This window comes from Gadus chalcogrammus, chromosome 11 (genome assembly GCF_026213295.1).
Source record: "Gadus chalcogrammus isolate NIFS_2021 chromosome 11, NIFS_Gcha_1.0, whole genome shotgun sequence".
Lineage (NCBI taxonomy): Eukaryota > Metazoa > Chordata > Actinopteri > Gadiformes > Gadidae > Gadus > Gadus chalcogrammus.
The window spans coordinates 7,291,907-7,363,704 of NC_079422.1; the positions used below are offsets into that span (position 1 = coordinate 7,291,907).

General features: G+C 43.0%; 5 protein-coding genes across 7 annotated transcripts in view; 2 read left to right on the plus strand and 3 right to left on the minus strand.

Annotated features, from left to right (window-relative positions):
* Positions 1-7,798, plus strand: part of grik5 (glutamate receptor, ionotropic, kainate 5) — a 38,935-nt gene extending 31,137 nt beyond the window's left edge. Inside the window, exons 16-20 of one of the 3 annotated variants that reach the window (XM_056601643.1) lie at positions 1,544-1,769; positions 3,324-3,452; positions 4,567-4,688; positions 5,431-5,467; positions 6,168-6,220. In XM_056601643.1, the coding sequence (XP_056457618.1) occupies positions 1,544-1,769; positions 3,324-3,452; positions 4,567-4,688; positions 5,431-5,467; positions 6,168-6,220 (567 nt within the window). Of the gene's footprint in view, positions 1-1,543; positions 1,770-3,323; positions 3,453-4,566; positions 4,734-5,430; positions 5,468-6,114 lie in introns of all 3 variants that reach the window. The other 2 variants (XM_056601642.1, XM_056601641.1) reach the window with 2 other exon arrangements.
* Positions 7,799-26,412: 18,614 nt separating this feature from the next.
* On the minus strand, positions 26,413-32,005 carry LOC130391484 (nectin-3-like protein). The gene is made up of 7 exons (XM_056601648.1): positions 31,953-32,005; positions 31,530-31,669; positions 30,434-30,787; positions 29,072-29,177; positions 28,677-28,714; positions 28,554-28,603; positions 26,413-27,092 (listed from the first exon to the last, which is right to left on the minus strand). Exons 2-7 carry the CDS (start codon positions 31,579-31,581, stop codon positions 26,934-26,936), a joined length of 759 nt encoding a protein of 252 aa, XP_056457623.1. The 5' UTR covers positions 31,582-31,669; positions 31,953-32,005; the 3' UTR covers positions 26,413-26,933.
* A 900-nt stretch (positions 32,006-32,905) lies between these two features.
* On the minus strand, positions 32,906-37,835 carry LOC130391669 (HEPACAM family member 2-like). Its single transcript, XM_056601897.1, has 6 exons — positions 37,745-37,835; positions 35,774-36,100; positions 34,757-35,044; positions 33,873-34,121; positions 33,179-33,269; positions 32,906-33,053 (listed from the first exon to the last, which is right to left on the minus strand). The coding sequence occupies exons 1-5, from the start codon at positions 37,833-37,835 to the stop codon at positions 33,187-33,189; spliced, it is 1,038 nt and encodes a 345-aa protein (XP_056457872.1). The 3' UTR covers positions 32,906-33,053; positions 33,179-33,186.
* Positions 37,836-40,873: 3,038 nt separating this feature from the next.
* LOC130391670 (carcinoembryonic antigen-related cell adhesion molecule 8-like) lies at positions 40,874-50,764 on the minus strand. Its single transcript, XM_056601898.1, has 8 exons — positions 50,760-50,764; positions 49,950-50,017; positions 47,379-47,696; positions 45,981-46,250; positions 45,689-45,826; positions 42,206-42,370; positions 41,646-41,930; positions 40,874-41,145 (listed from the first exon to the last, which is right to left on the minus strand). The coding sequence occupies exons 1-8, from the start codon at positions 50,762-50,764 to the stop codon at positions 40,874-40,876; spliced, it is 1,521 nt and encodes a 506-aa protein (XP_056457873.1).
* A 653-nt stretch (positions 50,765-51,417) lies between these two features.
* On the plus strand, positions 51,418-53,318 carry LOC130391671 (carcinoembryonic antigen-related cell adhesion molecule 2-like). The gene is made up of 4 exons (XM_056601899.1): positions 51,418-51,652; positions 51,896-52,180; positions 52,707-52,941; positions 53,297-53,318. The coding sequence occupies exons 1-4, from the start codon at positions 51,418-51,420 to the stop codon at positions 53,316-53,318; spliced, it is 777 nt and encodes a 258-aa protein (XP_056457874.1).
* Positions 53,319-71,798: the final 18,480 nt, after the last annotated feature.

A 71,798-nucleotide genomic window follows, 5' to 3' on the forward strand; every position in this document is an offset into this window, starting at 1 on the left:
CGAGGACCGGTCTCTCCGTACAGGAGACACACGGCTGGGAGAGCCCCGAATGAGTGGAGAAGTAGGCTATTTAAGACCTGCTTCTCTACCTGTTCCTCAGGTGCTCTGCATCTCCTTAATTGGCCCGGGCCGGGTTGCCACTGTGTGTGTGTGTGTGTGTGTGTGTGTGTGTGTGTGTGTGTGTGTGTGTGTGTGTGTGTGTGTGTGTGTGTGTGTGTGCCTGCCTGCCTGCCTGCCTGCCTGCCTGCCTGCCTGCCTGCCTGCCTGCCTGCCTGCCTGCCTGTTTATTTCTTAAACAGATTGCAGATTGCACCACGAGAAGGATACAAGAGGATACGACAACATCTGAGCTCATTGTTGTGGCTCATAAAAACAAACATCTGATTTCACACTTTATTACATTTCACCATATCTATTACACACACACACACACACACACACACACACACACACACACACACACACACACACACACACACACACACACACACACACACACACACACACACACACACACACACGCACACAGAACCACACACAGAAACACACGCACACACACACTCACACGGTCACACAGTCACACACACACACACACACACACACACACAAACACAAACCCACACGTATGCGCACACAAAGATCACCACACCTAGTGATTTCATCACAGAGAACAGCCGGTATCCGCCCCACTTACCCTCCCTCAAGCCCCACTCTTTTATTCTGATTTTCTCTTCGGACAGAATTGTAGACGACACAAAATGTAATCGTACGTTTATTCCCCTCATGCGTTTTCGGAGCGCGTCCAATCTCTCACCGCACACTGGACCACCTGCCGTGTTCCGATTGGTTTGGATTTGCTTGCCGGTCTTTGTAAACCGAGGCGTAACGGTTACATTATGAGGAGGTCATTTCCTTCGTCTGCCTTCTTTGTCCTCCTCTTACCTCACATTCTTTTTTTTTTACCTGTGTGTGCTTTTGATCCAATATCTTTCTCTATATTCCTCTGTATTCTGTTCTCCGCTGCCACATGCTATCAGTGCACTTATCTCAGGCTGGGCTTTCTCTCCCGGCTTTGTGACTCCTAATCTCTCATTGTTGACCCGCGGTTCATCCTTCATCCAAGTCAATACTTGCATTTAACATGCTTGCTTGCACCCACCAACGCACACACACACACACACACGCACACACACACACACACACACACACACACACACACACACACACACACACACACACACACACACACACACACACACACACACACACACACACAAAACAAGCGCATACACAAAAACAAGCGCACACACACGGACACCCACTTTTTGTGTTTGACTGCTGCTGCCTGCCTTTGTCAGGGCCCAAATTTTCAATCCCAATATTTTTTTCCCTGGATGAATATAGGTTGAATAATAAAAACACACATATGCAAGTGCACCTCTCCCCCCCCCCCACACACACACACACAGACACACCCACAGGATAGGCTACAGTTGATGTGTTTGCACAAGGGAGAACCTGACTGATATCTTTCCCTTCCCAGAATTCCCGGTACCAGACGTACCAGCGGATGTGGAACTACATGCACTCCAAGCAGCCCAGCGTGTTCGTGAAGAGCACGGAGGAGGGCATCGCCCGCGTGGTCAACTCCAAGTACGCCTTCCTGATGGAGAGCACCATGAACGAGTACCAGCGCGGACGCAACTGCAACCTCACCCAGATAGGAGGCCTGCTGGACACCAAGGGCTACGGCATCGGCATGCCGCTCGGTGAGGCTGCCGGGCAGAGGGGGCACGCAGGGGGTGGGGGGGTCGGGGTGGCGGTGTGGGTGGGGGGAGAGTTATGAGAGTTGGGTGGAAGCTGGTAACAAGATGGGATTATACTAGTGCTGTCAGTTAAACGCGTTATTAACGGCGTTAACGCAAACCAATTTTAACGGCGATAATCTTTTTCTTTTTTTTTTTGGCTCAAAACAAAGAAGCAGTAGCCTGACTGCTATGTTCAAGGCAGTATGTTTGTATGTTCATCGTTAAATTGCATTATAGGCTTTTTTTTTGTATCATCCTGTTTTGATCAGTATATGCCAATGTTGTTCATCAATAAAAAAACATTTGCACAAGGCAAGCCGATGCACTTCTCCATGTTGATAAGAGCATTAAAATGAGAAAAAATAATGGGACAAAGAAATCAAGGGATATTTAGCATAGACAATTTTTTAGTCGTGAGTTAACAATGACATTTAATGCGTTTAATCGCGATTAAATATTTAAATCGCTTGACAGCACTAGATTATACCCTAAGAAGAGGGTAACAAGGTGGGGATGGATTCAACTATTTGCCTACTAGTTTTAGTAAGAGTGGTCATAGTAATAGTAGTAGTGGCGGTGGTGGCGGTGTTGCTGGGGGTGGTGGTCGTGGTAGTAGTAGTAGTAGTAGTGGTGGTGGTGGTAGTAGTAGCAGTAGTATGTTGCTCATTTAGAATAGCCAGGCTGAAGTTTATTTTAAGTTGTCAGTTTAGCTAGGTAAGGATAGTTATGTTACTGAGCAAGAAAGATAAGGTGAATGGACAGATAAGGGCAGAGGTAGAACGACGCTATGACACCAGCAGCTAACTCTCTTTATAACGGTGGTCGGTTGTTTTGTTAAAGCCTTGTTTTTCAACTGTTTTCTGTCTTCTTAGCCTATGTTCTGTGCTTAACAATCGCTGGCCAGCGGCTTGGTATTGAGCGGCCTCGGCTTGTAATCTCACACTTTATCTTCCCCCATAATCCTCTCTGCTCATCCTCACCCTGTGAGGATGAGCCTCCTCATACAATCCTTTATTCTGCCAGAGCTCTTGGCTGCACTCCTCATTTCTCATCTTGTCTCAAATACCTCCTTTGACCTCAACACCTCCCATCTTCTCTCTGCCCCTCACTCCTTTTTTTCCTCTGTTCGTTCCTTTGCTTCTTCCTTTCTTCTTTCCCTCTTTCATTCCTTTCATCCGTTCTGTCTTCCCTGTTTGATGTTCTTCTCTTGTTGCTCATGTGTTCCTCTTTTTGTGTCCCTGTGCGGGTGTGCGCGTTTTTGTGGGTGTGTCTGTCTATGCGTGTGCGCGTGCGTGCGTGTTTGTGTCCGCGCGTGCATTTGTACTTTGTGTGTGTGTGTGTGTGTGTGTGTGTGTGTGTGTGTGTGTGTGTGTGTGTGTGTGTGCGTGTGTGCGTGTGTGTGTGTGTGTGTGTGTGTGTGTGTGTGTGTATGTGTGTGTGTGTGTGTGTGTGTGCGTGCGTGTGCGTGTGTGTGTGTGTGTGTGTGTGCGCGTGTGTGCGTCACGCGCGAGGCAGGCTCTCCGTTCAGAGAGGAGATCACGATGGGCATCCTGCAGATGCAGGAGAACAACCGCCTGGAGATCCTGAAGAGGAGGTGGTGGGAGGGCGGCCAATGTCCCAGGGAGGAGGACCACCGCGCAAAAGGTCAGTCCCTCCTCTCCCCCGTCCCCCTCTCCCACCCCTCTCTAATTCCTCCTCTCCCTGCGGGCAGCTCCCTCTCCCCTAACAGTCTGGCTAATGGCTAATGCCTAACCTAATGTCCTTGTGAAGAGTGCTTAGCTCACTCTACTGTTCTGAATGTCTGCTGTTTGTCCCAGGTGGCCCTTGATGGGGAATTTATTGGACAGCAAGGGTGCATGGGAACACACTCGTGCACTCTCTCGTGAATGCGCGCGTGTGTGTGCGTGGGTGCTCACGTGTGCGTGTGTGTGTGTACATTTGTTTGTGTGTGTGTGTACCCGCGTTTGTTTGTGCTTGCTGGTGCAGTCGTGTATGAATAAATGGCAATAGCCGTATCTATGTCCCCGTGAGCCAGCTTATGTATGTAAGGGTTCAGATAAAATGGGCTAATCTTAATTGAAGTGAAATAAGAACCTTTAGCTATTTTGATAATTAAGTTTTTAGCTATTTCAAACCAATGTGATTGCAAGAGGAGCAGCGAAATTAGGACTACATTATAAAATGCCCAAACATTATTTATTCCAAACCGCTCTTCCGTTCCACACTATTCCCGCTGAAACTAATTCACGCAGTCAAGTCAAGGTTGAGTTTTTGGCAACTAGTACATTTTATTCTCCAAAATGTATGAGAAAACTTTTCATATATTCAGCAGACTGTGTGTGTGTGTATGTGTGGGTTTGTGTGTGTTGGTTTGAATGCAATGCAATGCGATATAAATGCGTATAACTTAATTTAGTTTTAGTATTTTAGTACTTTCATAGTACTTCACTAATACTATTGAGTCATTTAGCAGACGCAGTTATGCCAAACAGTGAACTAAGATACTTCGTTAGAAGTAAGAGTACACTCTGCTCTCTCCCCCTCACTCCCCCTCTTCCCCCCTCTCTCCCACTCTCTCTCCCCTCACTCCTTCTCTCTCTACCCTCTCTCTCCCTCCCTCCACCACTCTCCCCCTCTATCTCCTCCCTCCCCCTCTCTCTCCCCTTTCTTCCCCTGTCTCCCCTCTCTCCCCCTATCTCCCCCTCTCTCCCCTCTCCCTCCTCCCTCCCCCTCTCTCTCCCCTCTCCCCCTCCCCCAGGCCTGGGCATGGAGAACATTGGCGGTATCTTTGTGGTTCTCATCTGCGGGCTGATCATCGCCGTGTTCGTGGCCATCATGGAGTTCGTGTGGTCCACGCGGCGGTCGGCCGAGACCGACGAGGTACGCCCCCACACCTGCCCTCGCCGAACCCCCAGACACACCCCAGTAGGTCACCATGGCAACCCGCCAACCCTTCCGCTTGTTTAATGGTGCGCTTGCGTATCTTCCGTTGGGTGTGTAATATATCTGTGTGTGTGTGTGATTTTGAGAGAATTCAATTTACGAACATTAACCATCTGTGTGTTTTTCGTTATCCTGTGTGTTTGTGTGCGTTGTTGTTTTGTGTATGTGTGCGGGTGCGGGCTATGCTATTGGGGGTTCCATGTGCAATGTTATGTGCACGTGCCGTGAAAACATTATGTTTCTGCAAAGTTGTGCTGTTATACGGTTAGTGGCCAGTACGAGCCTCTCTGTAAATAATGAACACATAATAAAGTGACATTGCAGGACATGCCGTGCCTGAACACGGGACACTTTTGCGCCGTTAGTGTCGTTCGCTTGACAGAATGGCAATAGGTGTGGTCATGAGATAAACTTGTTACATGGAGAAGCAATATTGAGACTTTGGCAATATTTGCTGACAATAAAAGGCATATAGCGTGACTTGTTTTCCCCTGGCATTAAATGTCATGATGTATCTTCCTTTACATGCCTCACCTGTACGCTGGTATCCCCCGTTTCCATTCCTGGATTGTGTCTCACCCATCGTACTGTGCGTCTCCCTCTCTCTCTCTTTTTCTTCCTTTGCTTCTCTCTCTCTTTCTCTCTCAAACTCACACACCTCCTGTCATTGGGCCATCAGTGTCTGTCTTCTGATAATGAGTACTGTTTCTGTTTATGTAAGCACATTATTTTCATTTTATTTTTCATTTTGATGAAATGTGGTTTTATGTGTGTGTGTGTGTGTGTGTGTGTGTGTGTGTGTGTGTGTGTGTGTGTGTGTGTGTGTGTGTGTGTGTGTGTGTGTGTGTGTGTGTGTGTGTTGTGGATGGATTATTGCACATTTCAGTGGCCTGTTTGGGTGGTTGGAAGAAACATGCTGGATTTGTGTTTATATCTGTGTGTCTGTGTATGTGTTTTCAGGCCCGCCTCTCTGTTCATCGTGCAGTCATTATGGGCCGCCCATTTATTAAACATTTAGATGTTTTGTGTTCGGATTGTAATAACTCTCTACTCTTGGAATATCCTCTCATCTCTGCCCATCCTACCATGCTCCCCCATTACCTTGTGGTTTCTCCCTTCCTCTGTTCCCCTCCTCCTACCACTCCCACATTCTTGTAACATCTTTGCCCCATGTGTCTGTGAGTGACTTTTTTGTCTTTACCTCCACCTACCTCGTGGTTTTTTCTTGCTTTTCTCCATCCCCATCTTCCTGCTCTTACCTCTTCCTTTCTGCCCCCCTCATTTTACTTTCATCCTGCCATCTGCCGACTTTGCGTCCTCGGCCCCTCCCCCCTTTCCTACCCTCGTCTCCTCCCTCTCTTCTCCTCTCTCCCCCTCCTTCCTTCCTCTTTTCCGTCGCTCCTCCCCCTCTCCCAGGTGTCTGTCTGTCAGGAGATGCTCACCGAGTTTCGAAACGCCGTCTCCTGTAAGAAGAGTTCCCGCTCCCGCCGCCGCCGGCCCGCCTCCAGCTCCTCCGCCCTGCGCCACCCCGGCCGCGTCACCCTGGGGGCCCCCCGGCCCCTGCGCCTTGTCCGCGAGATGCGCCTCAGCAACGGCAAGCTGTACAGCGGCGCCGGGACCCTGACGGGCGGAGCCGGGCCCTTGGTTGGCGGAGCCGGGGAAGGCGGAGGCGGAGCAGCGGAAGGGTCCGCGGCCGCAGACCTGGGCCCGGGGCCCCAGCGCATCCTGGAGTTCCCTCTGGGGGCCAGCACCACCCCGCCTCCCCCGGCCCCCGCCGGCGTGACGGCGCTGGCCCCGCGCGGCTGCAGCCACGTGCGGATCTGCCAGGAGTGCCGCCGGATCCAGAACCTCCGCGGCGACACCGGCCTGGGGCCGTCCGCCTCCACGCGCATCCCGCCCTCCTCGGCGCCCCTCCCCCGGCTACCGCCGCCCCCGCCCCCGTCCTCCTCCAACACAGACAGCGAGGGCGGGGGAGGGCCCAGCCCGAGGCGGCCGCAGACCCCCGGGCCCCTCCCACCTCCGCCGAGCAGCAAGGCCGCAGACTTCTTGGCCGAGCAGGACTGAGCCCGGGGATGATGGAGGTCACAGAGCAGCGCTGGGGGGTCAAAAGGAAAAGGGCTCTCTCGGAAGACATGGCTCTCCCTCTCCACCCGCCAGCAACGTCAGGTCACAGAGAAGGTGGAGAGAAGGGGCCATGAAGACTCAGAAACTAAGGGGAACCTGAAGGAGGTCAGCCCATGGAAAGTGAGGGGAGCATCAGATGGAGTAAGAGACCTGTAGACTCCCAGGCGTACACCAAACAGTATGGCCATGAACGGCCAGCGCTTTCCTGCCTGGCGGTCGAGTTGTGCTCTTGAAGATGGCTCCCTCTTCACCTGCCTGCTGTCTACACACACAAACACAAACGATATCCAAACAGGGACAGCAGTGTGATGGATCAGCGAGCGGCAGCACATCATCATCACTGTGTCCGAGCTACTGTTCACTCTTGGCTCTCCTTTCCCTCCGTCTCGGTGTACTTCTCAGAGGTCAGGAGCTTGGTTTGGATCCACAAAAAAAGACCTTTGTTTGCCTCTACACTGGCTGGAGAGGAGTCGGCCTTAGAGGACAGACTTTATCCGTATGTGATCTTATCAGAGCGTGACTTTCAGACAGACAATATTTCCTGTTGTTTTTCCTTTCTTTCTTGGATGTCTTTCTTTGTTTGTTACCATTATTCCAAGTGGAAATTAGAGAAAAAAAAAATACAATAAAATACTATTTGTGACACATTTGTGGTGGATTAGAACATAATGTGACCATACCATGCCTACCCTAAACGTTTTGTGTTCCTCCCCCTGCGTCCCACCCGGACGCCTCTCAAGTTGCTTAGAGAGTGTGGTTGATGAAATAATTTCTCGTCCGGTCTGCATTTGTAGTGAGTGAATGGGACGCGTTCATGTTGAACTGTGTATGTTCATTCTAAGTCGGTCAGTAATTAACCAAAGGGAGGGCAGCTGTGTATCCCAGGATCGCATCGTTTTATCAATGTGTGATAATCCAACAGTGACAGACAACAAAAGGGTACGAGAGGCTCTGAAATGTACAATTTGTGTTTCTAATGAAATGGCGCAACTCTTGCTGTGGTTCCTTTTCTTTTCTTAATATTTGTACCCCTGATTTCACAGAATGAAAGGAGACAGGGTATTGGAATCAGAGAATATAGAGAGAGAGAGAGAGAGAGAGAGAGAGAGAGAGAGAGAGAGAGAGAGAGAGAGAGAGAGAGAGAGAGAGAGAGAGAGAGACGGGGAAAGAGAGAGAGAGAGAGAGAGAGAGAGAGAGAGAGAGAGAGAGAGAGAGAGAGAGAGAGAGACGGGGAGAGAGAGACGGGGAGAGAGAGAGAGAGAGAGAGACAGGGAGAGACGGGGAGAGAGAGACGGGGAGAGAGAGACGGGGAGAGAGGATAGAGGAACAAATCTTCTGGCGGATGTAACGGGATGCCACGGTAACTGAATTATAAATCCCTCATTGAACTACTTCCATTACCAGATCTATCCTGATCTGGTGGTTCTGGGCATCTTCTAGAGATGTTTCCACTTCCAGTGGGGAATTTCTGCAGCTTTCTGCTGCTCTGTTTTTTCAAAGCGACAGAGTTGGCGGAGCGTGCCAGAGGCTCTGCTGCCAGAGTCACAGCCCCGACAACACAGCCCCGTCAATAGTGTGCCATAGATCCGCGGCGCCCAGTGACCCCCTTCAGCGACAGCAACACACTCATTCAGGATTGAGCTGGAACTTATAGGCAAACACAATAAACACAATTGGCAGAAGGAATCGATTGTCAGGTGTTTTTTTTTTTGCGCTCCTGCTTTTTCCCCTCTGTTCAGAAATGGAACCCAGCCTGCTTTGTTTTTGTTTTGCTCATGTGTTTGAGACCGTTTGACGCATGAAGTGCCGGTCTGGGTTGCTAGCGTAATACCTTTTGGGGATGGTGGTTGTCGTGAATCAAATCATCCGAGTGGGTGATCGTCCGCTTTCTACATCGAAAACTATAGAGGGCACATGCAGGGCCTAGAACGCTATGTGATACCGTAATTGTTTTGTGGTGTCGATGCTGTTGTCCACCGGGGAACACTATTACAAATCACTACGATTACAATGGCAAATAAGGCCCGGCAAAGAATAATGTTTTTTCCTTGTTAACCATGACACTGTCGAGTCAGTCGGTCGTAACGTTGGCGGACAAACAGTAAATATTCACGGGTTAGCCTATTATACTTGCAGGGAAGGTATGGTGGGGAGTGTATTGCAATTTAAATGTGTGTGATCGCCTTGTAAACAAGGCACAACACTAGAGGGTTGTACACGACACCAGCCCTTTTACTGATCGCTCAATGCTGAACCATTCTAGGTTCATCCCCCTCCTCTCCGTCGTCTGATGTTTAATTGTTTTGTTTTGTAAAAAATGACTGCAAACTCATGGACATTAGCCATCCAACATGCACATGACAGAAGTGAATGTGAACACACACACACACACACCTCAACAAACTATGAGACAAACTGTCTCTCACACACACACACACACACACCACAACACACACACACACACACACACACACACACACACACACACACACACACACACACACACACACACACACACAGTTTATGATACATGTTTCTCACACACACTCAAGTCACACATCCCATCAGACACAAACACACACCCACGCACACAACACTGTCTTTAGTATAGCGTTATTTCCTCTTCTTCAACGATGAAGTCAGGTGAACATACCTGATGAGCTGAATTGTGTAGCTGCTCAAAATGATTTTACCATCGAACAAATAGTTTGTGTTAACTGCAGTCAACAAGCTACTGGGGACCATGTTAGAATATGAATGGATGTCAGGCTGTAGGGATATGAGGACGGGGGGGGGGGGGGGGGGTCACTAAACTCACTGAAGAGGGGTCGATGCGAGGGGTCTTTCGATACAAAAAAAAAGATTTTTGTTTACTTTTTTTTCCCAATTCATATTTCTATACTAGTGATACATGGATAATTGAAACAATGATGAATATTATTATGATTAAATCGTTATTATTCCTATTGAACTGAAAGTGGTGTCTCCCGGTGCATTTTGTTTGTGCTGAAGTGGCCTGCAGGCAGGAGTTAGTGTAAAGGTTTGCTAAAGCTCTTCAGAGAGCCACACATTATTGCTGAAACCTTAGCAGATTCTCTTCAGTCAAATAACAAGCACTTCCACATTCTACAGTGTCTTATCTGTGCTGTGCAAACAGACGGCTGTGAGAGTCTACATTCTGGTATGTTCTGATAACAAAGCCTATATTTTGAAGTTGGAATATTTTATTAAGCATAATAATAGAGAATACATTTTTATTTATTTAATAACAGCTAAACAGTTAAAGACAGACCACAGGCCCTAAAATTTTTTAGAAAAGTGTAGACTGCCCACACTTTTCTTTTGCATAAATAGCTTCAAGCTTAAACATTCGATTTGCATTTGCTCATCATGTTCCACATCAAAATATGGAAACATGAAAAAAATGTATGAGAAGCAAATGGATTTGACTACCTACATTTATATCATTGCTTTTATATATCATATCATATGCATAATAACGTATAAAATGCTATCAACATAATTATTATATGTCATTAGCATAAAATCTAAATAAATCTGTGAAATTTTAAAAATCCACTTGTCATCCCAGATAGTCTTGAGAAACACAGAATAACACAAAGCAGTATTTCAAGACATTAAATATAACTCCAAAGTGTATTTGTGGTGCAACAAGCTAAGAGGAAGTACAATTTTAACCATTGATTCTTCATCTTACCATATTACACAAATCAGATTTAATCAAATACTTCCAATAGCGCTTGTACATCACAATGCATCATGGGATTTTTGGTTAGCGACACTCTGAAAATCCCTAGGTTAAATATATACATGATTGTACCTGTAGCTGTTATATATATATAATTATTATTTTTATTATATATTGTATATATTTGTTATTGCAGTGAAAGAGTGGTATCTCAATCTTATTTCTTCTTTGGATGTGCCACTGCAACCTGGGAATACGTGATGTCATCCTCCTCAGCATATTTCTCATTGGATAATAATAGGCTGAGAGAGAGAGAGAGAGAAAGAGAGAGAGAGAGAGAGAGAGAGAGAGAGAGAGGGAGAGAGAGAGAGAGAGAGAGAGAGAGAGAGAGAGAGAGAGAGAGAGAGAGAGAGAGAGAGAGAGAGAGAGAGAGAGAGAGAGAAAGAGAGAGAGAGAGAGAGAGAGAGAGAGAGAGAGAGAGAGAGAGAGAGAGAGAGAGAGAGAGAGAGAGAGAGAGAGAGAGAGAGAGAGACACATGCTTTCTATATTTCCACCAGCATATTGCTATATTTCTGTGTGCGTGGTCTAATAACAACCTTGATATTAATGGGCTATTATCAACTTCACGTTGGTTCCCTCATCATGAGATTTCAAATCATTATTCTTTGGACTAATTACTTCCGACCATTCTGTCGGATATCACGGTTAGTTTTTTGCGGTTATCTGCTTGTAAAAATAATAATTTCAGCACATACAACAAAAGCATATCACTGAAGAAATGTCAGCATAGAAAAAAACATGTGTCAGTGTTTCTTACCTTCTCTCATTTAGCTCCAGATGCCCCGGTTATTTCTGCATCGGCTCCGCTTGTATCTGGGCACAAGATGTTTAAGTAAGGCAAGCATTTAAGATAAGGACAAAGGAGAAAAGAAACAGCTGTACTCACCACTGGGGACTATGTGGTTGAGAGTTGTTTCCCTAGAAGCACAGCAATGAACAAAGCTGTGGTAAATCATTCATCATTCATCAGCGCCAAAAGGCTACTTCCATTTTCAACAAATTAACTCTATAATCGATTAATTATCTATTCATTTTATAAACACAAATTAAATTTGATATGGCTTTGCACTTTTGATAAAGTACAGTTTATCGTATTATTTTGAAACGGGCTTAGAGTACATATGGTACATATATGATTAAAATAACCCATATTTTTTTTCCAATTCAAACTTCTAAACCCCAAAAAGCAGCAATTAGATGGATTTTAACTGTATTAACTCATGGTACAATTCAAGCCATCCACGTTGAAACAATTCCAAAATATTGGGCCGAGTTGTTTGCGAAAATATGAGTCTCCTCCAACATGTTGATGGATCTCTTCATTTAGTGTTGTTCATAAATATATTATCTACAATAATTCTTATTACGGTATTGCTATGTGCCATGCTAAGCCAATTTAATTGAGGGAGGGATAATAACAATACTACAATAGGCCTTTTGATTGACGATTGGTACTGCTTTACCTTGAACTACAAGAGTAGTTCAAGGTAAAGCATAATACCATAGGGGAAGACGGTGAGGCTGCAGGTGTACTGGCCCCCGTCAGCCATCACTACCTCTCGGATGACCGCCGAAAAATCTTTTGCGGAAGAGTTTTTTTAAAGAGAATCTGCCCTTCAGAGGACTGTCGAGATTAGATACAGATATTGATAGATAACTTAGAATTGGTTTCGTTGTGTTTTTGACCACATAACTCCACTGCATCTGTTTCACTTTGTTTTTCTCCTGGGTTTGGGAGTTCGCAGGGAAGGATGACGTCAGAGCCAGTGTATCCCAGCAACGTAGGAGGTATGGCGATCTCAACATGAACAAACAACACCAATAATACAATCAAGTAGTTAGAAAGAGTTAAGGAAACCATCATAAATAGTGGCCGAATAATGTCCATGGCCAATGATGTCAGTAAAATAAATGAAAATGACAGCTTATGTAGCCTTTAGAAGACACGGACACCAGATGAAGACTCAGAGAGGGAGAGAACCTGCAAGCAGAACCTTCAGTCAGCAGGTGAGTCATAGTTCCTGTTTTAACAATCAATCATACAAAAATAAATATAATTTGCGTGTCATAAACCAAAGGCTTGTTAAGCCCTTTGAGACTATATATATATATATATATATATATATATATATATATATATATATATATATGTATTTTAATCCAAATAAAGATTACAGATATATAAAATATCGTACAACTAGATGTACCATATCTTAGTACGCTAATAAACAAGCGGATAGAATAAAGAAGTTCACGTCTTGAACATACTCAAATCACATCAACGTAATTTTAAAACATTTTTCACATACAATGTGACTTACCTTGAACTACAAGTAGAGTGTTTCCTCTAATATTATGACTGGGGAAGACGGTGAGGCTGCAGGTGTACTGCCCCCGTCAGCCATCACTACCTTTCAGATGACCGCTGAAATATCATGATCTGAAGAGTTTCTACATGTGACAAGAGAATCTGCCCTTCAGAGGGCTTTCGGGAATAAATACATCCGATGTTGGTCGATAAATTAATTGGATTTGAAATGTTTATGACAACAGAATCCCAATGCATCTAGGTGACTTTGTTTATTTCTGGGTTTCAGAGTTTGCAGGGAAGGATAACATCACAGCCAGTGTATCCCACCACCGTAGGATGAATGACGATCTCTTGCGCGAACTGGAGGGCTAAACAACATGAACAAACAACACCAATAATGAATACATTCAAATAGAAGTACAAATATAATACATATGAAGCAGGCTAAAGGCCTAGATACAAGTACGCAATAAATACAATAGATACAATTATGTAATAAATATAATAAAATATAACTGCAAGCGAGGATTAACCGTGTCAGAGCAAAATGAAAAGTCAAAAACATACTAATGGAAGATATATTAATATGACAAATTCATGACGGAAATGAATACATACAAGAGGAATATGTGTTAGTTAAAAAACGGTTCATTTCAGAGTAAAGCACCATCATCAAAAGTCCAATATGTAAAATGACTACATTTGTGACACCATTGATTATGAAGTGAAAAGTATGAGTTAGTTTGGAGCTAGTCTACTCTCCTGTGGGTAGAATTAAGAAAACCAAGACAAAAAGTCGCCAGCAACTCTCCATGGCCAATAACGTTGTAAAATAATTTGTAGAATGAATGATAATGCAATAACACTAATTAGTTTTGGTCAATTTATGACAGCTTATAGCCTAGAGAGGAAGAAGACACAGACACATGTAGAATGTGTCTAAAGTCAGTCGGTGAGTTCCTATTTAACAATCAGTCACCGCAAACAGCCTACACAAAAGTAACCAAAAGCTTAGACAGCCATAATCATCAATCACGATCATGTAATTTATTACAAATAAATATTTAAAATATGTAAAATAGCTTACAACTCGAGAGACCATACTCGATAGGAAAGATATCATGCACGTATGTGTTCTTGTAATAATTCATTCTAAGGAAACAGGAAGTTGAGACAGACCTCTCGCAAGGTTATGAATACACAACCAGTGGTAGTTTACAGTGGTGTATAAAGTACTCAAAAGCCATACTTAAGTAAAAGTACAGATACCTTACTGGAAAATTACTTAAGTAAAAGTAAAAGTCACCTTTTAGAATAGTACTTAAGTAAAAGTATTAAAGAATCTGATCTTTACTGTACTTAAGTATCAAAAGTACTTTTCTGATATTAAATGTACTTAAGTACTGAAAGTAAAAGTACAAGTAACTGCTGTTAATAAAAAAGCGGTGAAAGAACCTTACTAGTTTAAAATGTTGTGCTGGTGGTATTTATTTTGAGGTCGTGAAGTTTCTAATTTTTTGATTGAGACCTGTATGATTTTGCTTCGATTATTGTTGTTTCCCCTTCGTTGTTGATCTTTTTTGAAAACATCCTTCCACTGCATATTGCAGTCCATTTTGCCATTATCTGGATGCTGTCGCGGAGTTACTCCAAAAAAAAATCACTGACACTGACAGATATCTTAGCCCGACCTATTATCCCGCAAGCGCTGGTACACGTTACTTAATATTGATTTTGGTGTCATCCAGGATCGCGGATTTTCGGAAAACTTAAGTCCCTGCCCAAAAAGGGTATTTAAATTAGCTTTGTAGCAAAAATGGCACATATACAGCGTATTGAAGTGTATAAGATAGTGTTGTAATACTGCGTGTACAAACCAGCCTGATACAAATAGTAGAATTTTGATAGCCCTTGCCCTCGTCCTAGCCATGCATTTGTGTGTTGACAGTCGTAGGAGTTTTGATCGACGTAGCAACAGTAACTAAGCAAGGGGGCTTTGCGAACGTGCGCTGGGACAGCTGATTCGCCAAACAGGCTCGCAGTCTGTGTTCTACCACAGTCCCCGACGTTATTCTCATATCTCTCATGATTCATTTTTTTTTTTCTAAAGCTGAGTTGATTTTGTAACGAGTAACGAAGGTTTCAAGGGAAATGTAGCGGAGTAAAAGTATCCGTTTTCTTCGCAAAATGTAGCGAAGTAAAAGTAAAAGTACAGAGAAATATAAGTAGTAAAGTAAAGTACAAATATCCAAAAAAAATACTTAAGTACAGTAACGAAGTATTTCTACTTCGCTACTATACAACACTGGTAGTTTAGGGAGAGAACATATACAGTATATACGGCTAGAGTACAGGCGCCAAATGTTTAATTTGGGGCCTGTACCCTAGCCGTACAGAAATCATTTCACAATGCATCATGAAATGTGTATTTAGTGAAAGGAATTTCACTAAATTCATCAAAAGTCACTGGAAAGAGATAGGAATATGGCCATTAGACCTATCCAACATTGGAAACTGTGGGATCGCTCTTTGAATATTTTGAATATCTGCAAAAAGGGGGGCCACATAGCATCGTAACCCTCCCCCAACCCTAAGAGGCAGATCCCAAGCCCCCTTGGGGTCTGAGATGGCCAAGGTTCGGTGTGTGGGTCCCAGTCAGGCCCTGGAACAAGGTTGTCAAGTCTCAGGGAAGTAGGACCTTCCTATCTCCAAAACGGCTTTATACAGCACATTCTGATCAACTAGGTCTCGACTCGCAGGCCACACTTCTTGTATCTTTATGCGTGTAAAGACAGCTGGCCTTTATTCTGTTACTTCCTGTAGAGGTAGAGCCACCAAATGTATAGAGAGGAAGAAGACACAGACACATGACGAATGTGTCGGTGAGTTCCTATTTAATAAACAGTCACCGCAAACAGCCTACACAAAAGTAACCAAAAGCTTGGACAGCCATTGTCATCAATCACAATCATGTAATTTATCACCAATAAATATTACAAATATATAAAATAGCTCACCACTCGAGATGACTCTGTCGATGCATTAAGGGGCTGCATCGAGATCACTGACTGGGAAATATTTTTCCAAAGCTGTGAGGGAGACCTAAATCTGCTGACAGACTCTATCTCCTCCTATTTGTCCTTCGGTGTGGACACTGTTATTCCAACAAAGCAGGTCAAGCTGTACCCAAACAACAAGCTTTGGATTACCAAGGACCTGAAACAGTGTCTGAAAAACAAAAAAGTGGCATTCCTACAGGGAGACAAACACAGAATGAAAGAGTGTAACAGGGAATTGAGAAGGAAGACCATGCTGGCCAAACTCCACTATAAAAACAAAGTGGAGGAAAAATTCACCACTGGCAATGCAAGGGAGGCATGGCAGGGACTTAAAGGACAATTCCGAGGAAAATGGATTTGGGATATGTTTGGTATGATAACGAGTTGGATCGTTAGTTGTGGAGCACATAAACCTCATATTGACGCATTCTTCAGTTGGCTGTTTTTAGCCGATTCTATCAAAACGCTATAAACTTGGAACGATAGGGGCATGTGTAATGGTAAAAACTAAATCGCTATTTTAAACCACTTAAAAGGCTTGAAGTAGCCCGACCCCCCCTTTGGTAGTATAATAAGGGTCTTAACTAGAGCTGTCAGTTAAACGCGTTATTAACGGCGTTAACGCAAACCAATTTTAACGGCATAAAAAAAAAAAAACTGCATTTTTTTTTTTTGCAGTCGTTTAATTGCACTATAGCCTCTATTTTTGTATCGTCCTGTTTTGATCAGTATATGCCAATGTTGTTATCAATAAAAAATCATTTGCACAAGGCAAGCCGATGCACTTCACCATGTTGATAAGAGAATTAAAATGAGAAGAATTATGGGATCAAGGGATATTTAGCATAGAAAAATAATTTGCGATTAATCGCGATTAATCTTGAGTTAACTATGACATTAATGCGATTAATCACGATTCAATATTTTAATCGCTTGACAGCTCTAGTCTTAACATAACACTTACAAAGTTATCAATGCCTCGTTTTATATGTTAAGGCCCCTAAAAACAACCAACCCAGATCCAGATATCGAGCTCCCAGGTTGATAATGATATGTGTCCTTTGAGACCCCCTTTGATATAAAAGAGACCCCAGGTCTATAGCTTACTTGTTAATGTCCGCGACTCAGTCACCTATTGCAACACTTCCTTTAGGGCTTCGGCCTCCTAATTGATCATTGTAGCATATTTGATTGCCCCCTTTCATGTACATGACACCACCACCACTGGGAACTGGCAACAATTCTCCATATCCATATGGGGAGGGGGGGGGGGTGCTTGTGGACAGTAGGGGTGTACACTAGACATAGGAAGCACACTCAGGAGGAGGAATGACCTCTCACAGATATTTAATTAATTGTTTCAAATAACCCTGCCTCGTTAAATGAATGACCTTGGTGTTTTGCTTCAAGAATAGTTTATAGGCTGTGTCACTATGAAATCGGTCCATGTGCGTCTCTCAGAGTGACATAACAAGCCACCAGACAGCGATTAAAAAGTTACTTATTAATTACAAGATTAAACTGCGGACAATAGAAACATATTCCAACGTGCCTTTTGAAGGAAACCTATCTGTATATTTCCTAACTAGCGGACCCTAGTTTACGACAAAAACAACACACTTGACGGCAGCTGCTTTGCTGCCCACCTGGTTTGGAGCCATGAGGAGCAGAGGGGGCTGGCAACCAAAAAACGTAAGCATGTCACATGTTTAAAGCCGTTATTGTATTTAATTAATTAAATATTAAAATATATATTATCTATAAATATACAATTATTTAGTGATAATATTATAAGTAGACCACCTAGATGTGTGACGGATGGATGAGCAACGTTTGCTACAGTCCACAGGGTAGGCTGGTAGACTGATCTATCCAGCACACATCTAGGTGGACACGCCCACCTGTGATGTCATAAGGGGCAGATTTCCAAAACGGCTTGTACCGGCTAATCACACCACACCTGGTGGCATGCCATGGGACCTTTAAACATTAATTGTGCCACTTGATAGTCAGGAATGTAAAAACAGTGGTGTGATCTTAATATCCTGCTTTATTGATTATTCTTATGGCTCGTTTTTGAAGTGTGACTAGTGGTAGCAGTGAGATTTTGTAAGTGGTCCCCCAGACCTCCACACAGTAATTTAAATAGGGTAAGATCATTGAACAGTAGAGAATATGCAATGATCTTTGATCCAATATATGCTTTGCCTTACACAGGACTGAGATGCTTCATGACAGTTTAGATTTAACATGTTTAATGTGAGGTTTCCAGCTGAGCTTGTGGTCAATTGTAACGACCAGGAATTTATTTACATACACTTATTAACACCATCTATCTTAACATTTATGTCATTATTAGGGGTCCGAGCAGCGAAGCTGCTTGGTCCCCTATTGTTTCTGTAACGTTTTTTTTTTTCCTCAAATTCTGTAAAGGTCATACTGCAGCCTATAACGTAAGTCGAAAACCCAAATTTGTGGTACTGCACCCAAAGGTTGCGCTATTGTAAAAAATCATGAATTAGGTTTATTTCTCCTCATCAGATTGACCTGGACTCAAAATTCATGCATTTATACTTTCCCACAATTTCATATTAAAGCTAAACATCATAAAAAGTTTCACAGGCTACAAAAATAATCAAAAATTCACCAAAATCGCCACATAAAATCTTTAGACCAAGCCTCACAAAAATCATTGAACTGAGTTTGTTTTACCTAGCTCCATTTGAGAAATATTGGCCAATAAAGTTGGAGCAGTTAGCCCATTTTTCTTATAATAATAATACATTTAATTTAGAGGCGCCTTTCAAGACACCCAAGGTCACCTTACAGAGCATATAGTCATCATAAATTGTTTAAAAAACATTATGGAAAAAATAAATTAAAAAATAAATAAACATAATAAATAAAAAAATACAAAATAAAACAAAAACAAGACAAAACAAAACAAACAAACAATCAAAACAGTGATCAGTTAGACGTTGTGTGCGAGTTTGAACAGGTGAGTTTTGAGTTGTGACTTGAAGGTTGTAATGGTGTCTGACTGTTTTATGTGTGGGGGGAGGGAGTTCCAGAGCCTGGGTGCTGAACAGCTGAATGACCGGGCACCCATTGTAGTGAGTCGTGATGTGGGGATACATAGTAGTCCAGCAGAGTTTGAGCGGAGGGAGCGGGAGGAAGTGTATTCTTGGAGGAGGTCACAGAGGTAACTGGGGGCTAGGTTGTGGAGAGCTTTGTAGGTGAGGAGTAGGGTTTTGTATTGGATGCGGTAGTGTACTGGGAGCCAGTGAAGTTGGATGAGGACAGGGGTGATGTGGTCAGATGATTTGGTGCGGGTGATGATCCGGGCGGCTGAGTTCTGAATGATCTGCAGTCTGTTGATGAGTTTGGTGGGGAGTCCGGTGAGGAGGGCGTTGCAGTAGTCTATGCATGATGTGACAAATGAGTGAACTAGGATTTCAGTGCTGGATTGGGTCAGTGATGGGCGGAGTCTGGCGATGTTGCGGAGGTGGAAGAATGCAGTCCGGGTGATGTTGTGAATATGGGGTGCGAATGAGAGGGTGTTGTCCAGGATGATGCCGAGGCTCTTGACTTTGGAGGGGGAGGGTACTGGGAATCCATCGATGATTATGAGTGGAGCTGGGGTGTGTTGTGATTTAGTGAGGGTGGATTTGGATCCGATGAGCAGGGCCTCGGTCTTGTTTCCATTGAGTTTCAGGAAGTTCCTGCTCAACCAGCTCCGGATCTCTTCCAGGCACGTGATGAGGGAGGTGGGGGGGATGGCAGCGGTGGGTTTGGTGGAGATGTAGACCTGTGTGTCGTCAGCGTAGCAGTGAAAATGGACCCCATGGTGACGGAGGAGTGTGCCCAGCGGGAGGAGGTAAGTGGTGAACAGGAGTGGACCCAAGACTGACCCCTGGGGGACACCCAGTGTATATATGACCATGTATATATGACCATGCGACTATTATTATGTAGATACTAGTGTTGCTTTCGTCAACGAAAATTATGACTAAATATCGTCGTCAACGATCCTTTATCACGTGAGGAAAACGAGACGAGACACAACGTAAATGCTGGTCATGTGACAATGACTATAATTAAATACATAATGCAATATTGTTGACGAATAAAAACGAGACTAAATGTGTTTTATAAAATAATACTCTGCCAAAACTAGTCGAGAAAATTGTTTATTTTATTTATTTCTGGGGCTGTATCAGGTTACGTTACTTCCTGAATCCCCGCTCGTCACGGCACTATTTAGATTCACAAGACGCAGCTGTGGTGGTAGCGTAGATGAACATTTAAGGCCCTGTCCACACTAATCCGGGTAAATATAAAAACGTACAACTTGTAACTGAAGATACATAGTACATTTCACAGAGAAATCATCATTTCCATTTCACCTGCCATTTTAATTTTAGATGAGCGCAAGCTTGTGGCAGCATCATGGCAGTGTCGTGGCAACCACACGCCATCATATCTAAAAAGCCTCTGTCTACCCTGACCACACTACAATGTGAACCCAGCGTTTTCATATTTGTCCACCTCAGCAATCTTTTTTGAAAAGTATCGCTTTCAGTGTCGGAATTCGCCGTTCTAACGTGGACGGTTGGTTGATAAAATAAATACATTGTAAATTCGAGTGTCTTCCGTGCCTGGAATGGATGTATTCTTGAGCTTATGAGGTAACAATAATATAATAATAAGATTACCTTGTTTGAATTGTGAAATGGGTTTTGCAAAAATTAAATGTTGGTTTTGTCAATACTACTAGGTAGCCATTTATACTATATTGACTGAGTTAAATAGAATTGCATTACAAAAAAGTGACTAAAACAATTTGCTTTAACTAAAATTAGACTAAAATAAGACTAAAATGCTCAGACTTTTAGTCGACTGAAACTTGACTAGACTGAAAAGAGTATGAACGTGACTACAATTATTAAAAACTAAAATGACAGGTTGATGTAAAGACTAGACTAAAACTAAAATTAAAACAGGCTGCCAAAAACAACATTAGTAGATACCTATACCCACCACTAACCATAAACCCAAATTGTGGTACTGCAACCAAAGGTGGCGCTATAAAAAAGTATGAACTAGCCTTATTTCTCCTTGCTAGATTGTCCTGGACTCAAAATTCTTTCATCATATTAATCTCTAAAATCAGATGCGTCTTTTTCACCCCGGTCTTCTGCTCTAAAAATGTTTACTTTTCCAAAAATGTCATAGAAAAGCCATTGCCTCATTTAAGAAACACAACATTGAACAGCACCTGAAATAGTTCAGGCAATCAACATTCCGGCACATTTGTTTCCAAGAATCGGACTGCCAAGGCACAGTATGGCATTAAGGGGAACTTCTTCGTCAACCATTTGTCCTTCATAATTAACTCTGTCAATATTTATATTTCTTCTGTTAGTGTTCTTGACTACAGTGTTCTTAATTTTCCCAGTATTTCTTTATGAAGAAAGCCCTTAATTAACTTGAGAAATGTGTGCTTTGCGTTTTCTGGATGTTGTGTGCTTATCAACAGACATTTTGACCATATGAATGAGGCTGCAGTTCAGGTTTATCAGTGGAAAATCTTTCCTTAAATATGACAATTATATGTTATATTTATATATCTTCCATTTGTGTGTTCTTGACTTTTAATTTTGCTCGTACTACGTGAATCACCGTTTGCGGTTATATTTTAAATTACAATTTCCAAACAACATGATTTTTGTTTTGGTTAGATTCAATGATAATTTATTATTGTCAAACCACCTTTTTAATTTGCTCATTTCAGATGTAATTAACTCCAGAAGCTGCTGCAAGTCCTCTCCCAAACAAAATATATTTGTGTCAGCTGCAAATAACACAAATTGTAGAGAATAAAAATAATTGGCCCCAACACTGACCCCTGAGGGACACCATTTACATTTACATTTAGGGCATTTAGCAGACACTTTTATCCAAAGCGACTTACAATGAGTACATTTGTCATAAGAAGTTCAACAATATATCGCTGTCGGTACAGAAAGGATGTTCATAGAACCAAGTGCAAGTACAACAATCGCTAGGCTAACCAATTCCCCGTGTTACAGCAATGATAGCAGCTACTGCAGTTGCTGGACAGTTAAGTACTATAATACAATACAATACAATACAACACAATACAATACAGTGTACAATGGTGGCCAGAAGGGGGAGGGTGGCTATGCAGAGTCGAGGTGGACTCTAAGGTGAGTCTTGAGTCTTTTTCGGACGATAGCACCACAAGCAATGTCCAAACAAGATGACATGTATTCACCCATCTTCACAAACTGTTGCCTGTTATGTAGATAGCTCCTCCGCCAGTTTAACATAACCCCACTGATACCATACCGTTCTAATTTATTGATTAATGAGTGACACCAGCTGCATAATTCTTTTGGTCTAAGAATTTTTGAATGATTTTTTTCCACTAGCTCAATGACTGCTAATGAAGTGAATCGGTTGGGTCTGAATCTATAATGGCTGTCAGTTAGTAAATTGTGCTTATTGATGAATTTGTTTAGTCTGGCAGCAACGAGATTTTCTAAGATTTTTGAAAATTGAGGAAGCAGTGAAACAGGCCTGTAGTTTGTGAAGTGGTGTTTGTGTCCAGTTTTGTACAGTGGTATGACTTTTGCAATTTTAATTTTTCTTGGGAATTTACCAGTTTTAAATGATAAGTTACAGATGTGCGTAAGTGGTTTTGCAATTCCCAGAATGACATGTTTAACTATTCTCATGTTAATGTCATTATAGTCAGTATAAGTTTTGTTTTTACATTTATGAACAATCTCTATAATTTCACTCTCTTCCACTGCTGTTAAAAGCATTGATTTTGGATTAATGTCTATGAAATCATAATAATTGTCATCAGATCTCACAGAAACAGGGATTTTTTCAGCCAGTATTGGTCCAACATTTACAAAATAATTATTGAAGCCATTAGTGTAACTGCATCATCCATATTATCAATAGTCATATCATTTTCAATAAAGTCATTTGGATAATTAACTTGCCTGAACCATTTCCAATAACGCTAATTAATATATTCCATAGAACTTTAATATTGTTTTTATTATTATCTAATAATTTGCTGTAATATTCTTTCCTACTAATTCTCATAATATTAGTTAGCCTATTCTTATATTTCTGATTTTCATTTCTTTATGTATTCTTTATAGAGAGTATTTTTCTTTTGACAGGCATTTTGTAATCCCTTAGTTATCCATGGACTGTCTTAATATTACAATTTTATTGATTTATGTTATTGGAAAATGTTTATAATCCAACAATTTAATTACCCCTAAGAATATTTCATATGCTTTATCTTCTTCATAAAATAGTTCCCAAATTTGATTGATTATTTCCTTTTTTAAAAGCGTTCATTGACTCTTCTGTCCGTAGTCCTCTGTACTTGAATGTACTCTCCCGTTTTTTCCCTCTTGTAGTCGTTATTGTAAACAATAAACACTGGCAGATGGTCACTGATGTCCTTGATCATTAATCCACTTATTGTATTATTGTCTATAACTTTTGTAAATATGTTGTCGATCAATGTGGCACAGTGAGATGTTATCCTGCTCGGTCTGGTGATTTTTTTGGATAGAGGCTTAAACTGTACATTGTATTGATAAAGTCTTCAGTTGGTTTGTGTTTATTGGGATTAAAAGAAATCGCCACAGATAAACATGACCTTTTGCTTTGACATTGTGTAATTATTTTCCATCCATTCATTGAATATATCAATATTGGAACTCGGTGCTCTATAAATACAGCCAATAATTACGTTATTTTTTCATGCAGATTTCAACAGTTAAACATTCTAATAAATTAGAATTTATTATTTCCGATTGCAGTTGACGTTCCATCAACCACCTTGCAATTAAGGTTTTTGCCCAAATACACAGCCACACCTCCTCCAGTCTTGTTCTCTCTGTTCCTGTAGTTCAGTTCATAGCCTTCTAATTAAAAATCCACACCCTTTTCAGGGTTGATACAAGTTTCTGATATTGCAATTATGTTAAATGGTTGGGAAAATTGACGTAGATATTCCTTAATGTTGTGGAAATTTGCATACAGACTTCTACTGATGAAATGAATGATTGATAGTTTCTGATCTGCCTTATTGTTCTTATTGTACTGTTCATCTGTGTAATAGCTACAGTCGGGATTGATGTTAAAGAAGAAGTTATTTTCCGGGTCGATATTGTCTTCCATTTGGGTCATAGGTACCGGTATAATGTCTCCAGATGTTGATGAATGATTTCCTTCAGAGTGTGTCATGATTGTGTAGGTTTATTAATGACTTTGTTTGCAGTTCAGACTCATTGAAACTTGTCCCGCTCTGCAATGTCTCTGATCACCATCACTTTGGCCTCCTCCGGTGTTCCGTTCAGCTTTATGAAAATTTTGCAGTTGGTTGTCCACGTGGATTGTATTTTATTTTGTTTTTTGATGAATCGTGCTTTCCTGGTAATTTCTGCATTCCGTTTTGTCTGCATTGATGCAGACGTCTGTCCCCTTCAGCTGCCTGCCTTGTTTCAGTACTGCAATTTGTTTTTTACGGTTCACAAACCTCATTATTGCAGCCGGTTTGTCTGTGTTGTTTTTGCGGGGCAGAGGGTGACAAGCCTTGATGGTGTTACAGTCAAAGTCGATTGCCTTTGACTGTAGGAATGCTGCCACTTGTTGCTCAACAGACTCGGTATATTCACTGTGTTGCCAATTGCGGTCAGGTGTCGAGGCCTGTGCGTACGAGTGAGTGGTGACTGCCTGCATGAACGCCCAAGGTTTTATTTGGAGCCCCGTTATGATTACATCGTTCATCCTTGTGTATTGCTCCAGGTCTGACACTCTGCTTTCCAGGAACAGGATCTTCTTGTCTTTCTCTTCATTCTCCAGCCTCAGCACCTTCACCTTGGCCACCAGGTCAAGGATGGATTTCTGCTGCAGCCTGACAGAGGTAAATTCTCCGGAGAGAAAGTGAAGCGACGTCTTTATGTCGTTGACTTCCTCTGTGAACCCAGTTCACAGAGGTTGTTTTTCGGTGGCATGTTGACGGCTTGTTGCCAGCAAAGAGATGTTTATTTTCAAGTTCATCTGTTGCACAGGAAATATTGGAGGTTTGCGTTCAAGGGTGAAGCGTAGAAGTTCCAGGGTCTCCCTAGCCACTCAGACACTCAAGAAAGTGACGGACGCTGTTCTGGTGACCCTGGCATTGTCAGAGATTCGGATCTTGAACTATTCTGACAATTGGCTGGTGTGCACACCCTCAGAAGCACAGGCAACCAGAGACACTCAGATTCTGCTGAGTCACATTCTGAGTTTCAGCCTCTCCCTCAATGTGGAGAATAGCTGTCTCTGTCCCTCTCAGACAGTGACATTTATTGGGATGTCGCTGTGACCGATGCTCATGAGGCCTCAGCTCCCTCAGGTGCAGGCAGAAAATACTGTGTAACCTCAACCGCTTTCGGTTGCGCCCAGGTGTGTCAACCGATGGCGGGCCTGTTGACCACAATCTCTCACCTGGTGCCCCTGGGATTGCTTCATCTATGGCCGCGGTATTCATCCAAAGACGGGCAGGCAGTGACGCCTTCCGGTGACACCGACCTGCTCTGCACCCCTCTAAGATCGCGTTCGCTACCCTTCTTGACGGACAGGGTGGGTTTGATCAGGATCCATTACATGGAGCTGGTGTGCACCGACACATCTCTGGAAAGTTATGGGGAGGTACACAAGGGTGTAACGGCAAGCAGTCGCTGAAACCACCACTGGACTGGTCAACATTTCAACGTGTTGGAACTCAGAGCTGTTCAGCTGTCCCTGTGTTGATTTTTGGCACATGAGGGGGCGGACAACCCAACATCTACCATCATTGATCGCTGCAGATACCAGTTTTCTGGACACGACTGAGAACTTCTCAAATGAATGGAACTTCCAACACCTAACGTCATCACACCACATACAAAGCAATTGCAAGCCTGACTCTTCCATTAAAATAGCCACCACAATTCTAAAGTAAGCAGCTATGGCAAGAGAGGACTAGAGAGCAGTACTGGCATGGATGAACGATACTACGGAGAAACTTGACACATCTTCCCGCTCGGCGACTCATGTCCAGAGGCACGAACACCCACCTCTCCAAACACCTCCTCCTTCAACCTTTGGTAGTGCAGGGGGTGATCAACAAGAAGCAAACTGGCCATCCAAAAGCCGTCATTATGCAAAATACCCTCGACATGCCAGTGATATTTCAGGGAGAGACAGTCCAAGTTCTTCTACACCCCAACATGCTACGCAGTGCGTGGTCAGTTGGCATGTGCACTGAACACATGAGTGACAGGTCATACAACGTTCTTTTGAATGAAAAATGTCAGAACATTTTATTAGACATGGTTTTTTTTACATAAATAGCTAATAAACTTAGTAAGCTAATAATAAAAAAAATAGGAAATATAGTGAGTTATTAATGTTGTCCAATAGTTAGAAGTTAAATTGTTTAAGCAACCATGGTCTAAAAAGTGTATGCAGCCCGCCGGCCACATTAACAAGAAAAGAAACCCAAAATAGCTCAAACATGTGAAATGGTCCAAATCAGAAAGTGGTTCTTCAGAGTCTTGAGAAACATACAATAACACAAAGCAAAGGGAAGTACAAAGTATTTGAACACACTAAACATCCCCAAAAGCCTTCAAAAGTGTGGCACAAAATGCAAGGATGAAATGAGATTTATATATTTCTTACTTAATCTTAGCATATTAAATCGGTTTTCGCCATATTTATCCTATGAGAATATATATATATATATATCATTTTTTAAATTCTATTTATATTTTTTATTTAATGCATAGAAAATAAATTATATCTCAATATATTTATGTATATATATGATATTAAAGTCAAACAGTTGTATCCCGCTCTTTCTTCTTCTTTTTTCGTGGCACTGTAACCTGGGAATACGTGACGTCATCCTCCTCAGCATGTTTCTCATTGGATGAAAGTGTGTTTTCGACATTACTGGTTGGTTGGTTGAATCCAATGCCAGTGTACACCAGATCCTAATGGGAGAGGGAGCGAGAGCGGAAGAGAGAGAGAGAGAGAGAGAGAGAGAGAGAGAGAGAGAGAGAGAGAGAGAGAGAGAGAGAGAGAGAGAGAGAGAGAGAGAGAGAGAGAGAGAGAGAGAGAGAGCGAGAGAGAGAGCGAGAGAGCGAGAGAGAGAGAGATTGTTGCTCTAATTGAAACCTTAACATAAATGGGCTAGTATAAATTTCCAATTCCTCTTCTCAGGATGTATTATTTCACACACACTGTCGGAAATCATGGTTACTTTTTGGTCCCTATTTTAACGGTCTGAAACGCAAGTGAGAAGCGCCAAGCGCAAGTAGCTTTGTGGGCGGTTCTATGGCGATGTCGCTAGATTACCGGTGCAAAAAATCCAAAAAGGGTTGGTCTGAAGCAGCCTAATTACCCGTAGGTGTGGTTTGGGCGTAACGTGCAATAAACCAATGAGAGTGCCAGCTCCCATCCCCTTCAAGAGCTATGAGCGCTCTGACGAGTTGATAATTTGACAGCTTGAAATGGCTCAGTTTATGGCCAAATAACATGGCCTAATTCACACATGGAATAAGGTTTTCTTCCACAACTTCAGAAATACTGAGTCCTCAAATAGATTTCGGCAAAGAAAACTTATATGATATATGATATGCGGTCACTGTGGTTCTATTTAATGATATATGCAATACATTATAAAAATCGTTTCTTATCAGTATTGTATGCATTATCGTTATCGACTTGTGTTCCTAATATGCATGTGTCCCCCCGTTAATAAACATTGCCATGGACTGTATTATGCGTTGCGTGTTTAATTTGCGTGTGTTTAAACAGATGGACGCACACACGCATTCATTCATTCTTTTTAACACTCACTCGCGGTAAAACAATGTTTTCTCACGATCAAATACTCATCAATCTTAAAGGTTATGGCCATGTACACAATGTCTGTGTCAAGAAAATATGTGTTTGATTTAAAAGTACAACTTAATAATTTAGTTCTTTCCCAAATAATTTACCAAGAATGTGTGGCTAGGTAGATGAGAGCATGTGCGAGGTGCACAAGCAACATTACGCATGCGCCCTTAAAATAGTATCTGAACAACGCGCCACTGACTTTAAACCAGGTATTTCCTGGTTTGTGGCGCAAGTGGTTTCTGAAACTGCAAAATAGCACCAGGCAACGTTTGCGCCAGAACACGCCTCCTCCTTTTGCCGAACCGCCCCTTGGGGCGCAAGATCATTCCCTATTTTACCGATGCGTGGCGCAGGAGGGAAAAGAACGCTCTGCGCCAGTTGCAAACTAGCAACGACACATGCGCCAGTGATTAAATCAATTGCGCGGGATGCAAGATAGGGCCCTTAATCTGTTAGCCGCATGTAAAAATAATAATTTCATCACGCACACCAAAATCATATCACCGAAAAAAAGTCTGCACAAAATAAAACCAGCTGTCAGCGTTTCTTACCTCCTCTCTTTTAGCTCCAGATGCCCCAGTTGTCTCGGCTCCGCTTGTATCTGAACACAAGATATTTAAGTAAGGCAAGCATTTAAGATAAGGAAAAGGGAGAAAAGACAAAGCTGCACTCACCACTGGGGACTAGGCCTATCTGGTTGAGAGTTGTTTTCCTAGAAACACAGCAATGAACAGAGCTGAGGTCAATCATTCATCATTCATCAGCTTTAAAAGGCTACTTACATTTTTTACAAGTTACTAATCTATAATCTATAAATTATAAATAAATTTACAATTAAAAAAAATATAAGATAAAAAACAATTCAAGCATACATTTTATAAATTGTAACTGCTAAACTAGATTTCAACTGAAAACATGTGAACACAAAAAGACAGACACGCACGCACGCACGCACGCACGCACGCACGCACGCACGCACGCACGCACGCACGCACGCACGCACGCACGCACGCACGCACGCACGCACACACGCACGCACGCACGCACGCACGCACACACACACACACACCTTTTTCGGACAATGGCTGCATAAGCCAACATGATTACTAATGATAATTTCACAGCTACAGCCATCACTATTCCGATCAGCGCACCATATGACAGCGGCTTCTGGTCTGTGAAGAAAGACACGCTTTTGTTTATGTCTGGGTGAGTAATTTAAGACAATGGTATCATAACATGGCATAACATTACACATGTGTTCTATTGTTGTATTATTAACTCCTCCTACAGTTTTCAAGGTATCGACGACAATCTAACTCTAAAACATTGGGCAGTTATTTGTGAAAATGTGCAGTAAAACATCTACGCATAATTCAGCAGATATGAATTTTCAATTCACATTACCTTTAGAGTACACACATAGAACCCTAAGTTAGTTGTGTCCATAAAGGTCACCAACACGTCTGCCACAAAGGGCCTAACCCTAACCCTAACCCTAACTTAAACCCTGTTTGACAAAACATTTTCTAGTTTGCTGCACCCGCCAGCCTTTAAACTAGAACTAGCTGACGGCCCCACATTAACCAGGTTATTGTATCCCTCCATTGTCTTCCTGTTAGATTCAGAATATAATAAAATATCCTGTTGAGTACATATAAGGCTTTGCATGACCTTGTCCCCAGTTATATTTCTGATCGTTGCCCTGACCCTCTGGAACCACCTCATCAGAAGGCGACTTTTTGTTGACTGAGCCACTGCCCCACTATTCTGGTAGCAATACAACAAGGCACTTGAACTTTCTAACACCGACACGTTGACAGATTGCATTGAGGTCCTCAGTGCCAATAAGGAGTGGAACACTGAGGAAACCTCTTTGCATAGTTTATTCCTTGGCAAAAACAAAAAAACACTACAGTCAACAAGGCTATCTAACGTAAGCAACTTTGGGATCGTCAAACTACGGCGCACTCAAACTCCACCATTTAACAAACAATGTTTAATACAATGCAAAAAAACACCCAGTTTACCAACCTGCATTGTGTAACTTTTATGCTGCAGCTTTTGATTCCATTAAAACCATCACTTTTACTGTAGCTAAAACCCAAGCCAGCAAAGATTGCTAATGGAATGCATAACGTACATAGAGCAGCTTTAAAAACCAAGAATAAATTACAATCTTGCGAAAAAAACGAAATAGATCAATATAGCTGACCAATAGGTGGCAGAGGCCACAAGTAAAGAACCCCTGACCAACTCTCTTCCAACAAGTTGTAAATCGTATTGTTCATTGATTTATTATTTACAGTCATTATTGATAGTATTGTTGATGAATTAATGTATTGCTATGTAAGGCTTTAGCAACATAGTACATTTAATTGAGAGCAAGAGATAATATTCCAATAGGTATATATAGATGGTGGTGATTTACCTTGAACTACAAGTTGAGTGTTTAACTTAAAAATACCACTGGGGAAGACGTTGAGGCTGCAGGTGTACTGGCCCCTATCAGCCATCACTACCTCTCGGATGACTGCGGAAAAATCATGTTCTGAAGAGTATTTTAAAGAGAATCTGCCCTTCAGAGGACTGTCAGGAATAGATACATTCAACGGTGGTAGATAAATAAGAATTTGTTTCGAAGTGTTTTGGACCACATAATCCCACTGCATCTGGGTGAGTTTGTTTACTCCTGGGTTTGGGAGTTTGCAGGGAAGGATGACATAAGAGCCAGTGTATCCCACCACCGGTGGAGGAATGACGATCTCTTGTGCAAACTGGGGGGCTAAACAACATGAACAAACATCACCAATAATGAATAGATTCAAATAGAGGTAAATATAATACAAATTAAATAGGCTAGGCCTATACAAGCAGGCAATAAATACAATAGATACAAGTATGAAATAAATAAAATAAATAAGTATGCTGTTGATTACAGACTGGAGTAGATATATTTTGAATGTATCGTAGTGATCAACTGGTTTGTAGCAAATAGAAAAACAAGAACACTAGATCAAATCCATAAAGTCAGGAGTATAATTCATCACACTGATAAATTATGATTACGGTGACCACAACCGGGTGTTACAAGACGAACAAGGTGAGGTAGCAAAAGGGTTAGAGAGCTCTCAAAATAGCCTGACTAAGAAAGATAAGTAGAAACGTGCAGTAGGCACGTTGATTAGACTTTTAGCTGGTCTCCTAGTAGGCCCAGTTATAATGAGTATGAACAAATCAACTAATGCTTTTGATGCTTAGGTTGATTGAGACTTTCAATTTCAAAGCAAGGATAAGTCACATTTTACAGTCAATAAGCACAAGAATATTATTAAAGCCAAAGATTTTTACATATTCGACAATCATAACATTAACCTGGTAGGCTAAATACGTATAAGAGAAATATAGGTTCATAAACTGTTCATTTAAGAGTAAAGCACAAAAAGTCAGATGTAAAATGACTACATTAGTGACAATATTGATTATGAAGTGAAAAATATCAGCTAGTTTGGAGCTAGTCTACTCACCTGGGGGTAGAATTAAGAAAACCAAGACAAAAAGTCGCCAGCAACTCTCCATGGCCAATAATGTTGTAGAATAATTTTGTAGAATGAATGATAATGCAATGATACTACTTAGTTTTGGTCCGTTTATGACAGCTTATAGCCTAGAGAGGAAGACAAAGTCACGTGAAGAATGAGAGAGAGAGAGAGAGAGAGAGAGAGAGAGAGAGAGAGAGAGAGAGAGAGAGAGAGAGAGAGAGAGAGAGAGAGAGTGTGCACGGTACAATCAGAACTAAATGTTTTCAGTCAGCCAGTGAGTTCCAATTTAAAAATTAATCACGCAAACAGCCTACACGAGAGTAACCAAAAGCTTAGACAGCCAGTGTCATCAATCACGATCATCTATTTTATTCCAAATAAATATCATAAATATATAAAATAGCTTACAACTCGAGAGACCATCCTCTATTGGAAAGATATCATGCACGTATGAGTTCCTGCAATGATTCATTCTAAGGAAAGAGGAAGTAGACAGACCTCTCACGAGACTGTGCATGCACAACAAGTGGTTTTTGAGGGAGAAAGTATCGCTCTCTCTCTCTCTCTCTCTCTCTTTCTCTTTCTCTTTCTCTCTCTCTCTCTCTCTCTCTCTCTCTCTCTCTCTCTCTCTCTCTCTCTCTCTCTCTCTCTCTCTCTCTCTCTCTCTCTCTCTCTCTCTCTCTCTCTCTCTCTCTCTCTCTCTCTCTCTCTCTCTATATATATATATATATAATGTTTAATTTGGGGCCTGAACTCTAGCCTTAGAGAAATCGATTCACAATACATCATCAACTGTGAATTTAGTGAAAGGAATTTCATTAAATTCATCAAAAGTCACTGGAATGAGATTGGAAAATGGCCATTAGACCTATCCACCATGGGGAGCTGTGGGACCGCTCTGTGAATATTTTGAATACCTGCAAAGAAGGGGGTCACGCAGCATCGTAACCCTGAGATGGCCAAGGTTGGGTGTGGGGGTCCCATTCAGGCACTGGAACAAGGTTGTCAAGTCTCAGGGAAGTAGTCTCTCCAAAACGGCTTTATACAGCACATTCTGATTCAACTAGGTCTCGCAGGCCACACTTCTTGTTTTTTGGGCGTGTAAAGACAGCTGGTCTTTGTTTTGTTACTTCTGTAGAGCTAGAGCCACCAAATGTATAATCTTCAAAGGAGACCACAGGTCTGGTGGGGTCCCCTTTAATGCAGGAAAATTAATCTCCTCATATATTCTTTTCATGAGGTACCCCAAAACACATGTATCGTACTTTTAAATCAAACATTTCATGAATGGAAGATATGAGATAATTGATGTGTTATTGATTCAACTTTTTTATTAATTAATTATTATGAATTTACTGATATATTAATGTTTTCATTCAGAATGGGATTGTATATGGTGGCGTTGGAGCCCCTCTGGTCCAAAGAGATGTGATATCATGTTCCTGTACGTCCGCGTGACATGACATCCTCCTTCTCCATCATAAAGACAAGACTTCAGTGTGGAACAATCTATGGAGAGAATTTGTAAAGTTATGTTTTAATATTCAGAACCAAGAACACAGGATATCTAATGTATTGAATGTTAATATCCCGATCATGTTTTCATGTGTCCCTCCTTTGGTCGTTGCACTCACCAGCCGTGTCAACACGTCAGTAGAGATTCTTCCACGTTGAGAGATAAGATCAGCAATAGTGTGAATGACCAATAGGGGGCAGAACCGGACGCTAAAAAATAGAATGTATACTGTATTGTCATTTCAATTTAGAAAAAAAGAAGAAGAGAATTACAACAAAGCAACCATAATAGTCAATTTTCACATTGGTGTCATTGGAGAAAAAACACAGCAGTCGCTCGTAACAATACTTATTGTCTGCTCCTCTGATATACCAGGACACAGCTAGTAGACGGGTCTTCACGTAAGGCCTGATTATGGTTCCACGTCGACGCAACACTTGGAGATTACTGCCCCACTTGCGGACCCTCGTTGCGTCCGCCGCAAGGGCCTAACGTGAGCCTCACAAAAATATTAACCTTCCGTCGACGCAACGCAGCAGCAAGGGCTGTGATTGGTCCGCTCAATAAAACCCGACGCAGAACCTAAACAGGTTCAGGACTGCGTCGAAGCGTCTACGTGGTCATTGCGTTGCGTCGACAATAACTGAGCCTTTGGTAGTGTACTGTGCTGGTACATCCAAGGAGTCGACCGAGCCTAATGAGTAACACCTGACGTCTGTCCTACGATCACGCCTCTGTGTAAAGGAGTGGAAGCAAACTCCCAGTAGACATCGACGATCTAACCGATACCGTTGACTTGAATCAAACCTCACCTCTCAAGTTTATGACTGTTGAATTCTGCAGCTTGGTCACCCGGTTGTTGACCGTGCAGGTGTAGTTCCCCGCGTGGCTCTCCTCCATCCTCTCCACGACGTAGGTGGAGGTGGTGACTCGTGTGTCGTTGCCGTCCAGCGCCCAGCGGTAGGTGGGGGGAGGGACCGAGTCGGCGCTGCACCTCAGCAGCACCCTGATGCCCAGCGCGGCTTCTCTGGGTCCCGCGATGGACATGTTCTGTGGCCCGTCTGCGGTGGAGGGGGGGGGGCGGGGCCTTTGTTACAGTGGTTTGGTTGGGTTCAATTTATTTACATGAGAACAAACCACACATCAAATCGTGAATCATCCCTGTTCAATACGTAGGCTACATCCTCAACACATCGTATATATCTTATGAAATACAATGTTAATTTGTTAATTGACATCTACACGTCAGCATGGCCACCTTAACAACACACCCACAAGATTACCAAATGCATACCTTATCAGGCATCATCACTACATCAGGCAGACCTTAATAATTAACAACATCATGATGATGTCACCACTTCATCATGCATTCCTTACTAACTACATCGTCATGACATCACCTCTACCTTAACCACTGTTTTGAAGGGTACTATTTTGCAATGCGTATGGATACCTATGTGACGTCAGCCATAAAGTTGACTCAAGACTTGGCCGCCGCCTGGTAATATTTCCACATAACACTACAGCAATCCTCATCACCTCTACATCATGTGTGCACAACTAACAACCACATCATGATGACGTCAGCACCACATGTTTCCCGTGTACGTTTCATTGTTGGGTGAACTTCTTCTTTGATCAAACAACCTCATCCATAATCCCTTATTCAGCAGAGAGAAGGCCCTGTACTCACAGTTGACCGTGAGATTGTACGCCGCGGTCATGGCGCTGACCGCGTTGCTGACTCGACACTGGTAGTTGCCATGGTTATCGCTGAGCACAGGATTCATGTAGAGCATTTTGGCGTCGGCGGAGAAGGTGACGCGGTCCTGGGAGGGGAGGAGGGGCCGGCCGTTCTGCATCCACTCCCGGGTGCTCACGTTGCCGGCAGCGGCGTCGCACGTCAGCGTGGCCGCGCTCTGCCCTGCGATGAGGGTGGCGGAGGAGGCGGGGTTGGAGATGGACGCCCCTGTTATGGGCGCTGTAACCAGCAGAGAGGAGACAGCGTTGTTACGGCTCTGTGGAGCGATTACATGGGTGGCTCATAGGCTCATTGTTTACATGATTTTATGTTGATTTGCTAAGCCAGACAGTTTTGTACACAAAAGCTGTTTCAGTCCAGTTTAAACTGTTGCATGTGTGTCAAATATTGAATGAATACTTCCCTTTTCTGCATCACTGCATTTCCTTAAAATTTCTTATTATCGATGCAAATTCCTATTTTTTAACAAATACCCCATCCTCTTGACTAAAGCAAACATCTGTTAAATGTTCCCGTTTGTCATTTGGTTTAGGTAGCCATTATGATTGACTTCCCTCCAGGATTGCAGAGTGGAGTTTTTTTTCTCCAGCGAGAGGAAGTGTAGGAGTGTAGTTCCTTTACCCAGAGGCGCCGTCCACGGGAAATCACAGGTGTTGCTCACAACACTATTTATGGCTTTGTTCCTTTGATGTACAAGGGCACAAAGTGCATGGTCAATGTGTGTTATCTTCATTAGTTAGTTAAGTGCACTATTATTCACACATAAAAATAGCAGACCCATAATTGGTGTAATGGGCGCCTCCTCTGTTTGTCCTACAGTAATGCCTCTGGGACAACGGCCTATTTGCTGGCGGTGTAGCGCTCACTGCTGCGTAACGCCACCCACATGTCAAGGTGTTCGCTTCCAGGATAAACGCACACGTGTCAAGGCCCGCCCCACCGCCTCACCGTACACGTTGAGCTGCATGGTGCCTGTCTTCTGCTGCTCCCCGTCCGGAGTGATGCTGACCAGGTAATCCCCGCTGTCCCCCAGCACCAGGTCCCGCAGCTGCAGGGAACCGGTGGTCCGGTCCAGGGTCACCCTGGCGGCATAGGCCTCATCGACAACGTCGCTGCCGGTGACGGTGTAGGTGATGAAGTTGCGCCCTCTGAAGCTCCAGCCCACGGAGATGAAGGGCCGGGTGGAGGGCTCCAGCGTGGTGCTGAACAGGACCGCCCCGCCAGCGGCGCCGCTGAGCGGGCCCGCGGGTAGGATGCTCCCCCCCACACACATCCCTGGAAGACAAGAGTCCCGAGGGAGAGCCTGCTGAAGCTTGCCTGCCAGCGGTGCTATGGGGGCCTGGATGAGGGCTCCCCATCTCACCGCATGGAGTCAGGAATGCTCAGGCTCCACATTCATAAAATCTCACATAAAGATTACGGCTGAAGATAGTTTGGTTAGATTAAAGGTTATTCCCAATGTGTCATTATAGTAAGGTAAGGTAAATATAAGCACCTGATAAAACGAGGGACACTGTGGCAATGATGTGGTATTCCATGGTGAAGACTAAAGGTCCAACAACGGTTTCCGTGCAGGTTTGTTTTTAAAGTCAAACATTTCTCAGATGTCTCTGGCTCTTTATATGGCCGAGCAAGAGAGGGATCAAACCTCCCCCTTGATGAGTAACAAGGAGGCCGCAAAATGATGACCAGACCACTGTGTACATACCACCAGTACACCCATGGCTATAGGAGCAGTCAAGCATACAGAAGGTTGGTTCCCCAAAGCTGGACTAGATTGGTTCTGGAGGAAGTGTCGGGCCATTAAGTCAATGGCAGCCATTCATGTTTTGAACACATACTGATCGATCTTCTATGTGGAGGAGTCTAATGCCTAGTCTTAACTAACATTGTTAGACATTCACATCCGACAGAACCGGTCCAACAAGTAATATGCTAATGTAGTCAAACAGCCCTCTGACAAGGCTACCTTAGTTGTTTAATGTTATCGTTGGTACCAATTTTCAATAAGGTAACTTTCGTTTTCTTTTAATTCATATTAGCTAATGCAATAATAAGGATTAAATAAAGATTAACTAACAATTTACTTACAGTTAACTACTTATCTAGTAATCATTAATTGACGTAAGTTAATGCAGTAATAATAATTATTATATACCATTAGGGGTTAGGGCTAGGTTTATACACTTTAAATTAATGAACATGAACACCAATACCTTAGTTAACATGAACACCATTAGTAAATGATTAGTTAACTGCCATTAGTTAACTGAATTAACTGTTAGTCAATTGTTCGTTTATGCTTATTAATGCATTAACTAATGTTAATGAATGTACCCTTATTGTTAAGTGTTACTGTATCGTCTGTTTGCCATGTTGGAGCTCAATGATCTCCTTTTCAATGGGAGACTTGGCCATGCGCAACAGCATTCAATTTTGTATAAAGTGTTCTATGAAGTGTAAAATGTTTCATGATTTACCATAATTCGTAAAGAAATACATTTTAAAGTAATGAATTCCTCTTGAAAAGTAATGCACAACAAGCCAGCAGAGTAAGTTATTTCAGTTTGTTTAATTAGACTAGATGAATGTCTTTTAAATGAATGACCAGGAGTTTGTCTCCTAATCACATTGAAGATATGACTAAACTACTGAAACCAAAGCCCACAAACTTTATTCACACAGAGGCTAAAGTGCTAGTAAAGATGCCAGTTAACTGAAGTATAAAGATCTTGTTTGTATTGAGCCGTATCATTCGTGGGCCAGTTCTTTCCAAAGGATATTGTGTGTTCAATTTATGATGCTTTTAAGTGAGTAGGTATGGAGCCTTTTTAAAGTGCTTTGCTTAAACAGAAGCAGCCGACCGTGGCATTCCAGATGAGGGTGGATCAAAGAGCTTGAATGTCAGCCCGGAAGCACTCCACACATCCAGCAGACTCCGCGCCTTCAGGCCCAGGTCATGCGCCGCCACAGCCTCCGAGGGCAGGACGCTGGAACCAGGCCTGCCCATCCTCACGTGTGCACTTCACACATGCTTCTGGAACAACAGACGTTGTGTGGACCTATCTCATAGTGATAGCTATGGTGCTAGCTAAGTGTTTTTTTTCATGTAAAACAATAAAGACATCCAATAAAGACATCCATACCAGTGTCACTCAGGACGTTTACATTTGCACTTACACTGCCTTGGTGAGGGGTGTTTTGAGTCCCCGGGCAAGGCATTAATACTGCTTGTTTTGGGTTAGATTCCCTGGGTATAGCATTAAAATACCAGGGTAAGGGTTCAATGCCCTGGCCATAGATTTAACACTAGGGTTATTGGTTCAATACCCTGGGCCTAGCTTTAACACTACTACGGTTAGGGGTTCAATACCCTGGGCATAGCCTTACCATTTTGCCAGGCTAAGGAATTCTATGATTCCCTGGACAAGGCATTGACACTGGCGTCTGGTTCCCACTGGGGCCCACCTATGATACGAATGTTTGCGTCAAAGTATTGTGTGAGAGGCTCTGCATAAACGTGTCCACCAATCGGCAAACACAACAGTGTAGAATAAAGGGTCCTGATTGGCTGGAGTCCCTTGTTCCTGTTGAACTCCTGGCATACACAAGCAGTTTCACCCGTCAGTGGGTCAATAAGGAGGATGGATCTGTTACATTTTTATTTGGGATGAGTTAAACTCACAGATAACAATGGACTACTGTAAACAGACAGTTTAACTGTTATCTGTTGCCCCAACCCTGAGTAACATTTGCACAAATACGGATCAGTAAGGCACTAGCTGTTGACTAGGAAGGAATGTTTATGGTTGATGTCTGGCGGTGTGGCGGCATTGCGTGTAGACTATGACATTTACTGGAACCGTATCATATTGAAGATTGCAATCAACTGAATACCCCTCCCCCTCAAACACATCTCCCTTTCCATCGACTTAGGAGAAGCTACGTTGGCCTGTAATGTTCCAAAATTATGAAAAGAGTAGCAAAGTGCCAAGTGTTGATGTCCCTTGATATATTTTTTATTTACCCAACCTAAGTTCCTTTAGGTCGGGTTGGAGTCCCGACGTGGGTACCAAATTCCTTAGGGTCGGGTTGGAGTCCCGATGTGGGTACCAGAGAGACTGTTGATGATCTTAAATAAGTTCGTAAGTTAGTGTAGTAAGTTAGTGTAAGCTAGCCTGTATAAGATTACAAGTTAGAAGGCAGGGTGATTAGCATTAAAAATAGAGCCGTTTGTCCAGAGCCGTTTGTCCATTATGGGCTACTATAGAAACATGGCGTTGCATCATTGTGGGCTCTGTGGAAGAGGACCCCCCATATGAAGATAAAAAGGGCTCATTGTAAGGTAACGAAAACTATTCAAATTTCATGAAATTATACCCTAACAAAACATACTTATGAATATTATATTCCATCTCTGCCAAATCCATTCTGGTAGAGGTCACTAAATCCTAAACATTTAACCTTAAAACATGATTTAAGGACGGAACAAAATTGACATGCAGGGAATATTTGAGACCAATAGAGGGCAACAGTGGCCAGGGTTTGTACCTTCAGACAATATTATGTTAATTTGGCTTCAGTACGTTATCTAACAATTTAACGAGGCTATGAATAAGTTCTTAGCTGTAATTTCCAGATGACCAGCTATTCAGTATATGGCACCATGAACCAGCATAAACCTTTAACTTTTTAACCTTTCATTTTCTTTATTATTATTGCTGCTATGTGAAAGTGTCCCAACAGCAATAACAATAACTCAGAACACCAATAAAATATACAAAAGCCAACACAAGCACCAAGATTGATAAGGATAGGGACAATATCAAAGTACATTCTGTTTTTGAAGGAAATATACTTATTTTCTAAATTATTACATATTCATACTACAATTATTATCCATTAAAGTTTTGAAATCCTGCAGAAAAGAAAGAACATAAATACTTTTTAATTCTTCTGATTATTAATCTGATATGTGTGAAATGTATTTGCATAATAATATTATTTAGTATTATGCTACACGTGAACCTCCTAAAATGGCACAATTTGATTGGTTCGCTGTCTCGGGATATTGGGCAATATCCCATGATTGAGATCTCAAACTCGGGATATTGCGTGACGGTCGTCTCGTTAGGCTAACAAAAACAAATAAACCGCTAATAAAAACCAATTAATCCCGGCAAAAAGTGTTAACTTGTTTATTTTTGGAGTGTTCCCGTGTAGTACATACTAAAACAATTATTCACCTCAGGCTCTGTGAATATCCCCCACTATTCACTTCGCCTACGGCGAATAAGTCTTAAATATGATATTGCATAAGTTTCATATGATTATTTATTCTTTTACTTTACTTTTGTTACGTTACTTTATATTTTTAAATGAAAAATGTAGGATATATTTACCATGTTTGTTGTTACTCCACTTTTTAGTTACTTCATAATTCTGTGATTTCATAACTAGATCTATGGGACAAAGAAAGAGAAATATTATTCAATTATTTGCACACATACAAACACACACACACACACACACACACACACACACACACACACACACACACACACACACACACACACACACACACACACACACACACACACACACACACACACACACACACACACACACACACACACACACACAAACATTCACGCATGCTCATCCTTAAATCCACCAAGGAAGAACATAATGAAACAGCCAGATTCATAATAATCATCTTCATCACCATCATCATGGTCATTCTGCATGTCTTATCTAGGCTTACTGCTTTTTATTGACCTACTTTTTATAGACCCTCCTCGCTATCACACCCACGACGACTCCAACCCCAGCTACTACAGCCACAAAACACGCGGCCATTACAGCGGCAGTCGTTGCTATGGCAGCCGAACAGCGATTCTCTGCGAGAGAAGTAAAAAAATCCCATCACTTGTTAACCAAAACAAGCATCAACACATCATGAGATGAGTCGTCCATAGTCACTGAGGAATCTGTTAAACTGGTCCCAAAACCGGGATGTCCACAGTCACCCATTAGCCTCAAAATGAATTAGCCTTTAGGTTTACCTTTCAGGGAGACCGCATGGTCAGCAGCTTGGCTGAGGTCGGTAAGAGTATTGACAGCAGTGCAGGTGTACTTCCCATAGTCAGAGCTGTTGATCGATGCTATAACGTAGACCGGCCCCTGGACGGTGGTGTGGACACCATTAAGGCTCCAGGTGTAGGAAGGAGGAGGCACAGACATAGCCGAACAGTAGAGCAGCGTCACCTCCCCAAACTCCACTAGACTTGGACCTATGATGGCAAGTCGCTCAGGCCCATCTAAACAACAAGTTAACAATTCAACACTTCTTACAACTGCCTATTGCAAATTCCATTTGGCTTAAAGATAGTAGTTAAAGATAAGAATTATGCTGAGCAAAACTATTTTTTCTGGACTTAAATGTAAGGCTATGAGTAAATCACTGATGAAAATGGTTACAAGATAAGGAACATGGAAGACAAAAGCAAAGAAGAAAAAAATGAAAAAGAAGCTTAAATGCTTTAAAGCTAAGTAAGGTTGTCCTGACTCTCAGTTGGTAGAGCAAGGCATGAATGTATAAGGGAATTGATCCTCACTGGCTCCCCCCACCCGTCATTGGAATGAATGCACTCTCAGTAAGGTATGGTGGCAGTGGATGAGAGCATCCACCACATATCATGTAGGCCTATTAAAACATTAGTGAGCAAAACATTCTCTCTCACACTCAATGTTTCTTTGTAAGTGCAACCAAGAACAAAGCCCCTTAACCCCTTTACACAGGATGGACACGGGAACTCACAACCAATGGTCAGAGTCAGCGGCCGGCCCACATCATTGCTGACCGGGTTGGAGACATTACAGGTGTACGGCCCCCGGTCGTAGCGTGACACGTTGAGTATGGTGAGGGTGGTGCCTCCGTCGCCGACCTGCACCCTGTCACTTGATACAGTGATCTCAGAGCTGCCATTCATCCACAGGTAGGACAGGGAGGTGCCGGTCGAGACGTGGCAGGAGATCCTCACAGAGCTGTTGAACTCCAGCAGCTCTGTGGTGTTGGGAGTGACTGTTACACTGGAGACTCGCTCTGTGGGGAAAACACAGCTAAGATAAGATAAGATAAGATAGACTTTGTTCATCGCAGATGAAAAACATAGGTGTCATAACAGCATAAATTACGGAACATTCAAATAATAATATTAGAAACATAACATAATAAAAATAGAATCAGTTCATAACAGCAAATTAAATAATAAAACCAAATCACACACCAAATCATTCCAAACAGAACATGTAAAATGGGTGAAAGTTAGCTAAAAGGTAAAAGTAAGCAATGTAGCAGGTCCTCCCAGGGTAACTTACCGTACACATTGAGACCAGTGCTTCCATTGAGCTGCTGGTCTGTGTGTGTGGTGATCTCCACGGTGTAGGCACCACTGTCCCCCACGGTCAAATCCCACAGGTCCAGCCATCCACTGGTGGTGTTCAGACTGATCCTCTTCCTATACGCAGGGGATACCAGACTGCCTGCGGGAGTGTACAACACGATGTTGTTCAGGTTGAACAGCCAAACGATGGACCTGAACGGAGGGCCAGTCGTGTTTTGGTCCGTCAAACTGAGGTTGGTCTCAAAAGTCATCCTTCCTCCAGTTACTCCAGTTAGGGAGCCCGCTCCTAGGACTGCCTGCCCAGGACAGAGGGCCAATGCTGGGGGACAGCATGGAGAATAGGAATAGTTGAAGATGCATTAAAAAATGTCATTTTTTATAAGACTATTATTACATTATTTTATGAAGATTCCTTTAGTTCTTTTTTTTCTTTGTTCTTCTCTCTCTCTCTCTCTCTCTCTCTCTCTCTCTCTCTCTCTCTCTCTCTCTCTCTCTCTCTCTCTCTCTCACTCTCTCTCTCTCTCTCTCTCTCTCTCTCTCTTCCTCTTTCCCTTTCTTTTTCTTTCTTTCTTATGTATTTCTATCGAATTCTTTTTTACAAAGGTGTTTGCATAACTTGGCCTTCGGTCAAGCCATTCAATCCCATCCACTTGATTTTGGTTAATAAACTGTAAAGTCCTGATTGGCCCGTGTGATAACTCTGATAGCGCTGTTTTACATGACGACAATAATGATATTAACGATATGATAATGATAATGAAAATAATCTCACCTGCCAACATGAACACATTGACACATAGAAGCTGAGGTCTCTTCATGTTGATTGAGCATATACATATACATACATTTGTCAGGGCGGAAATGCACCTACATTCATTGCTGATACCGTGATTGCTGTTAGCGATAGCGAACAGACAAAGTCCAGAGGTATAATAAAATCGTATAGATTCACCACTGATGAAATGTAGTGACTCCAGCTATAAAAAACTTTTGTCACGTTACATTACATTCCCCATTATGACTTTTTACCTCTTCATTTTACAGTAAATGATGCATTACATTTCTGGAACAATCTAATTTATGTATTTTATTCAATTATATTTTTGATTATGTTTTTGATCTCTGTCCTTTTACAATCCAAACAAAAACCACACGTGGACGTTGATGAGCTGGATTTTCATTTAGCCATTTATACAAATTCAAATAATAAACTAAATTACATTAAACTACATCAAACAGAGCCATAAATTAACCAAGGATAGAGGCCTAGACCTGAGAGATCAGAGACCAGAGATGAGAAGGGAAAAAATAATAAGCAAACAGAAAAAGAAAAAACAGAAATTCCCCAAAAAATTACACTTCAAATATATCAGCCAATTAAGTCCACCTAAACTTGTGCCACAGCAGTACCATGATGCTCACAGCTGCCACATTGGGGATCAAACCCAGAATCTTTCAAACCACTATAGGCAGAAGCCATATTGTAAAACTTGACATTCCTTTCATGAATGTCTCTGCAAATGAAATTTGGAATGTGTGTAATCAATGCTACTGTTGTTTTGATTTGAATATGAATGACTAGGTTGTATGTTTATGAGAGATGCATAATCATTGACTGTGATGAAGAGTTATTTTCCCCTAGCTCTGCAGGTTGCATGATGAAGTTCAAGGCAAGTTAAATCTCTTAAATCTCTTTGATACAGTAGTAAATTATATGATGGTACAATTATTTAGCGTGGAGACCATCCTGATCACAGGACCTTATGTGACTGCTACAGGGATGCGAGAGTATGCATTCGCAGAGTTTCTTGGCGGAAAATGCATTTTGTCTGGCTTATACTCCTGCCCACATTGAGGACAGAAGTACAGACTGATCCGTTTCGTGTAACATAATCTGTGTGGTATGGTGATTGTCTCAAGGCTACACTTATTAGGCTGATAAGGTGCAACTGTCATAGAGCTCGTAAGTCCACCCCTTCCGACAGACCCCCATGGGTCCTATGAGATTGTAAAATAAGAATGGGTTTCAATGGAGGGAAAGTAATTTTTTTCTGCTCCCAGTCTTTATGTGCCCTGGATTACACATATGTTGTTTGTGGATTTGAATGATAATTTTTCATGCAGAGGAAACAAAATAAATTCATGAAGAAGTTTGATAATGTTAGGTTTTGTAAGAGGCTGCTTTGTGAACTACAGCCCCTCGCTGCTCTCGACGCGAATGATATCCATCACAACCACTCTGATACAGACATGGTGATCTCTCTGCTCCACTTGACCGCTTTTTACCAAGGGGAGGATAACAGCATCGAAAGAGGTGTAAACCATTATAAGTCGGGGCATGTGTAGATTTTCATTTATGCAGATTGAAAGATTGTCGGTCTTGTCCACGCCAGTTGCAGGGAGCGTGACATCACATACGAGACATGTAGGCGTTCTCATTGTGTTTTCTCTACAGCCTTTAACTGAACAATTGCACAACATACGGTCAAACTCTTGACATGTTATCATTTAAATCCACAAACAACATATGTGTAATCCAGGGTATATAAAGACTGGGACCAGAAAATAATTACTTTCTCTCCATTGAAACCCATTCATATTTTACGATCTCTATAGGTCCAATGGGGGTCTATCGGAAGGGGCGGACTTACGAGCTCTATTGTCATTCTTACATTTGTTTTGTTATGTTTGAGTTCTGATTACACTTTGGCTGGACATCAAACTATTGTTGGAAAAGTCCAACCAGAGTCAAGACCATTATCAGGGACATTGGCCCACTAGCAGGAACACCAGAACCTGAAATGGTTGAGAGAGAGAGAGACAGAATTAGCATTTTACTCTGTATGCTTTGGCAAATATGTTTTCCATGCTTATAAAGCTCTTTGAATCCTCATATACTGTATATGCACAGAGAGAGAGAGAGAGAGAGAGAGAGAGAGAGAGAGAGAGAGAGAGAGAGAGAGAGAGAGAGAGAGAGAGAGAGAGAGAGAGAGAGACAAACACATCACAAACCCTGTAAAGCTAACTACAGCTAATTTAAGTCTCGATTGTACCTGTTTACTCTATTATACCGTAGTGCTTATTATAATAACTTACTATTGGCACGACTGCACACTAAATTGACATGCAACCTACATAACAACTTTTGTACATTTTTACCTTTTATATATCTGTCCCTGATATTGTGCATCTACATTGTACAGCTAATAGAGAGAAGGGTACTCATTCTGTGGTCAACTTCCAAAAAATAGTGTGATCACTCCCTTAGCTCATGTTTTGAGGAGAATCCATAGTTCACTTTTTACTCTTTTGCAGTACTTTGTTATTTTTTCCTTTGGTAACAAACCGTTGAGCGTGTAGACCGTGGACACTACCAGCCCTGTGAGGTCATTGCGGGCGGTGCAGGTGTAGTTCCCCAGGTGGTCCTAGTCCAGCTCGGCTAGAACATGCTGAGGACCGGGGACCAGGGGGCGGCGTTGGAACTCCCAGGTGAAGGTAGCCGGCGGCAGGGAGTCAGAAGCACAGCTCAGGGTGAGTCGCTCTTCCTCTACGGCCGGATTGGGATGCTGTTGCACGGTGGGAGTGTCTGGGCCATCTGGGGAGCGGCGACCAGGGTGCACAAGAACCGACGATCCAGACAAGAAAGGATGGTTATGATCCAAAACTAATCTGAACCGAGAGCTGCTGACCTTGGCATACAGTTTCGATATAATGACGAAAACAATCACAATTTAAGTTACAGTACTTACAATAAACTGTGAGTTGGCATGTGCCGACTTCGTGGTCGGACAAATTGCTGACATTGCAGCGGTATTCTGCAGTGTCCGTTCTGTTCACACCTTTGAGCATCAATATTCTATTGTTTTCTAGAAATGCAATTCTATCACTCGGCAACAGTGGTTGGCCATCTCTTGTCCACTGTTTGGCATTGCTGGTGTCTCCATCATCACACAAGAACGTGACCTCACTCATCCCCTCTGTGGATGGGGGACAGGTGACGGTCGGGGTTGGGATTTTGGCTGCGAATGAGAAAAATATCAAATGTATTGACCTAGCCTGACATCGTTGTAACAATTATACTAAGCAACTAAGGCCAATCCAATCCAAATTGAGTAAGCTATTGAAAAGAACAGCGACCGTAAGCTACTTATTTAAGGTGAAATATTATACCACCAGGTGTGGGTGTGATTCGCTGTTACAAGCCGTTTTTTAAATCTGCCTCTTCTGACATCACAATTGGGTATGTCCACCTAGATGTGTGCTGGATAGATCAGTTTACAAGTCTATCCAGTGGACTGTAGCAAACGTTGCTCATCTATCCTCATACATCTAGATGGACACACCCACTTGCGATGACAGAAGAGGCATATTTTCCAAACGCTTGTAACGGCTAATCACACTCACACCTGGTGGTATAATATGTGAACTTTAACTCCACATATTACAATCTAGCTCAAAATAAAAATGAAAGGTGATATTGGTTAAAATAAAAATGAAAAGTTAAGATGGGGGTATTATTGAAAATATTAAAGTGTTTTGAGGCTAATCTAATCCAAATTGATTGAGCTATTGAAATAACAAGCAACCATGAGCCACATATTCATACCACTTAATACAACCTAGCTCAGAATAAAAAGATAATCACAATTACGAAAGCTATTGAAAAAACTAACAACCATAAACAACATATTCCCACCACACATTAGAATCAAAATAAAAAGGAAAGGAAAGGAAAAAAGGTTTACAAGTTATCGAAATTTGAATAAAGGGTTGGATCAGGAGTGTGTTATGTATATCTGTGTCTTTACTAATAACATGATCATGCTCATCAAGAAAATAGTTGTAAATATTTGTCGTTAAATGAGATTGCAGCGTCTCCGAATGCTGCATGCACTTTTTAGACGATCCCTCAACATCTGCAGGAAAAGCGCAGTTCGACATTCATAGCCGTTTAGTTGTAATATCATAGGAATAGTTAGTGATACATACTAAGCAACAAAGTGTGTGAAATATCCCCAAATATTCAGTCTTAAGCCTACAACAAAAATAACCTGGAAGAAAACAGTCCTACTTTCAAGACGCGATTTTTTTTTGCAAAGGGTAAAAAGGCGTTGGTCGAATTTGAGACCTCTCGGTGATCTACTCACGCTGCACCTCCAGCACGGCGGCTCCTGATATTAACTGTCCTGAGGCCGGTATGATGTGTACAGTGTACTCCCCGGAGTCCTCATTGGTCAGGTTTCTGAGCTCCAGGGAGCCAGTTTCTCTGAACAAGGTTGTCCTGTCCGCATACTTTGGCTCGACTATGGTGTTGGAAATGGTCGAGGTGATTATGAAAGATCCGTTCACGGCCCAGGAAACAGAGGAGAAGGGGTCGCTCGTTGGTTTGATCGTTGTCGTGAACGTCGTGTTCTTCCCATGGGTACCGTACACGCGGACATCGATGATGTTCCCAAAGCATAGATCTAAGACCAGAAATATTCATGCAATTTAGGCTATATTATACAGTTAAAGATATGATTACAGTCAGAATATAAGTCTATAGTTGTATGTATGCATTACCTACCTGTTGTAAGAAGCAAAAGTGAAATTCTGAGGAAATTAGGATTCATGGTTAGGCAGACTTGTTTCCCCTTAGTAAAGCAAATTACCTTTTGATTTTTACACCTTCCTTGCAGCTGATAGTACCCCCCAATAAATCAGGTCTGCCCTACCAGTGACAGATGATACGTAGGCTAAATGGGGTTTATGTTTATATATTTAGTAGGGCTCACACACATTAACGCGTTACATTCAATTACACTTGCAGTAGGCCCAGGGACGCTGGAAGTAATTCACAGTTGGGGGGGCTGAGAAACGTTCCGATGACGGGGGGGGGGGGGGGGGTTGAAACCATCACTTCAGTGATGGTTTCATTCCGTCTATACGAGCAGGTGTGCGCCTTTTGTGAATCAAATCATGCTTGTGACATTTATAGTCACAAGTAAAATGACAATAGTATAATAATAGTCTGATATATTTATGTATTTATTTATTTATTTCCACGGGTTTTTTTGCATTTCACATTCAGCCTCTCGCCACCAGGGGGGGCTGCAGCCCCCCAGCCCCCCCACTTCCAGCGTCCATGAGTAGGCCTAAGTGACAGCCTGTTGCCTGTTAACAATTCCCAAATCTGTGGTGTTCCGTAAGTTTCATATTCAACCCACATGAGTCAATAAAACTCCCTCAAGATCACTTGGTGTAGTTTTTGCTTATTCAGTACATTTGGTATGTGTCATTCTATTTGATAACTTAATTTAAATTAAATTGAAGTGGATTTTAAATAGAATCTTAAAGGTGTGATTAATCGCGAGTTAACTCACCAATACTATGTGATTAATTGCTATTAAAATAAGTAATCGTTTGACAGCCCTAGTATTTAGAGATCTAGGCCTATTTAAAGATGAGCTATGTTTGAATACAAGTCGTTGACCTTTCTTCAGTCAAGAATAAATTATTATAATGATAAATGATTGGCTTCTTGATAGGGGTGGTTTAGTCTCGTAAAGCCAGACCAACATACAGCAAGTAGAATGGGGTGGTTAAGGGGTGGTAAGGTAGACGTACGTTCCAGCGACATTAGACGCGCAACAAAATCTCTCCAAACCATAACGTCAATGTGGCCTAACGGCCACTAAGTGTCGCAGGAGGACTGTATGAACAGTTCCGTCAGTAACTCCAGTGGGTGGCTTTTACATTTGCAACCCTTCTTGTTCCCCCTGGCTAGAAATGTTTTGTTCAGCTTAATCCTTTGGAGTCATGCAATACTGAGTGTATCTCTGCCTTAACACACTAGAGACTAACTGGTAGAAATCAATTATCATAGACTTGTACAAAAGTATCTAGGCCTACCAAGATGCTCACAGCTGGGAACATTGGGGATGAAAACCAGAATCTTTTGTATCCACTATAGGAAGAAGTCATATTGTAAAACCTTTCATTCCTTTCATGAATCTCACTGAAAGTGAATATGTAATCAATGCTACTGTTGTTTTGATGTGAGTATTAATGATTAGGTAGTATGTTGATGCAAGTTGCATAATCGTTCACTGTGATAAAGAGTTATTTTCCCCTAGCTTGGCAGGCTCCATAAGGAATTTCAAGGCAAGATAACTCATTCTCTTTGATACAGTAGTAAATTCTATGATGGTACAATTATTACTGGTTACTGACCAGAACCTGGATTAGTTGAGAGAGAGACAGAATTATTTGATCACTTGGCAACAATGGTTGGCCAATCTCTTGTCTACTGTTTTGCATTACTGGTGTTTCAATCATCAAACAAGAACGTGACAACACTCGTCCCCTGTGTGTTCGGGGGACAGATGACTGTTGGTTGATTGGAGTTGGGCTGCGAAGGAGGAAACAATTTAAAGACAGCACGTATTGACCGGTAGCAATACATAAAATAAGGAATTGCTGTTGAATAAATGTGCTTAAAGAAATAAAGTCAGGAAGAAAAACAGAGAAAGAAAACAGTGTGTGTGTGTGTATGTGCGTGCGTGCGTGCGTGCGTGTGTGTTCTTACGTATAGTATATATCATTTAAACAAGTATGACAACACAGGCTCTCCTCATGGTGGCTCCTGTCATTAAAGGTCCTGAGGCCGGTATGACAGTGTACATCCCGGAGTCCTCATTATTAAGGTCACTGAGCTCCAGGGAGCCAGTTTCACCTACAACGGTTATCATGTTTCACGATGTTGTTCCCAGCCATCGACGGGGTCATAGCAGACCCGTTGACGCACCTGCAGACACAGAGAAGAATGTCTATAACCGTGGTTGTGAACATCGTATTCCTTCCATGGATCCCGTACACGCGGTCAACGATGACAAACTAATCCCAAGGATTGAAGGCCAAAATTATACAATTATAGAATCTGCTTTGACTATATATATATATAAATATGTATATATATATATATATATATATATATATATATATATATATATATATATATATATATATATATATATATATATATATAGGCCTAGATATGGATATATGATATAAATATATATACAGGTAAAAGTAAGCCTATACTTGCTACTTAAGTGCTAATCTGAGGAAATTAGGATTTATGGTTTGGCAGAAGTGTTTCTCTTTAGTGTAGCAAATTCAACTCGTTTTTCCTTCTGTCAGCTGATAGCAGGCGTGCCGGGTTTATTGCTCATGTTTTTAGACATATATTGAAAGGAGAGCCATGTTTGAATGTAACCCATTGTTCACCTTTCTTCAGTATAGTCTGAATCGAAATCATTTTCAATGACTGGCTTCTTGTTTGGTAGGCATGCCTACTTATCCAGGAAGATTAGTGCGCAACATGCTCCCAAACTATAACGTCAACGTGGCCATCAGCCACTAGATGTCGCAGGAGGACTGGACGAACTGTTCCGTCAGTAACTCCAGTGGGTGGCGTTTACAGTGGCAACCCTTACATATAACCCCTGGCCACAAATGTTTATTAAACTCTTAGCCTTTGGAGATACGCCATACTGGGTGTATCTCTGCCTCAACACACTCGCTGTCAGACTTACTTGAGTATAATTACATTTTCTAGAACACAGACATTTGGAGACCAACCTAATTATTCAATAACGGTAGCAGCTAAATCAGTGACTGTTCCTCGATTGGAAAAATGGATTTATCACATGGTTATTGCATGGTTGCTGTATGTTTGGCTTTAACAGGTAAGAATGGACGTTTAAGAGCATTAGGTGTATGTATGTATGTATTTGTGTGTGTGTGTGTGTGTGTGTGTGTGTGTGTGTGTGTGTGTGTGTGTGTGTGTGTGTGTGTGTGTGTGAGTGTGTGCGTGTGTGTGTGTGCGTGTGCGTGCGTGCGTGCGTGTGTGTGTGTTTCATATACCATCTAACATTGTTAAAAAAAAACGATTGTGCAACAATTAAAATCATTGAGATATAGCTCAACTCATGTTTACTACGATAAAGCAAACTGCAATAGTGAATAAACAGATTTACTCAACCTGTCTTCGCTATAGGCCTTGACATTGAATACTTAACCTGTCCACATTGGTGTTTCTCAATTGCAGGTCGGAGCGATGGAGTAGGTGTGCTGCCAGATCCTCTCGGTGGAGCTGTGGGAGAAAGTGTCATGTTAAAAGTAGATCAGAGCACTCCACTCGTAATGGCTTCAGTGGCATGGCGATTTAATTTAGCTGATGGTACTGTGATACCTATCCTAACATCAGCCGTTGAAACCACTACTGCCCCAGAATATATTACTAGGACCAAATTTGACAATATAACCGGATCTTTGGAGCTCTCAAGCTTGACTCTAGATGACACTGGATTATACGAGGTGATGATGACTCCTCTATCGGGACATCCACTAAATGGAGAATTTAACCTGCAGGTGAATGGTGAGTAGAAGAGTAGGATGAAAATAGGCTGTTTTTCCGTAATCATATTTGCAAGATAAAAGATCCTTCCTTATTCTCTAATGGTCTGGCTCTCATTTGTTTGTGAACATAACACAGTTTGGCAAACTGCCAGTAAAGGCCAATCAGGGTTAGGCTTATCTAAGATGTTACAGTTACTAAGCTGGTATCATTTGAAGGCCATTATTGTTATATAACAGTGTATTCCGTATATTTGTCCCACAGAGCGGGTCTCCGGTGTAACAGTCACCCCCAACACCACAGAGCTGATGGAGTTCAGCAGCTCTGTGAGGATCTCCTGCCACGTCTCCACCGGCACCTCCCTGTCCTACCTGTGGATGAATGGCAGCTCTGAGATCACTGTATCAAGTGACAGGGTGCAGGTCGACGACGGAGGCACCACCCTCACCATACTCAACGTGACACGCTACGACCGGGGGCCATACACCTGTAAAGTCTCCAATCTGATCAGTACTCAAAAAAGTGCCCCGTTAACACTGCACCCCATCTGTAAGTATCTAACCCTCCTGCCTGACCTTTTACATTCTTAGACACAAAGAATGCTCCAATGGCCAGAGCTCCATCTGCAAAGCATTAGTTTGAGCAAGACATTCATTTTAGCCATAACCGTTATAAATAAATAATTAATTATTATTATTTGTGTTATGCTCATCATTATATATCAGAACTTGCAGGCCAGGAAAGTGAAACTCCTCCCTGTTAATACCCTGTATTATCTCTCTTATTTCTGTTTGTTTGCTAACTATAACAACCACGAGGACTAGCTCTGGCTGCAGCTTAATCATGGCAGGACTGCTCTGCTTTCTGTAACTGGAAGTGATTGTCTCTGTGTCCTAATGTGTCTCTGTTTATTACATAGTCGATCCATTCTAAAGATATGCATTATATGAAGCTAATGCTGGCCTATGATGTGGGAGTAATAATTCATTTTTTGTGTAAATATCTTTTACAATCGTTTTTGTTGTGGTTGATCACATGTTTAGAATCTGAATCTGTGGTAATATCTGGGTTTCAGATGGACCAGTGAGCATTCAGATTTATGTTCCGGTGGACCCAGTAGAGATCGGCCAGAATCTGCATTTATCCTGCAGGGCTGAGTCCACCCCTCCTGCACATTTCACCTGGATGAACGGGATGAATGAGGAAATCGGCTATGGCGCTGACTTTCAGAAAAAGGCAACGCTTTTGGACAGTGGAGAATACACATGTTTAGCAGTGAACAACATCACTAAGTTGGAGCTTCGTGCAGTGCAAAGTATATCAGTAACAGGTACATTATTACCATTCATCTTATATAGACAGATGTGCACACACACACACACACACACACACACACACACACACACACACACACACACACACACACACACACACACACACACACACACATACACACACACACACACACACACACACACACACACACACACACACACACACACACACACACACACACACACACACACACACACACACACACACACACACACACACACACACAGACACAGACACAGACACACACACACACACATACATACACACACTCCCACACACACACAGATTGATACAGACGCAGACACTAACACCAATCTGTTGCCCTCTCAGAATTTTTCCTCATACAACCTAAACCCTTCATCTTTTCTCTTTTCCAGACAACAGTTCTTCCCAGCTGTCATCTGGTGCCATTGCTGGTATAGCCATTGCAGTGATACTAGCTGTAGTGCTAGTAGGTGCACTGATTTATCGTGTCCACACAAGCAGGTATGCAGTATGGAACCCCACGCGTCAATCATGAAAACAACGACCTCATGATGGTGCAAGTCTATTCACTTACAGTTTTTTCCTATCGTTTTCGGTCATGTACCCATACTATGGTCACTTTTCCCTATCACTTAACACAGTGGGCTTTAGAGACACACACCTCTGCATATCTGTTAACCTTTGGTGCAAAATGCACTACAACAACCACACCACAAACAATGCTGCCATAACTTAACACATGTTTCCTCTCAGAACACTATGACCTAAAAAACACTAACATCTTGAAGCATTGCCAATTGCATACATAAAATGTTGCTGTGTCCTCCAGTTTGGCATAGATTTCCTGTAGTGTTGCATTGAAAAAAAGAGAAAAAACACAGACAAACACTTCTTTGGACTACAGTAATAAAGTTTGTAATATTACAGTATGACAATCCAAGCCAAGTATCTGCTGACAGTGTTCATATGTCGGTTTACCTCCCACAAAAGATGTCACAATTGAGTGTGGTAAATGTACTGTAATTGTAAATACAGTAAATACTGTAAGTGTTTTATGAGAAACTGAGAATAACAATTTTCAGTTTTTGTAATGCAAATTACATACAGTAAGTACGTAATATATGATCCAGAAACAAAGAAGGCCCTTTTTCAACGAGGCACAAATTACATGTAAAACACCTGAGTAGGTCTTTAGCTGAGTAGGTCTTTAGCTGAAATGACCACCAGGTGTTTTGCATTGCAAAACTTATCCTCTGTGTTTTGTACAGATCATTGTATGTAGTGTTGCTTTTACGTAAAAAAAGTAATTCCATGCCAATTCACCAAGAACTGTGGTGCACAGGGGGAAAAAAATCTAAATTACTGTAAAATAAAATAAATAAACTATAAACTAAATATTTTTTCTTATTCAAACATGTAACTTCATTTGTCTGTCCAAATGCAGCATCTTTCCATCTACAGTGATCTAAATTACTGTTAGGTTTTGAACAGAAAGTTCACTGTTTTGAACAGAGTATCTAAACATTGGTAAAATATGCTGTAGTTCCACAGCGTTTTGCCGGTAGTGAACATTGACTGGGGCAGGTATCCATGAAATTTGGAAGAAGGCGTCATTGCCAGCATTTGTATCTTAGCATAGGGGCAAGTAACCACAGTTTGGTTCACATGGTCTACTGGTATGCTCACTGTGTGAAGTGTTTAGGGAATGTGAACATGGTTTAGGTAAATTGCCTAAAACGATAGGAAAAAACTGTAATAATCACCGAAATAAATAAAAGAAAGAGTTAAAGGTTTGTTGGATCGGAGATTGCTTAATTCTCCCATTCATTTTACTTTACAAGTCAAGTTTGTTACTGAATTAGTAAACATAATAAAGTTATGCAAAACAAGTACACAAGCAAAATATAAAAGTTACAACGATGAGATGTGGAACTTGTATGCATCAATGAAAAGTTTACTATACATGTTGCCTAGACTTAAAAAAAATCGCCACACTTGCAATAATGTTAGGATTAACATTAGCACTGGTATTTTGTAGAAGTATTTAGAAATGTTACGCAGCGTCCATTGATGGATGCGGAATCGATGCGTAAACGTGTCATGTTCTTCCTTCACAGAACCGGCAAAAGGAAAGAAAAGTTCAACGTCTCAGAAAGAGGCTCCTCCAACGGTAACTTTGTGTGTATTTTTGCATTCTAATGTGTGTGCTTTGTGTGTGTACACTTGCATGCACGTGCAAGTGCATCAACAGTATATACAGTATGACATATCATGATATTCATAGAAGGTTAATGTTTCACATATAAGTTATGATTTAATTCATTTTGTGTTTGTGTTTTCTTTCTTGCCAGGAGGTTACATCCAGGACTCCGCCCTGAGCACTCAGGTAAAGATCACACATACAAGTATCTTATAGTTGGCTTTTTGTAACTATAGACAGCAGGTTAGTCTACCTGCTGGTTCTAGAAACATAACACCTCATCTCCATCTATATTCAATATCCCCCTTTTTCCTCTCTTGCTCTCCAAGAATATGAACTATGCCGATATTAGCCACTTCAAGAAGAACCAGGATGTGGGCATGAAAATGCAAAACCCACACATATCCACAATCTACTCTGAGACCAAACCGCCTGCTACCTAGCATTCTCCTAGCGTGGTTTAGCCTCTCACGTGGTGAGAAGCACCAAGCTAGTTTGGCTGGTAATGATTCAGTCATGACTTGATAATAATATTTTTATTTTTCACAATCCCTTCGTTCCTCCTTGTCCCTTTCTGTTCTAGAACTTAGTTATCATTGGTGGGACTGTCTCTATGTGTCTGACTTAATGTAATCAAACAGGCTTCCACAGAGTCCAGGGTGACCTTATCAGATGTATATTATAATGCATTGTAATGCCATATTTAAATTTTTCCTGCTGTGAAACCCCATAAACAAGAAGCAGGAACTTGAAATTTGACATTGGTATGAATGTATGTAAATAATATTAAAAGTGTAAAAAAACAAACAGTAAAATAGCCAATGGAGCCAGCCACAGCAGTTGATAAATTACAACTATGTTATGGCTGCATTTAATCATGTAATTTATACACATCTTGTAACCTACACTAAGTGTGCATCACCTTCCTTTTTTTTTTGTACTTTTACTACAAAGAACTGTTATATTTGATTATACATGTTTGGACCATATGATTACATGTATGTGGGTATAGATTACATTTTATCCTAAAAATGAATCCAGGATGTATAATGTGATCAAAATGAAGCCACTTTTGAAATACATTAAACACAGTGTTGACAAATATGTTGTGATGGTGTTTGTGATTCATTTAAGCTATTGTCTCAGCACTTTTGGATATGCAATTAATTGTTCACACTTCAACACATAAAGTTATAACTACGTGTATTTATTTTACCATATTCAGACACGTCCTCAACCTCCCCTGCTCAAGTGGGTTAAGCCCCTCCCCCTTGAGTTATATAGTAAGCAACCAATATCATTGGTTTGCCCACCATTAGTTACTTATTTTCATTACAGGTCAAAACATTTTCTCCCAAACATGCCTCAAACTAAGTGCGTTGTGCTATATAGTCTGTTAGCCATCTAACTCTGGTCCAAAGTAGTTTTTCTCTGCATCTGGATGCTCTCCCCAAGTCGAATATAACAGTAGCCCAACACTATGTAATAATTATAATAATAATAATTCATTTTATTTGAGGGCGCCTTTCAAAGCACCCAAGGTAACCTTACAGGGCAGTTTAAAAACAGAAAACATAATCAAGAATCATAAAAAACACAAGAACAAGATACATTGAACAATTTACATAAGTGGGGTGAGATGGGTTAGATGGAATATGTCAGTTTAAAAAGATGTGTTTTGAGACAAGACTTAAAAGTGGAAAGAGTTTCGGAATTACGGATGTCAGGTGGGAGGGTGTTCCAGAGGTGGGGGGCAGATCTGCTGAAGGCTCTGGACCCCATGGTAACCAGGCGTGCGGGAGGCACAGTGAATTGAATGGAAGAGGAGGACCGGAGAGTGCGGGTGGGTGTGTTGGTGTGTAGGAGTTCACAAATGTATGGAGGGGCGAGGTTGTGGAGGGCCTTGAAGGTGAGGAGCAGAATCTTGAAGTGGATGCGGGTTTTGACCGGGAGCCGGTGAAGCTGCTGAAGGACAGGGGTGATGTGATTAATGGAGGGGGTTCTGGTGATGATGCGGGCGGCAGAGTTCTGGACCAGTTGGAGTTTGCGGATGGACTTGAGGGGGAGACCGAAGAGGAGGGAGTTACAATAATCGATGCGGGAAGTGACCAGGGTGTGAACAAGGATGGCTGTGCTATGGGGTGTGAGGGATGGGCGGAGGCGGTTGATATTGCGTAGATGGTAGTAGGCAGACCTGGTGATGTTATTGATGTGTGCTTGAAATGATAGTGTGCTGTCGAGGATGACACCCAGACTCTTAACCTGAGGGGAGGGGGAGACTGAGGTGTTGTCGATAGTGATGGAAAAGCTGTCAGGTTTTGTGAGGGTTGATTTGGTGCCGATGAGGAGGACTTCTGTTTTATTGCTGTTGAGTTTGAGAAAGTTGCAGGTGAACCAGGATTTTATTTCTTGTAGGCAATCAGAGAGGGAGGTGGGAGGAAGGGTAGAAGTGGGCTTGGTGGATATGTAGAGCTGGGTGTCATCCGCATAGCAGTGAAAATGAATGTTACATTTACGGAAAATATGGCTAAGTGGAAGTAGATAAATGATGAACAGGAGGGGTGATGCATATGGTGGGGTCATGTCTCGCTCAACGGAGGGTCGGGAATTAACACTGCAGGATTCAGTTCACACAGTCCTGTGCCATAATTATATGCACTGTTTTGTAGGATGAACGGGAAATGTTAACTGAAACACACACACACAAATTATCTTAAAACGAATTTATTAGATTGCAAATAATTATGTATTTATTTAAGTATTTAAATATTAAACCCTTGTCAGTGGCATGAAGTACTGCAGTTTGAGGATGTTCAGGATTATTAATTTGAAGAACAGAAATGTGTAGGGCCCACAAGTTCACAGATACAGAGCCTTTGTGTAATCATAAATTAACATTTGTTAAATAGAGCAACTCCACTGGTGAAAAAATGTATAATAATAATTAAACTATTGGTGTAATTTAAGGATCAGGTTCCTTACCTTTAATTTAAATTCTTCCCAAAAATGGAACAAAACAAGCCAAAAGGCTGGCAGATTTCTCAAAAATAAGCGAAAAGGTAAACAATAACTATGACACTTTCTGGACTGGGGCTGCAGTCAAATAGTATTCTTTTAGTCTTTTTTAGTCCTTTCAACTGACCAATGACCAAGTCGTATTTTAGAAGTGGCAGCCATGATTAGAACTGTTTGAATTCCCTAAATGCTAAGGAAAGATATTTCAATGCTTCCTTTCTTTTCTCCTCTAGCATAAAGGAGATAAGAGGGTCGAACCACTATCTCCTCTAGCATAAAGGAGATAAGAGGGTTGAACCACTATCTCCTCTAGCATAAAGGAGATAAGATTCCTTTACAAAAGGAAAGTAATTATTGTTGTTATTAAACCTTCATGATGTAATCCTAAAGTCACCATGGAGGTTAAAAATATCAATAAGGAATCAGTAAATTAATTGAATATTATGAGTATAGTAACTATATTGTAGTTAAAGGGACACTTCATCCATTTGCATTAAGCTTTGTATCTTTAGAAACCCAGTCATATTTTTAAATGGTCTTGCATCATTCCCTAATTTACTCCTGACACTGGAGAGATCCGTGTCTACCTCTAATGGTGTGATCCAGATGCCTCGGACACCAGCCCGAGTTGGAAGGGGAAATCTCTTGCGGCATTTCATGGAGGCACTCCCCCTTTTTGTCTTGATCTCTCGGAATTCTGAGAGTAGACCGAGTGCAGTGAGGTTTACCGGATGATGCGATAAACAAAGATGGCTGTGCCCATAGTGATTGAGGTGAGATATTTTCTTTGCATTTGTACCACGTTGGTCGTTTTAATGTTGATTTTAAAGGCTCTTATACACTTGAATAGATTTCTGCTTTAATACGGTGACCAATTTATGCATTGTCTTGTTAGGCATGAAATTCAATGTAAGTGTTTGTTTTCAAGCCGGTTTGCTAAAGAGGCTAATGTAGCAAACAATAAATGACAGCCTGCTACTGCCTTTCGTGCGAGAAAAACGCGACAGCACTTTTTGAAATTGAAATAGGCGAAAATAGCTAAATATTATTTAAATGTAAATAGAATTACTTGAAATGTTAGTGTTTCTGTAAGATGGGTTTCACCTCAGATTTTTGTGTTGTTCATTCACGGCATTTATGCGAACGGGAACGCTATAAAGGCTCCGAGACCGGAAATTACTTCACAAGTGCAACTCTGAAGGCTGGTGTCCGAGGCATCTGGATCACACCATAGTTCCTCATTTTCATACCCGCCTAGGGGGTGGGACCCACTGACGCTACAGACCTGTAATTATACATTAGCCTCTTTAGAAAACCAGGTCGAAAACAAACAACAAACTTGACATTGTATTGCATGCACAGCAAGACCGTGCAATCCATAAATTGGTGCCTGGAATAAAGTAGCAATGTAATCAAGTGTGTAAGAGCATTTAAAATTGACATTAAAAAGGCCAACGTGGTACAAATACGAAGAAAATAAATCTCTTTACGGGCGCAGGCAATTTTGTTGAGGGCATCATCTCTGCACTCATGCCGCTTACAAAGCAGCTCGGAGCATCGGAAGCTCTTACCTTCCCTTCTTCCGAAATAAGAGTGTTCAGGAAAAATTTGTAGGCTATTACATATAACTGGAAAAACAGATTCATGAGACTAGACTTCATAACAACAAGAAGTAGTGATGCCCGCAGGGACCTCTTTGCGCTTCTTTGCTGAATCAGATGAATCAGTTATTAGAACTGCTTGCGATGGTAGAACATAGAATTTATCAGGTGATGCAAACCTCCTGAGCTCCCGGAACCTCTGACCGTTTTGAAGGAGGCATCGGTCTACTCTCAGAATTCCGAGAGATGAAGACAAAAAGGGGGTGTGCCACCGTGAAATGCTGCAAGAAAGATGGGAGATTTCCCCACTTTCAACTCGGAAGGCTGGTGTCCGAGGCATCTGGATCACACCATAAATGGTATAGAGAGTACACCAGTGTGAATTTGCGCTACGGTATGGATTTTGACGTTACCATGTGATCGGTAAGACGCAGTCGTTCATTCATAATATAATCTTGCGCACACAACTTTTGGCCGTGTTCTACAAGATATTCAAGAACACTCCGGGAGCTCCGGCGCGAGACCTGGAGCTCTATATCTAAATGATATAATATATACAGACCTCTATAATAAAATATATAATATCATGGCCAAAAGCTGTGTGCGCCTCTGGATGATATTATGAATATACGACTGCGTTGGGTTCTCCAACGTCTCTGGTCCTTCCACATCAATCTGAAGTCGCGGTTCAATCTGGACTTCAGAGAGTCAAAGCCAAAGATTCTTCCCCCAATTCCTTCTCCACCATGGCCGAGAATCAATACACAGAATCAATACACCAGACCCGCTATAAATTGATACCGACATCCGACCCGAACCCAAAGTAAAATTAGACACATTAGATGGAATGCCGGGGAATTAAACTATCTGTTGTTTGGCGTGGCACTTTAGATCGCGGTGCAAATCCACTGTGGAATGTTTAAGTTAACTCCTCCGCTCCTGAATAACATATCCAGCACCGGAGAAGTCTTGCTCGCAATCGAAAAACCTGCCGTCAAGAGGGCACCAAATTAGAAATTTATGCTACTATTCAACTACATATATGACCCACCTTCAATATAGATTCTTGTCTCCACCGGTGAAATTCTCCTTTAATGCAGTCATTCAGTCATCATCATTTTTTTTTTACAAGATTGAAGAGGAGCAACCGGGAATACTTTTGGTATCTTTTTGAGGCATTCAGCACAACCTATCTGAGGTTGGAAATGCTGTCCGAAGCAATCCTTTATGTCTGATCTGTCTGCCAACGTTTTTTGTTTACAAATATCTTATCCTGTATTAGGGTCTAGCTGATAAAATGGATAAACTGGTGATGAATTACTAAACAACAAGAGATGTGCTGGGTTAAAGGTTTGATCAACCATGGAATCCTCATTTGAGAGTAGGACTGGTGGCTGGAGATGGGAAATGCAATGATGGCGTCAAACCAAACAACCTCTCTTTGTGGTCTATTCTATAAACACACCACATGGCTGTATGAAAATTGTATGCTCTTTCAGCAAAACTATTGTTTTTCTTAATACCATATTGTTGCCTTAAATAGCTTAGAAGTATCTCGAAAGAGGGTTTTCATTGTGAATGTGAATTTATTAAATGTAATAAAAACCAATAAAGGCATACAATAAAGAATTCTAAATGATAAAAACTCATACCATAAAGAAAAGTGTCATAGGCATAAAGTCTTGATAAGAAGTGATTTCCCATCGGCAATGAAACAAAAAACAAATCATGTATTTAAGATTCAGAAAAATGCCATTGGCTCTTTAAATTTACCTTTGGCCTTTGTGTATAATGATTGACTTAAATCCTTGATATGTACTTTATATCACCTTATGTGATTTATATCACATAAGGTGATAATGAGTGAGTACAATGAGTGGTAAAACAAAATTTGCCTGAAGCATTTAGATTTATAAAGAGATAGATTATCATGTCATAAATTGTCTGACCTTGGGTCACCAAATTCTATCCAGGGTGTTGGCAGCCAGTGAGGACCAAGTACTGTAATTGCTGCTGAACAATACCGGCCCTTGACCCCACAAACTCCATTTCAAGATGTTATGTTGGGGTGTATAAGACCTGACGCACCATAGTAAATAATAAATGAAAAGCCCAGCAGGTCTCTGTATCAATATAACTACGGATTACATAATTTCATCTAGTTTTTCTCAAGGTGGACCCAATGGTCTCTTGCACACAGCACCAGTGAGAGCGGGCTTTGAGACAGCGTACATCTGTTCCTCTTCCTGCATACCACAGGGCTGCACTATACTGGTCTGTGTAGGGCCTGGTTATGAATGGGAGCTCGCTGTCTTGGATGCCAGGAGGATTGAACCGTACGTTGAAGCTGACATGCATGTGAGTTCACGCGAGGTGTGAGCTTGATGAAGGACCACAGACAATATTTCACCTCACACAAAAACTTGAATCTCTTTCCCCGATGCTCCCAAATTTTTCTTGGTTGATTTCAATAACTGCTCATTGAGGAAAACTCTGTGCACCTATCAATACGTAAGCTGCGACACTAGGAAAAATAAGACTTTGGACTTGATTTATGGCAGCATTAAAGGTGCCTACTCTGCTTCTTCCTTGCCCCCTCTGGGGGCATCCAATCACAATGTGGTACATCTCCGGCCAGTGGGGTATTCCACGAACAGAGGTTTAACAAACACAGAGTTAACACTGAACTCTAGGTTGATTGACCCTGTGCCAACTAAAGCAGAGCTGTCGGTTCCACCGCACGGGTTATGCATTAGTGAAATCAACATGGGGTTGGTTAACACAGGCTTGTGCGCATCCATGCCAAACCTATAAAGACGTGGTGAATGGATCATGGAAACCCTGAATGAAATGGCGAAACGGGCCGCTTATTTCAATGAAATGGAACTCCAGGTATTCCTGGAGAGCTATGACGAGGAGAAGGACATTATCACAAGAAAAGGGAACCCTAAAGCCTCTGCAACCCAGAGAACCAAAGCCTGGCAGCGGATCGCTGACCGCGTAAATGCGTAAGATGTCGAAAGCATGATCCTTAATATTTGAGCCATGAATCTATTAATATCCAAGTTAAGCATTCTTAACGTTCCTACCACATAACCCTTTTCTTCCAAAAAATATCTACCTGGAGGTACCTCCTCAGAGAGTCAGGGGCCATGTGAGGGTACCCCACTGGTTGAATGCAGGTTTTTCTGTTTTTCTCGTATTTTAGATTTTGTTTGTCTTCGAAGTAACACATGCAAACCGTGTGCGTGCCAAAGCGCAAATGTTCCAAGTGTTTTTTTGGTAACTGGGTAGGAAACCTAAAAGTGACAATTCATAAACTTTACAGATCAAGATGGATTAGTGCTTGTAATGGAGCCGGCGGCTACGATCGAACATTCTCCAGTGGATATAAGTCTGTTAGAACTATTTTATACTTTCTGTTGTAAGCGCCTCTCGGCATACTCAGCCAATATTGCTCTTTGTATAATAGGAGGCAGATGAAAATCTTGGTCCGGATGTGGATGGGTCATCTGAAAGGACTGAGATGTGCTCAGCGTCTCCAACATTATAGAGAAAACTACCATTTGCAAAAAACGGAGGGCTACGCAAATAGTCTGGAGTGAACTAAGGCCAGGTCCTCGATTGGTAGTGTTGGCTATGTAAGGCTGGAGAAGGCTATTTAAATATATTAAAGATTTGCGCGAGAATCTATATCTATCCAGAAAAAAGTTATCCGGATATGCCAAGATGTCAAGCCACGGTTTTATTAATCGCTCCCGGTGGGTTGCACGAATAATTTGCGCTCCGATATCGCCTGTCATCGAAAGGGCATGCCATTGTGAACACATGAAATATGCAGTGAAAGCGGGTTTAAATACCCAAAACCGGGTTATGTTCCAAACTTAACCTGCGCAAAACCTGCTCCAACCAGGTTTGTTTCAGAGCATATGTTTCTATAGTAACTAACACGTGTTCATTTTGGAACGGAAAACCTAGGGTTACAGCAAACCCTGGGTTAACTTACCCGGTTATTTGATAAAACCGGCTTTGTGGAATACCCCTCTGTAAACCAACGGCTTCTGGAGAGGGAAAAGACCCAGAAAAGGACTGTTAAGATCTGGAATGAAGACACCATTATGGCAATCCAGGGCTGCTTTGAATGCACCTCATGTTAGGTAGGGTGACCAGATTTGAGTTTGTGAAAAAGAGGACACTTCGTCGCGGGGGGGGGGGGGGGGGGGGGGGGCGAAAACATGGGTATTTTTTTCTTTAGTTCGTCCGTGAACTTACATTTACGTTTAGGCATGGCTGCAGACAGTGGCGATCCTAGGTCCAATTGCGCCCCGGGCAAGATTGTTGACGGGGGGGGGGGGGGGGGGGGGGAACGTAAGAAGGTGGAACGTAAGGGAGATACCATTTCCAGAACTTGGAAGGCCGTAATAACCATAGACATATACAATGGTAATAACTAGTAGGTTATGTGAAAGACCCAGAAACACAAATATGCGACGAGGCAAAAAAAAATAAAAAGATAATAATAACAATAATATATATATATATTTTTTTTTGCGACGAGGCAAAATACCGGACGTTTTTGGAATCCCTGCCGGACGCATTTTTTAGGTCTCGAAAAGAGGACATGTCCGGGAAAAAGAGGACGTCTGGTCACCCTATGTTAGGGTTACAAATGTCCGGACTTAAACGAACAGGTGGAGGTGATATCAGATTACATCACGTTATGTGTTTGGACTCAGTCCTGCCAACCAAGACTGTTAAAACGTATCCCAACAATAAACCCTGGGTATCAGGAAAGTCAAAATCACTCTTAAATAAAAAGAAACTGGCCCATATCCATAAGGATGAGATACACAAAGAGAAATTAAAAGACAGATTAAGATAGACAAGAATACTTACAAACAGAAAGAAGAGCAAAAAATGGCCCTGGGTAATCCTAGGCAGCCATGGTAGTCAATCAAGGCCATAACCAGCGCCCCTTATAAGGGGAAGGGGAAAAACAACATAGCTCTTAAGGGTGGGGAAGGCCAGGATATGGCAAATAATCTAAATGTTTTATTCTCTCGTTTTGGGATTGGAACTAACACTGACCAAAAGCAGTCTGATCTAACAACCAGTCAGTCTATCAATATCTCACAGACAGAGGTGTGTGCGATGTTCAAGAGAGTTAACACACGCAAGAGCCCCGGCCCAGACAACATCTGTGGCAATGGGTTGCAATTCGGCAATTTGGCAGCTGTCCCCAGTTTTCACAGATATTTTCCAGTCCTCGCTGGATCAGTGGTCCACTTTTATGGAAAACATAAACTATTATCCCCATCCCCAAGATTCCTTCACCGACTAAACACAACCACTACCGTCCCATAGCATTAACTTTATTGGTAATGAAATGCTTCAAAAGGATAGTGAAAAAATATATATTACCAAGGACCAATCATCTACTAGATCCTCTGCAATTTGCTTATCAGTCCAGCAGGTTGGTTGATTATGCTATTTTAACTTTGCTACTTTGACGCTTAGGGACCGTCTGCAAAGGGCAAACCTGAAAGACCACAATTGTAAAATTTCAATAGCGTCTGCAATTTTGGCTCTAGAGCCCCAAAACGTGTTCCATAGAGGTATAGCCTGTTTATGGTCCTACTACAAACTTTAGTTTTGAAAAATATATCTCTTCTTATTTTTAAGGATTTTAGATTTAGTAACAATTTCAATAGCGTCGCCATTATTGACTCTAGAGCCCCAAAACTCGTTCCATAGAGGCATGGCCTCTTTATGGTCCTACTACAACCCTTAGTTTTGAAAAATATATCTCTTCTTATTTTTGAGGATTTTTTATTTAGGAACAATTTCAATAGCGTTGCCAACCGGCTATGGAACCCGGAACGGGGATCCCGGCCCCGGAGAGAGCCTCCCCGCCGAGCCGTAGGGAACGCTCGACCAGCCTACGGGGCCACGTGGCGCCCGGCGTCCCCGAGGGAGAAGTCAGCTGAGGACCAGGTTTCCGACGGGAACGGACCCACCCCTCCGGGTTCCCCGGTCCACACCACAGGGGCGTCCGCCCAACGCGGATCGCAGGGGCTTTCACCAGGCACCCCGGACACCCTGACGGCGTCCGAGTGGGACGCACCGTCCCAGAGCTCCCTGCTCACCGAATTCTCTGACTTTCTGTCGGCAGGGGGAGAGGGAACTACCCGGCCGGGCCAGTTCACCAGTGCGCAGCTGCAGGACGACGCCCTGAAACATGCCTGGAGCCACGTCCTCGCACATGACGGTCAGACCCGTGACTCGGTGAGTTGCCTACCGCACCCACACTTCAGCACCAGGGGGGGGCTGCTCTATAGGGTAGTGGAGAAGGAGGGGGAGGTAACGGAACAGCTAGTGGTCCCACGATCTTATGTCAGCAAGGTACTCTTCATGGCACACTCCCACCTCCTTGGGGCGCATTTAGGGATGGACAAAACCCGTGACAGGGTCTTAGCTAGGTTCTACTGGCCGGGGGTGAAGAGGGACGTGGAGGGCGTCCGTAAGAGAGCAGGGCCCGTACGAGGTGGTCGAACGGGTCGGAGAGGTCAACTACCGGGTACGACAACCGGGGAGACGTAAGCCCACCCAGTTATACCACGTGAACATCCTGAAGCAGTGGAGGGGGGGAGTGGATCCCCCGGAACCGGCACCCCTGGCGTTGGCGGCACGAGGCGGAGTCCCGGTGGTACCGGTGGGGGAGGACCTCAGCCCGGCACAAAAGCACGACCTCGATGACGTCGTGATGCAGCACAGGGACGTGTTCTCGGAGCTCCTCGGGCGAACGACGACCGCCCACCATGATATCCGGCTGGCGCCCAGGGGTAACGGTGAGAGTCCCTCCCTACAGGGTTCCGGAGGCTCGGCGGAACGCCATCCAGGAGGAGGTGGGCCGAATGCTCCGGCTCCGCGTCATCGAGGAGTCACGCAGAGCCTGGTCCAGCCCGGTCATCCTCGTGCCCAAACCTGACGGGACGTTCAGGTTCTGTAATGATTTCAGGTGCCCGAATTCGACGCCTACCCCATGCCCCGGGTGGACGAACTGATCGAGCGACTCGGGCCGGCCCGGTACCTCCAATGGGTAATGGCAGGTGCTATTGACCCGGACCGCCCGGGAGAAAACGGCGTTCGCGACACCGGGGGGTCTCTGCCAATACACCGTCCTCCCCTTCGGCGTTCACGGGGCGCCGGCCACCTTTCAGAGAATGATGGACCAGCTCCTCCAGGCCTACGCCGCGGCCTACATTGACGACATCATCATCCACAGTGACAGCTGGGACGTCCACATCAGGCAGCTGCGGGCCGTGTTGGGGGAACTGCGGAAGGCGGGCCTCACAGCCAACCCGGCAAAGTGCCGACTAGGTCTGGAGGAGACGGCCTACCTGGGGTACCGGGTAGGACGGGGGAACATCCGGCCGCAGGAGAGCAAGGTGGCGGCCATCCGGGACCCGGTCATGTATATTAGCCGGAAGCTCATACCTAATGAGAAGAACTATTCCACCGTGGAGAAGGAGGCCCTGGCGATCAAGTGGTCACTTGACAAACTGCGTTATTACCTCATAGGTCGGGAGTTCACCCTAGTCACCGACCATGCACCACTGAAGTGGATGGCGGGCGCTAAGGACACCAACGCCCGGGTGACGAGGTGGTTCCTTGCACTCCAGGACTTCCGATTTAAGGTGGCCCACCAACCGGGGTAGGAGCACGCCAACGCGGATGCCCTGTCACGTCGGGACACGTGTCTGGGATGGAACCCGACCGTGTGGCAACCCGCTCCCCACCATGGGACGGGTGGTGGAGGGCGTGTACCGCCTCCACCCACGTGCCAGGGACAGGGAGCGATCTCCAGCTGGTCCTCATTAGCTGGATGGGAAACACCCGGCGAGAGGAGCGCGTGGAGGGTTTAAAGGAGAGTCGAGGACACACTGGAAGGAGGCGACCCACCGACAAAGGAGAAGGAGGCCCTAGCCCAGAGACACTTGTGCATTGCCTAACCATACCTGTTGTTAATAAACGCAGAGTTCGGCTTTATACCCGCCTTGACGTGTTTACTTACCATGACAACCAGCCTCCCAGCCAACCGGGTTGCCACAATGTCAACGAAGCAAATAATAGAAAATAGCACAGGCTTGCATATAACGAAACCCCAAGCATCTAATGCAGAACATATAACATATATCTGTTGTCCTCCCCCTGGTTTTATTCTTATTTATTTATTTTTAGAAAGATTGTCCAACAGTCCACACAGCCAGAACCGGCTGCAACATGAGGAGGGGTCAAATGTCAGTGTGCCTGCACATCACAGAGCTGGTCTGTGACAAAGTCCTTGTAGAGAGAACTGGGTCTTAACACTCCCCCTGAGCAAGTAACAATCACAGGCCGCTTTCCCTGTGACAATTTCGGTCCCACACTGTCATGTTGTGGGCTTCGTGGATGTGCGATTGCAGCAAGAGCAGGTGGGTCCCCTGCCGTGGAGTCAGAAACATAGGTCTCAGGTGTCTGGCGTAGGTGGCGTCTGTTCCTGACATACTGTATGTAGCATCTCCAGCCTTGACCTGGTAACTATTGGGTTGTGGTGCTGTTGCTAGCACTGTTGCCAGCCTGTCATGTATTTTCACTGTCTGCCCAGCTAGCAGTGGAGCCAGCGGCCTAGCTGATACCGTCATAGTAGGATTTTCCTCTCTGTTTCACCTCTGTCAGGGCCATTTGTATCTGTGTCTCCACTCTGGGTGAGTACATGGCTTTGGCCATGGGAATGAAAGCCCTGGTGCGCCGAGAAAGCAGGCATTGAGCTGGCGAGGGCAGCCCGTCCCTCGGCATATAACGTAGGCTGAGGAGAGCTGCATCTATGTCCGTTCCATCTCGTGCACATTTCTCCAGCAGGTTCTTTGCCTAGCGAACAGCAGAGTAGGAAAGTGGCGTTTAAACTTGGCTACAAATGTGGCACTTGTTGTTCCCCGGAGCCGGTCTATCTCGAACCAGCCAGAGTAAGAGTTAACAAGCACCAGATGCTCCTTTCCCTCCCACTCAAAAACATCTGCGGCGGTGAGGGACCACGGTAGGTCAGAGATGTCATGTAGTTGAAAGAGCTCCTTAGGCTGGTGTGGCTTGAGAGCATTACAGGGGACACACCTGGAAACTTCTCTTTCAATATCACTGTAGATGGTCAGCCAGAACATTGTCTTCCTAGCCCTGCGCTTCGTGGCCTCAAGACCAGGGTGGCCCTGGTGCAGCTGTTGCATGTAGTAATGCTGGAGGGAGTGTGGAATGACGAACCGCCGTCCACGGAGGAGCAAACCACTGTCACTCGTGAGTTCCTCTCTCATGGCGTAGAATGGCCTCAGGTCACGTGGCACCTCCCTAAACGTATCGGGCCAGCCTGCAGCAACGACCTCAGAGAGACGCCGGCACACAGGATCAGCCGGCGTCTCACTCTTCAGTTCGTCAACCCTGTGTGAGGTGAGGACGTCCACCACCATGACCTCGTCCTCCTCCATTTCCTCAGCTTGATTAGTGGAGGGCAGATGTGCACGGGAGAGAGCATCAGCGATGTAGAGCCCCCTGCCCCTCTTGTAGATGACGTTGAGGTTGTAACGCTGCAGGCGGAGCATCATCCTTTGGATGCGTGCCAAGGCTGTGTGAAGTGGCTTTTTTAGTATGGTGATGAGCGGCTGATGGTCTCGACAGTCACAGCCCGTCCATATATGTAGTGATGAAATTTTGTGCAAGCATAGACAAGAGCCAGGAGCTCCTTATCAATCTGAGCGTAGTGTGACTCAGTCTCTGTGAGGGCACTTGAAGCGAAAGCCACCGGCCTGTCGTTTTGGAGGCAGACAGCACCAAGTCCATGCTGTGAGGCGTCAGCTGACAGTACAACAGGTTGGTGCACATCAAAGTACTGCAGCACAGGGGGACCTGCGTTAAGTTCTTTGAGTTTGGTGAATGCCGCTGTGTGGAGCTCCAGCCAGCACCAGTCTGCATCCTGGCGCAACAGCTCGTACAGGGGTGCCGTGGCCTCGCTGTAGTCTGGTATGAATTTGGCCAAGTAGTTGGTCATGCCCAGGAACCTTTGGAGACTGCGCTTGTCCTCCAGCAGGGGAATCAGGCGGACGGCAGCGGTCTTGGCAGGGTCTGTTTTAACAACCTGGTTGGTGAGCAGGTGACCGACATAAGCAACCTCAGTGACCCTGAAACAGCGCTTTTCAGGGTTCAGTCTGAGATTGACAGCCCATACCCTGTCAAGGACTTGGCGGAGATGTAGATCATGCTCCTCTCTCGAGCGGCCCCACACCAAGATGTCATAGATCACAATTGCACATGGCTGTCCTTCGAAAAGCTGCTCCATGCACCATTGGAAAACCTCACTCCCCGTGCTGATGCCATAGGGCATCCGTAGGAAAGCATTTCCTAAACCGATGCCCCTTTACTTAGAAAGGAGTCAGCTGAGGTGGTTCGGGCATCTGGTAAGGATGCCCACTGGGCGCCTCCCTTGGGAAGTGTTTCAGGCACGTCCAGTGGGGAGGAGACCTCGGGGAAGACCCAGGACTCCACCGGTGGAGATTTTGGCCGTGATAATATGTATTATTTGATATAGATATCTAATCTATGTATTATATGATATTATTTAGATATAGAGCTCCAGGACTGTAACTCAAGTGTTGCACACTTCCTTGTTATTTGGATAACCGTTCTGCTGTTGGTGTGATGGCGCATAACACGTCGGACTCTCGTCTCTGGTATTTCTACAACGAGACTCGTAGTGGGGGTTATCTCAGCCATGGCCAAGGGATTGTTGACCGCGGTCGTCTCCCGCCGGAGTCTCGCTGCCGATGGACCACCGCCTCGGCTTCAGGAGGCGGTGATTAGCGCTGACCGCTGCCGAGGCGGTGGGAAGCAGGGCTCAAGCGGGATACATTCGCGGCCAACAATCCCCTTCTCCTCCATGTCGTGGTTCATGTACTTCAGGGAGTCAAAGCCAAAGTTCCTTTCCCCCAATTCATTCTCAACCATGGCTGCGATAACCCCCACTACGAGTCTCGTTGTAGAAATACCAGAAACGAGAGTCCGACGTGTTATGCGCCATCACACCAACAGCAGAACGGTTATCCAAATAACAAGGAAGTGTACAACACTTGCGTTAGAGTCCTGGGGCTCTACATCTAAATAATATCATATAATACATAGATATCTATATCAAATAATACATATTATCACGGCCAAAATCTGTGTGCACCTCCAGACGATATAATGAATCACAAAGGACTTCGTCGGGTTCTCCGACGTCTCTGGTTCTTCCACTTACACATCAATCTGAAGAAGACGCGGTCGTTTGAGATTCATAATAGCCTATCGTCTGGAGGCTCACACAGCTTTTGGCCGTGATAATATATATTATATATTATATGATATAGATATCTATGTATAATATGGGTTTCTAAGAGCCATTGCGATACATCCACCGTAAACAGAGCGCATGGTACCGTGCTACAAGCTGCTCAGGGCCAGGTGATAATATATATTATATATTATATGATATAGATATCTATGTATAATATGGGTTTCTAAGAGCCATTGCGATACATCCACCGTAAACTGAGCGCATGGTACCGTGGCTACAAGCTGCTCAGGGCCAGGTGATAATATATATTATATTATATTACATAGATATCTATGTATAATATGGGTTTCTACGAGCCATTGTGATACATCCACCGTAAACAGCGCATGGTACTGTGGCTGCTCAGGGCCACACCCCCACCCCCCTCCTTGACCTGCCTTGACACGCCCACCGTAACCAGAGCGAATGGTACTGTGGCTACAAGCTGCTCAGGGCCACACCCCCACCCCCCTCCTTGATCTGCCTTGACACGCCCACCGAAACAGCGCGTTTGGGGGAAGCTCAATGTGCGACTAGTTCGGAGTGGCTGTAACTCTGCACCACGGCTGAATTTCGGGGACGTCTTTGAATACTGTGTTTGTGGCCCACTAATACCTATATTAAAGCATCCATAAA

Coding starts and splice junctions, on each gene's coding strand:
- LOC130391484 (XM_056601648.1), bottom strand. CDS start 31,581: ATGGAGAGTTGCTGGCGACTTTTTGTCTTGGTTTTCTTAATTCTACCC. Junction 29,178..30,433: donor CACTCAACTTGTAGTTCAAG/GTAAATCACCAC, acceptor CTTTCTTCACAG/ACCAGAAGCCGCTGTCATAT. Junction 27,093..28,553: donor CTGGAGCTAAAAGAGAGGAG/GTAAGAAACGCT, acceptor CTCTCCCATTAG/GATCTGGTGTACACTGGCAT.
- LOC130391669 (XM_056601897.1), bottom strand. CDS start 37,835: ATGGGCAGGCCTGGTTCCAGCGTCCTGCCCTCGGAGGCTGTGGCGGCG. Junction 36,101..37,744: donor GAGTCTGCTGGATGTGTGGA/GTGCTTCCGGGC, acceptor CTTGTCTTCCAG/GGATGTGTGTGGGGGGGAGC. Junction 35,045..35,773: donor CATGCAGCTCAACGTGTACG/GTGAGGCGGTGG, acceptor TGCTGGTTACAG/CGCCCATAACAGGGGCGTCC.
- LOC130391670 (XM_056601898.1), bottom strand. Junction 47,697..49,949: donor CGTGAAACATGATAACCGTT/GTAGGTGAAACT, acceptor TTCTGGTCTTAG/ATCTATGCTTTGGGAACATC. Junction 42,371..45,688: donor ACGCCGCCCCCTGGTCCCCG/GTCCTCAGCATG, acceptor ACACTCCCGCAG/GCAGTCTGGTATCCCCTGCG.
- LOC130391671 (XM_056601899.1), top strand. CDS start 51,418: ATGGCTTCAGTGGCATGGCGATTTAATTTAGCTGATGGTACTGTGATA. Junction 51,653..51,895: donor ATTTAACCTGCAGGTGAATG/GTGAGTAGAAGA, acceptor TTTGTCCCACAG/AGCGGGTCTCCGGTGTAACA. Junction 52,942..53,296: donor AAGTTGGAGCTTCGTGCAGT/GCAAAGTATATC, acceptor TTGCCCTCTCAG/AATTTTTCCTCATACAACCT.